Source organism: Lissotriton vulgaris, chromosome 3_1 (assembly GCF_964263255.1).
Source record: "Lissotriton vulgaris chromosome 3_1, aLisVul1.2, whole genome shotgun sequence".
In the NCBI taxonomy this organism is placed as follows: domain Eukaryota; kingdom Metazoa; phylum Chordata; class Amphibia; order Caudata; family Salamandridae; genus Lissotriton; species Lissotriton vulgaris.
In genome coordinates, this window is record NC_141689.1 from 181,576,236 (window position 1) to 181,648,324 (window position 72,089).

Here is a 72,089-nt window from a genome sequence, read left to right on the forward strand (position 1 = left end):
AGCATGGATTTATACAGGATAACCGCACAGGCGTAGCGACGAGTGGTGCAGCAGGTGCAGTGACACCGGGGCGCCCTGTCTGCAGGAGGAAGGGAGAGGATGAGTCGGACTCAGAGCAGATACACAGCACAAGCATGGATTTATACAGGGTGACCATACCCAGGCACAGGCGGAGCTACGAGTGGTGCAGCAGGTGCAGTGACACCGGGGCGTGGTGTCTGCAGGAGGAAGAGAGAGAGTGAGTCGGACTCAGAGCAGATACACAGCACAAGCGTGGATTTATACAGGATGACCATACCCAGGCACAGGCGTAACTACGAGTGGTGCAGCAGGTGCAGTGACACCGGGGCTTGGTGTCTGCAGGAGGAAGGGAGAGGGTGAGCGGGACTCAGAGCAGATACACAGCACAAGCGTGGATTTATACAGGATGACCATACTCAGGCACAGGCGTAGCCACGACTGGTGCAGCAGGTGCAGTGACACCGGGGCGTGGTGTCTGCAGGAGGAAGGGAGAGGGTGAGTCGGACTCAGAGCAGATACACAGCACAAGCGTGGATTTATACAGGATGACCATACCCAGGCACAGGCGTAGCTATGAGTGGTGCAGCAGGTGCAGTGACACCGGGGCTTGGTGTCTGCAGGAGGAAGGGAGAGGGTGAGCGGGACTCAGAGCAGATACACAGCACAAGCGTGGATTTATACAGGATGACCATACCAAGGCACAGGCATAGCTACGAGTGGTGCAGCAGGTGCAGTGACACCGGGGCTTGGAGTCTGCAGGAGGAAGGGAGAGGCTGAGTCGGACTCAGAGCAGATACACAGCACAAGCGTGGATTTATACAGGATGACCATACCCAAGCACAGGCGTAGCTACGAGCGGTGCAGCAGGTGCAGTGGCACCAGGGCTTGGTGCCTGCAGGAGGAAGGGAGAGGGTGAGTCGGACTCAGAGCAGATACACAGCACAAGCGTGGATTTATACAGGATGACCATACCTAGACACAGGCGCGGCTACGAGTGGTGCAGCAGGTGCAGTGACACCGGGGCTTGGTGTCTGCAGGAGGAAGGGAGAGGGTGAGTCGGACTCAGAGCAGATACACAGCACAAGCGTGGATTTATACAGGGTCACCATACCCAGGCACAGGCGTAGCTACGAGTGGTGGAGCAGGTGCAGTGACACCGGGGCTTGCTGTCTGCAGGAGGAAAGGAGAGGGTGAGTCGGTCTCAGAGCAGATACACAGCACAAGCGTGGATTTATACAGGGTGATCATACCCAGGCACAGGCGAAGCTGCGAGTGGTGCAGCAGTTGCAGTGACACCGGGGTGTGGTGTCTGCAGGAAGAAGGGAGAGGGTGAATCGGACTCAGAGCAGACACACAGCACAAGCGTGGATTTATACAGGGTGACCATACCCAGGCACAGGCGGAGCTACGAGTGGTGCAGCAGGTGCAGTGACACCGGGGCGTGGTGTCTGCAGGAGGAAGGTAAAGGGTGAGTCGGACTCAGAGCAGATACACAGCACAAGCGTGGATTTATACAGGATAACCGCACAGGCGTAGCTACGAGTGGTGCAGCAGGTGCAGTGACACCGGGGCGTGGTGTCTGCAGGAGGAAGGGAGAGGGTGAGTCGGACTCAGAGCAGATACACAGCACAAGCGTGGATTTATACAGGATAACCGCACAGGCGTAGCTACGAGTGGTGCAGCAGGTGCAGTGACACCGGGGCTTGGTGCCTGCAGGAGGAAGGGAGAGGGTGAGTCAGACTCAGAGCAGATACACAGCACAAGCGTGGATTTATACAGGATGACCATATCCAGGCACAGGCGTAGCTACGAGTGGTGCAGCAGGTGCAGTGACACCGGGGTGTGGTGTCTGTAGGAGGAAGGGAGAGGGTGAGTCGGATTCAGAGCAGATACACAGCACAAGCGTGGATTGGGTGTGTGTGTGTGTGGCTCTGGGTGTGTGTGTGTGTGTGGCTCTGGGTATGTGTGTGTGTGGCTAGCTCTGGTGTGTGTGGCTGGCTCTGGGTGTGTGTGTGTGGCTCTGGGTTTGTGTGTGTGTGTGGCTCTGGGTGTGTGTGTGTGGCACTGGGTGTGTGTGTGTGGTAGTAATTGCTGTCTGCTGAGCTCGTCCGTAGGGTACAATAGGTCTCACATTTGCGAGAGATTAAGCTATTGGCAATGTAAATGACAATGCCATTTATTTATCTGTTTTCAAAACCAACACATAAAAACAAATTTTGTCATTTACAATGCCAATAGCTCTAACTTTTCCAAAGGCGAAACCGTTGCATTGTAAATGCTTGTTTAGAACTTGTGCCCTGCGCACACACAGACTAAAACAACACACACTCTCGCTCTGCTGTTTTTAAAGTTTAGAATGTTGGTTATTTTACAGATATTTAGGCTTATTTACCAGCCCTTTGCGCCGCCGGTGCTCCACTTTTCCCCAGATTAAAAGTGACGTTCCGGTGGCGCACTGGGCTTGTAAATACGGCCCCTTGAGTTTAATTAATCCTAACAACCCATACTGCTCTCCCTTTCAACTGCCCCTTAAACGCCCTCATTCCCTGCTTCTCATGTATGTATTTAACCATGACATGCCAGAGGGATTGTTTGAAAAATCTGAAGCCCCCTTATTTAGGGCGTGTCCTCCGCTCCTAAAAATGCCCCATAATCGTGAAGCATGCGGTGAATTCGCCTTCTCGGTTTCCTTTTCTGCTGTTCTTAAGTTTTTCTTCCGCATGATTCGCCCTTCTCTTGACCAAGAGGAAAGCGGCGCCGTCAGCTGCCCGGGGCTCGTGGGAGAAGCTTCGGCGCGGGATCTTTTGATGTTACAACAGCAGCGCCTCGAGGCCCCTCCTGCTCACTCTGGGCGCTGGGAAGCAATAAAACCAACCATATCTTTCAATCTCCCCAAAAAACCCTACAGAGTGTTGTCACTCGACTTTTGGTGTTACAACAGCAGCGCCTCAAGGCTCTTCCTGCTCACTCTGGGCGCTGGCAAGCAATAAAACCAACCATATCTTTCCATCTCCCCAAAAACCCGACAGAGTGCTGTCACTCGACAAAAAAAACTGCAAGGGGCCCATTTCCTCTTTGAGGCTTTCATGAATGCCACTGGTATAAAGAGGAGCCCCGTATGTAACGCAGGTTCGATGTGTAGGCAGCACAAGAACGAAAACACCTTTATTTGGAGCTTTATATAGGGCCAACTTGTCTCCTTGGCTCTATGTAGCTTTGTGGCAATCACACCATAGGATTTGGCCCCCAGAAAATATTCCATTGAAGAGATACTGACCGCCAGTGTGTATTGGAATAGAAAGCAGGGCAGATCAAAGATAGGGCGGCTGCCAGAGCACATGACAAGAGTAGGTGTGACAAGGAGTCCTGGCTATCACAGTTACTACGGCACGTAAACCCTGCACAAAGAGATAAGCTTCTTTGCCAGGTTTTTAGGGTAAATTTGCGGTATAATACGCACTCAAAGTAGGTACCAGAATTCTTTGTTTCTACAGGGTGGGGATGAGGGCAGATCGCAGTCACCCCTGGATGTAGAGTTGTGGGGAATACGGGAAAGTTTTTTCAGGGGGTTGACTTTGATCTTTACAGGCTCAGCAGAGAGCACACGGCCTACTTCATGCCATGCTCACACCACAGGGTGGAAGAGATTGTGATGCAGCAAGTTGGGCAGGGGATGCATTAGCCTTGGCCTCATCACCTTCACATGCACCATCCTCCTTTAGGGCAGCTGAATCAACGCTTTCGTTTTCTCTGGGCACATTCACCCAGACCCTACAAGAGTACAGAGATGCAGTACATTTCAACCTACATAGTAGACCCCTCCCTGGGAGGTTCACAGGTAAGAGCAATGAATGCTGGCAAGAAAATGGACCCATAGAAACAGGCGCAGGATCTGTCCCATGGTGGTGAGCATGGGTGTTGGGAAGGCCAGCTGCACCAGTACTTGTACCCAGGGAGGTAATGAGGGGCGTTCAGGGGAGTCGCGTGCAGGCGGCTATCACCAGTAGTAGTAAGGCATGAAGTTGACTCTGTTAATGATACTTCTGACGTAAGGCCCCCACACACAGCGGACTCATTTCGTGAGCTCTGATTTAAAAGCCCCTTCCGACACTTTTACGCCACCATTGCGTCACTTTGGTGACGCAGCGGTGACATAAACAATTTGCCACTATGCAACATGTTTACAACGTGACGCATCTAGTGAGATGCGTCACATTGTAAAGCCCTGCGCTACATTATACCTGCGTCAGGTATAATGTATGCAGGGTGGACGTTCCGTCGCAAGGAAGCCCCGTAAAAGTGACACAGTGAAATCTACAAGATATCACTGAGTCACTTTTACGTCCCCGCTGCATCAAAACCTAATGCCTATAGCAGGCGTAAGGAGTGACGCAGCATAGCAAGTATATGGCACCCCTGAACAGTGCTGGAGTTGCGTCGCGCTTGTGAAACAACTCCAGCACTGCGTCACCTTTACGCCGGCAGATGCGTCACGCATCTCTCTGTCCTTGCGCCACATTGTAAATGTGGCGCATCCATGGTGGCGCAAGGGGCTTCAACCGTCACCCAAAATAACTGGTGCATCCCCGCTAATATGCAGGGATGCGCCAGTTATTGTAAATCTGCCCCAGGATGTTCAGATTCATCTTCTAAGTCCCGGGTAACACCAGGGAAGGCGGTTTCCAATGTCCAACCTGAGAACAGTTTTCTGCGGATTTGTACCCACGTCGGCTGCCCACTATCTGAGCTCGACTTGTACTTAAGATCCCTCAATCATTTCTTCAGATTGTTTAGGCACCGAGGCCAAAAGTACCTTCTTCTCCAAACTCCTTTTTATCCTCTTCGCTGGAGTACGTGACCCGTTCATTAATTTACCTCCACATGCTTTTTCCAACTTCACTTGAGAGTTTGCTGAGGTTTTTTAACTAGCTTTTTCTGTCTCCATTTCCTTATTGTACCCCATCTCTCAACCAGGTACAGGCTTGGGGCCTGCTGGCCTTGTGCCACTGCTCATCCCATTGACGGTCGGAGTAGAAAGGTAAAGGGGGTAAAGGTGGATCTAACACCTTGTTTATGATCTGTTCTCTCGTAGGGAGGAAGGTTTTTCACATCGATACACTAAACCCAAGATTTACTGTTATTTGGTGAAATGCAATGCAGCAAGACAGCTCGCTGCATCAAACAGTGCAGGAATGTGCTATATTTACTAATATATGGTACTCTTCTGCTCTGGCGCACACAGTGCAGCCTAGCGCCAATGCAGGCACACTTCGCCATCATGCAAGGGTGTTAGCAGGATTGTTTTTGTGCAGGAATGGGCATCGTCCCATACCAAAACTTTCCTCAGAGGCATTTTCCTCTTTCTGGGTGCTGCAGAAAGCAGCACATGTGGAAAAGGGAAATGACAAGGAGAAAGCAAGATATTTCTCCTTCTTACCCCTCCCCTGGGAGGCGTAGCATTTTGACACATGCCCTGGTTTACTAGTGATAGTTAATCTGGGAGTGCGCCAAAAATCATGGGTGGATGCTTGGGAACACCCACCCTCCACCCATGGAACGCCTTCTCAACGCAGAGTATCGTAAGGCAGCGACTGGCACTCCCTTGAACGAGTCCGGATTTACTATGCCGCGCAGGGCTACACAAGGTGTTCCCCGTCGAGTTTCAATCAAACCCAGACTGAAGGACCTCCACTGGCTCCCAGTGAGGGCGAGGATCGAATTCAAGGCTATGTGCATTGCACATCGATCCTTCTGGAAAACTATCATCAATCGGACCCTGATAACCGCCTACCATCCAACCAGACAGCTGAGATCTGGGTCCTCCTTCATGGCTGTAATATCTAGGTTGAAGAAAGCTAGGTGTGGAGACCGCTCATACTCCCACAATCTCGCCAGGCTCTGGAACTCCCTCCCTCTTCTACTCAGATTGGAGCCCAAAATACTCACCTTCCATAAACTCCTAAAAACCCTGGTTTTTAATAAACCAACTGCTCCGTAATAAGCGTGACTTCTGCAGCGCTGGGACACCTAAGGGTAGCTATCACGCTATATATATGGTCTTTTCATTTCATTTAATTTAATTTGCGTGGCTTAGTAAATCTCACTGAAGCCCTTGCGTTGTCTTGCGTAACAGAAAGACAACTCAAGGGCTCATGAATCTTTGCCTCGCTCCCATGCATTTAGAAATCTCAGGTCTCAGCCTTTTGGGCTCACAGAGGTTCACAGGCAACTAGATCAGTGCATCCCTTTCATTGCCACTTGCATTCGGTGGGACCCGTGCGGAAGGTTTCAGGTACTCTTTTGCCCTCTGTCTGCACACACCGTTCTAGCGTATGCAGGATAAATGGTGTGAATATGTTTCAAAAAATGTAAGGCAAGCCCTCACACCCCGGCCTTGGTGTCATGCCTCATCATAGGGCTGTCTAATTAGTCAGAAATGGTTATAGTGATCAATGGACTCCCAATGATCTAAGGGAATACTTTTATTGTGGGTGGTGATAGCATGGGATTCCAAAAATTGGACTATACATCTACAAGGTTTCTCAAGAAGAATCCTTTAATAGTAGAGGACTCAGAAGATGTTTAAAATCAGAGTTGCGAGACCAAGGAGTGCACTTCCTCCTCCATCAATAGGCCAACATGTTTCTGCCAATTTCTGGCCCCAGGCTGGGTCCTTGGCATTTCTCTGGAAGTTGATCATAATTCCCACTATGACGACAAGCACAAATACATCCCTATTAGGGGCATATTTATCATTATATCATGCATCTCAAAAATTCATCCTTGCTGCACTGCGTAATAGAGAAGGGGCATGAACGTGCCGTACTTAACGTTGTACGGCGCATCCTTCTTTTCCCGGCACTGGTGTAAAATGTGCTGCCTAGTGCCAACGCAGACACCCTTGCACCATGGTGCAAGGGTGCCTACATTGTTAGCAGGATTGCTTTTGTGCAGTGAGGAACACTTCCCTGCACAAAAACTATCCATTGAGGCATTTGCCTCTATGTGTGTTGCAGAATAAAAAGAGGAAGCATCGAAGAGAAAGAAAGAAACATATTTCTCCTCTTTACGTCTCACCTGGGGAGTCGTAGCAGTTTTGGCACATTCCGGGTCTATCACCTATGGTAAATCTGGGAATCTATCAAAATCCATTATTTTTTTAGTGGGAACACCCACGTTCCACCCATGAGAGGCTTTCCTGGGGTAGAGTAGCACAATGCGGCGACTTCGGCCGCATTGCATTTTTTTGGATTCATCAAGCCACTCAGAGTGAGCTTGAGAAATCGCGCCTCAAGGGTTGTGTCACTTTTGCACCCCATTGTTTGTTAGAAAAGTGATGCAATACTTTGATAAACATGGCCCTTAGATTCCATGCCAAGGCTCGTGTTCTGCCAATTACTAGACCTTGAGGTCCTATACAATAGAACAAAGAAATGAACCCACGCACAAGAGTAGAACTTGATATGATTAGCACATACTATAGTTTACAGAGGGAAATCATGCATATAACTGAGTGACAATGCAGAGGCACTCGCCAGGAGGGCACAACACATAGAAGCGGCACAGCTGGTCATCCTTATCTCCAAACCAGTTCAATACTTCAACCAACAATCCATCCATCTTACCCTATGTATGGGATTCCAGTACCCTATGGAGGTACACCCGAGAGGTGTACTTGTAGTCCAACACTCAGGAAAATCTGCTGAGTCAACAATTATGTCAGCCCAATTCAGGGTTAAGATAAGGAAGAAATGACCCTGGGATCCTAAACATGCCTTAAACTTACTTTGTCAAAGGGTGTTCTTAGCACACAAACTATTCACAGTGTGTGTCCTCTGAAAGTCATCCATTCAAGAGTGGACAGTCTATTTAAAGGAAGAGGGGAGCAAGACGTTCTCAATGCTGTTCAGTGGGACGCCATTTCCACGTGTGGTGGTACAAGGTGATAAGTGATGATGTCAATCTGTGGTGGGTACCGTATGCACTGGCCTGCTGGGACATTTCGGTGAATAGGTGTTTGTAGAGACCACCCTTGATGACGTATGTTTTAGGACACGTTCAGCATCCAGGGGGCATTTGTTCCATATCTTTACCTTGACTTGGGCTTACATACTTGCTACCCCAGCTTATTCCAACCGACATGTCATTGACACCCTTTTTTTAGTGAACAAGAGCCAGTGGAGTGCATCCACGGGTCGAAGATGGCACAATATTAATCCCAGAAGGGCTACCAGAGATGAACAAGATGTGTGTATTGAATCATTTCTGACAGTGTTAGGACTTCATGCCTAAACCCTCAGGCCGATATATATCATAGTGTTGCATTGCCCTTGCGCCACGCGAGGAGGAGCAAGGACGACGGAGCACCACAGTCAGATTTATTAAGCCATGCAAGGCCACCTTGTATGGCCCTGCCTGGCTTGATAAATCTAGAGTAACGCAAAGCAGCACAAATTGCTGCGTTACTCTACCCCAGGAAGGTGTCCCATGGGTGGAGGGTGTGTGTTCCGACGCACCCACTTTCGTGTAGTTCCTATAATAATTATACAGGATCTGTGCATTTGGACCGCATACACTGTAGGATTGGTGGCAGACTGCCTCTGAACACCCCCACCGGGTATGTTGGCCTTGTGTACCAACTAGCTCACAGTGCCACTAGAATCTCATCTTACCAAGGAGAGAATAGTTCTTGGCAACCATCGAACATGACAACCCTGATCCCTCAGGACCGTGGAAACAATACACTACTTTTCGCTCAGTCACTCGTGCTTACTTAGTGTGTCTCTGAGATATACACAGAATAAACAGGCTGGGTGTTTTCAATAAGTATTTATTGAAGATATTATTCTCGTGTAGAATAGATGAGTTGCAATAACCGTTAGAAAGTATAAGATATAAATGATTAGCAGTACTAAAAAGGAAAAGGGATGGTATAGCTCTACCATCTTACAATAATCATGAATACATACGAGTATTTAAAACACATGCTAAAAGATGCGTACTCCTACGATGTCTAGATGTACCTTAGTGTACCTAGCATGTCTGTAGGTGTTAAGCCAAGAATCCCTCTAGTATTTAGTCAACCCCATTACCTGAAGTGAGAGACTATGGGGCCCTGTCCTGGTCCCAAGTTGGACAACCCGTGAGGGATGTTAGACCACTGCGAGCTTGAGACCCTGCATGCAGGAACCTCAGCATCTCTGGTCAGTGTGTCGCCCGGGAAGTCTCGGTCTCCTCTGTTCTATCTTAGCAAGATGTGATGTATATATACCCATAGATCTCCCCAGGGGTCCAACCTTGTTGTATTACTGTGTCGGCCTTAGGATGACATCGGGCATGAACTTTATACATAGATATTATACAGGAGATGGTCGTCCTGCTGTGTTTCCAAGAATCCTCATGCATAATGTATGAGATTTCGAACTAGGAAAAACCAGTGTTCTGAATGCAGTGTCATATCTAGGTAAAAGGTCAGTCCGTGTAAACTGTGACAAGTGTAATGTAGGGAAAATATAGGTGAAGGGTAATGAAGTCACCTGGGCCTATAGTATGGTACTTGTTAGAAATGGGGATCTCTGGTTGGCTAAGGCTTGCGCCAAAGCAAGGCAGAGACCACCACTCTAGTCAGGGCAAGGGATTTACACGCCAAGATAACCCCTGCTCACCCCCTTGGTAGCTTGGCACGAGCAGTCAGGCCGATCCCGGCGGCAATGAGTAAAGTGTTTGCGCAACACACACACAACAGCAGCAACACACTAGGCACACCACAAAAGGAACTCCACACAAGGTTATATATAAAAATAGCATTTGTATTACCATAAACACATTAGATCACAATCACACAATGTATACTGTGCCAACTGGCACTGGGCAGTATCTACAGGGGATTATATACACACGACAGGGCCACTGGGGCCACTGTCATAACCATCACAAATCACCAATTGTAAATGTAGCACAAATAATAAATGTAGTGCACAACCAGTAATTACCGGCGCAATAATGACTTCAGCATCATCACAGTAGCATGAGGTATAAAACATATCCTGCATAAACCTTAGGGGCATAAATACATTATGCATAAGCACCATAGCATCACATTAGGCCTCACAAGCATAAACACCTTAGGCAACAGATTAGCATAAAAGCAGTGTGCCCCATTCGGGGGCACAACACACTGAACCTGGCCCCAGGACAACTGGCCTCTCATGGGGGCTCAAATGGCCAATGTCCATGCAGCAAAAGCAGCAAAGCAAAAGATCAGGCCTAAACGTGGCAGCTGCCCATTACTTGCTGGGCAGCTGTGACAAATGAGCATGGGAACCAGCGTGCCCTCTGAGCCCCTCTCTGGGACTCTGAAACTGGAATGGCCCCAAGTGTTGCAGCTGCCTGTGCTCTCACAGAGCATCTGAAATTAGCAATTCAAACTCGGGCACCACTGTGCCCCTGACCCCTCACTGGGGCCTTAAGAATAATCAGGGACACTGTTGCAGCTGCCCGCTATGGCGGTGCATTTGTGGTGTCGAACAGCGCTCTGGGGCCCCGCTCTAGGGCTCTGGTTATCAAGGTGCCTCTCCTCCCCCAACGTTTGAGCGGCCCGCTCTCCCGCGGATCCGCTCAACAAACAAGGCACTCAAAGGAGTAGCCCTCACTCACCAGGCTCTTCGCTGGATGGGGGGAGAGTCCCCTCTGGCCTTCTCCTCCGGTCTCGCGGCGGTACTGTGGAGCTTCTCCTCTTCTGGGGAGGCTCCGACGGTAGCACGTCTTCCTCTGCAGCGATGACAGGCACCGACAATGTGCCTTGGGCCCCCTCTGCCTCTGCTGGCAGACTGCTGCAGTCCTTGCAGCATACACAGGCCCGCGGGGTAGGCTCCCGCCTGGCTTCGGCTTGGCTCTTGTGGCGTACACAGGAGCGCGGGGTAGGCTCCCGCCTGCTTCCTGTTTCTTCCTGGTCAGGCCCCTGCCCCGTCTCGGTGAGGGTTGCCTGACTTCCTGGTTGGCCCGGGCTGTGGCAGTGATTTCTTTTCTCCACAAGTGCGGGGTGGGCACCCGCCTCTGTAAGCACAACAGCGGGGTGGGCTCCCGCTGTTTTAAATATTTATAAAGCGGCAATTATGCGAGTTGGGCAAACGCTTTTTAAATACGCTAAGGAACCGGCAAAGATGCGGGGTGGGCACCCGTTTTGTAAATACGCTCAGGAACCGGCAAAGATGCGGGGTGGGCACCCGATCAGCTGCAACAATGTGGGGTGGCCTCCCGCCCTTCCCATGCCAATCAGAGGAATCCCACCCAAGGCAGCCTGTGCTGCAGGCCACCAGCAGTCCTCCTGGGGCAGAACACAGCGCTCCCAAGGACAAAAAGTCAAGCGCTCTTCAGAAATGCAAATTAAAGCGTTCCCCAGCGCTGTAGTCCAAGGGGAGCCCTTCTAGAATGAAGGGGGGGCAAAGGGCTGGGCCCAGGCAGGCCAGATCATAGGGCCCTCCAGCAGGGAGGCAGTTCCTAGTGGCGGTTCCTCCTGGAGCCCAGCAGCAGCAGCAGGCGCCCTCAAGTCAGGAACAACAGAGAACATTTTCATGGGGTCACAGACCCTTCTTTTATACACATCTTTCCTTTGTCACACAACACAGGGCTTGGGGAACACCATATGCAACTGGTTTGGGGGAGCTTTAGAGCACTTTGTTGTGCTCAGCTCCTCTCTCCTTTGTCAGGTGGGGGCTAGGTGCTCAGACATACCACAGGGGATGGAGCCAGCATTGTGGAGGGAAGGCACAGCCCTATTCAGGTCCCAGGTGCAAATCCTCCCTCCCATCTACATGCAGATCTCCCTATTCACCACTGGGCAGACTCATCCTGGCTTCTGGAGCCAAGCACACCATCCAGACCCTGTCAATCACAAGCCACACATGCAATTCACATCAGGCAGGGAGAGACACAGTACACAAAAATGCCAACTTCTAAAACTGGCAGTTCTCCACCAGTCACAATAAATCTGCGCACACCATTGCGAATCATTTATTCTCACGAGTTTGCACATACTAAACTCGCCCCTGCACTCCTCTCATACCAGGAATTACCATGGACACACATATCACCCATGCATTCCTATGGGAGGGCAGGCCAATCTCACCACACGCACTCAGAGTGCGCACGCACTTTACACTGGGACACAATGCTAAAGTGCGCAGAGGCCAAAAACTACTAATATCAGGTCAGAGTAACAGGCAAAAAGTTTAGGGGTGAACCTGCCAAAAGGGCCAAGTCCAACAAAACCCCCTTCCAGCTAAAACGCTGGGCAGACCAATCACCAGTGTAATGGGCTTCCCTGCTTGGGGCGATAGAACACGGACACGGGCCCGCAACTGCAGGGACACCCTCCTGTTCTACGCCACGGTGAACCCATGTGGTTCCTTCTGTAGAAGGTGTCCGGAGCAACTGGGCTACCCCACTGGTACTCCCTAGCTGTCCGCGGCCAGTACCAGGCCCTAGGCCACCAAGATGTCACTGGTCCTTGCCCATCCACAGAGTGGGGGGTAGTAACCCCTGGCACATAGTAGCCATTCTCCACTCTTCCCCTCATCAGGACTGTTCTAGACTGCCACTGATCCTTCAGCCTAGGGTCTGCACCCTCAGACTGACCAGTAGTCATGGGTGAGGCTCTCCTCCCCCTACCTCTCCTTCTAGGGTTCCGCCCTCTCCTCCTTTAGGAGGTACCCGTAGAACACCACTCTCCCACCAGTTCAGGACCTCTCTCCCATAACTGGTCTCCCAACCTAGGGTTTAACCCCTCAGGTTGCACCGGGGTCAGAGGCGAGGACACCCACCCTCTGCACCCCCTTCCAGAGGTCTGCACCCTCCCAACTGGAGCGGTACCCCTGGAAGATGAACCGGTCAGGACACTGGTTACAGACGTCCTTCCCGCCAGGTCAGGCAAATCCTGAACCTGGCCTCCCACCCTTGGGTCTAAACCCTTTGGCGGAATACTTGCCTGGCACGCCAGGACTTCTGGGGACTCACACAGCATACCCTGAGGGTAACACATGACTCATATGTTGTGTGACAGTCTGCCTGGTGCAGATCTCCCGTCCCCTGTCCACCTGACAGTGTGCGAAGATCCCCCAGAGCAGAAGTGGTGTCACCATGGTCACTCCAAGGGAACTCAGCCCTACTGGCTGGTTCCTGACCAACTGGTTCTTCCACTGGGGAACACATTCCCCACTCAGCCCTCAAGCCGGACTTCTGTACCCTCCCAACTGGAGCGGCACCGCCAGACACCAGAACCACTGGAGCTCTATTTACAGACGCTCCAGGTTCTCTAGACACCAGGAGATCCTCCTCAAATGGACTAACAGGACAGCCTAAGCCCTTAACCTGGTGTTCCCTGAAGACACCATATAGGTTCTGAGACTGGGTTTCGGGCACCTGGGAAGTCAAGTCAAGTCAAGTCATATAATTTGTATAGCGCACTACATACCCAGAGGGTTTCAAGGCGCTTAGGAGGGGAGGAGGATTACTTGTCAAAAATCCACGTTGTGAGTTGCTTTCTGAAAGCTAGGTGGTTCTGGGTGAGGCGAAGGTAAGCGGGGAGTGAGTTCCATGTTTTAGCAGCCAGGTATGAGAAGGATCTGCCTCCCATGGTGGTCTTGTTGATGCGGGGTACAGTGGCGAAGGCTTGGCTGGAAGAACGTAGTTGGCGGGAGGGGGTGTAGAAGGACAGTCGTGAGTTGAGGCATTCTGGACCGATATCGTAGAGTGATTTGTGTGCGTGGGTAAGCAGTCGGAAAGTGATCGTTGGAGTTTCTTCTGGAGTTTTGCGGTAGTACCTGCGTAGAGGGTGTTTCCGTAGTCCAGTCGGCTTGTGACCAGAGCGTGGGTGACTGTTTTCCTTGTGTCGGAGGGGATCCAGCGAAATGTTTTTCTGAGCATGCGAAGAATGTTGAAGCAGGAGGAGGATACGGCGCTGACTTGTCTGTTCATTGAGAGTGAAGAATCCAGGATGACGCCTAGGTTCCGTGCGTGGTCTGTCGGGATGGGTGCTTTTCCGAGGGCTTCCGGCCACCAGGAGTCGTCCCATGCAGAGGGGGAAGTACCTAAGATGAGGACTTCTGTTTTGTCTGAGTTCAGTTTCAGACGGCTTTGTTTCATCCATTCGGCAACTTCTTTCATTCCTTCGTGTAGGTTAGTTTTGGCGGTGCTGGGGTCATTGGTGAGAGAAAGGATCAGTTGAGTGTCATCCGCGTAAGAGATGATGTTGAGGTTGTGTTGGCGTGCGATGGTTGAGAGGGGGCTCGTGTATACGTTGAAGAGGGTGGGGCTGAGTGAGGATCCTTGTGGTACGCCGCAGATGACTTCAGAGGCCTCAGACTTGAATGGTGGGAGGCGGACTCTCTGGGTTCTTCCGGTGAGGAACGAGGTGATCCATTCAAGTGCTTTTCCTTGGATTCCGATGTTATTGAGGCGTTGTAAAAGGGTTTTGTGGCAGACTGTGTCGAATGCTGCAGAGAGGTCAAGGAGGATGAGGGCGACTGTGTCTCCATTGTCCAGTAGAGTTCGAATGTCGTCTGTTGCTGCGATGAGGGCGGTCTCAGTGCTGTGTTTTGCTCGGAAGCCAGATTGTGAGGGGTCGAGGGATTTGTTGGCTTCGAGGAAGGCGGCGAGCTGGTTGTTGACAGCTTTCTCGATGACTTTGGCCGGGAATGGAAGAAGCGAGATGGGGCGGTAATTTTTGAGTTCGGTGGGGTCCGCTGTGGGTTTTTTCAGAAGGGCGGTGAGTTCAGCGTGTTTCCAGTCTTCTGGGAAGGTGGCGGAGTTGAATGAGCAGTTGATGACGTCTCGGAGGTGCGGTGCTATGACGGTGTCTGCTTTGTTGAAGATGTGGTGAGGACATGGGTCTGTGGGGGATCCTGAGTGGATGGAATTCATCAGGCGGATGGTGTCTTCAGTGGAGATTGGGTTCCAGTCGTTAAGGGTGTTCACGGGGGGAAGATGGTCAGCAAATGGTAGGGTGGGTTGGTTTCCGGGTTGGTTGTCAAAGCTGTTGTGGATGTCTGCAATCTTGTTGTGGAAAAATGAGGCTAGGGAGTCGCAGAGGCTTTGAGAGGGGGTGATGTCGTTGGAGTTGGCCGAGGGATTGGAAAATTCCTTGACGATGTTGAAAAGTTCCTTGCTGTTGTGAGCGTTGTTGTCAAGTCGGTCCTTGAATGCTGTTTTCTTGGCTTTTCGGATTAGTTGGTGGTGAATGCGGGTGGCGTTTTTGAAGGCGTCCTTGGTGTTGGTGGTTGGGTCTTTTTTCCAGGCCTTTTCAAGGAAGCGGCAGAGTTTCTTGGACTTCTTGAGATCATCGTTGAACCATGAGGCCTTCTTGCTGCCAGGTTTGTTTTGACGTTTTTTCAGTGGTGCTAAGGTGTCAGCGGTGTTGGATAACCATAGGGTGAGGTTGGCTGCGGCTTCGTTAGCGTTAGAAGAGAGTGCTGGGGTGTTTTGAAGGAGCGATGCGGAGATTTGGTTCGTGGTGATTTTGTTCCAGTTTCTTTGCAGGGTAGGTTGGAGGTGGATGCTGGGTTTTGGTTTGTTGTAGGTGAAGTGAACGCAGCTGTGGTCAGTCCAGAGGAGGTCAGTGGTGTGGCTGAAGGAGACATGATTGCTGGAGGTGAAGATGGGGTCGAGTGTGTGACCTGCGATGTGGGTGGGGGAAGTGACCAGTTGTTTAAGTCCGAGGTTGGCGAGGTTGTCCACGAGGATGGCGGTGTTGCAGTCGTTGATCTTTTCGAGGTGAAAGTTGAGGTCTCCCAGAAGGATGTAGTCTTTGGAGGGGAGCGCGTGTGGGGTGATGAAGTCCGTGATGTCTTCACTGAATTTAGCGCGGGGTCCTGGTGGTCTGTAGAGGAGGGTGCCTCTGAGTGTGGTCTTGGGGTCGATGTGGATCTGGAAGTGAAGGTGTTCGGAGTTGGCGAGGTTGGCGTCAGAGCTGGTAGAGATGCGGATTGATTTCTTATGGACGATAGCGATTCCTCCTCCCGTGTGGCTGGTACGGTCTTTGCGAGTGATCTTATAGTCTTCAGGGATGGCAATGGTGATGTCTGGGGCGGAGGAAGCGTTCATCCAAGTTTCCGTAAGGAAGGCGATGTCCGGAGAAATGGAGTCTAGTAGGTTCCATAGGTCAATGGCGTGCCTGTGGACTGATCGGGTGTTGAGAAGGATGCATTGTAGGTGGTTGGAGCCGGGAATCTGTGGTGTGGTCGTAGCGGAGATGTTGAGGGTGCCGCTGAATTTACAGGAGAAGCAGGAGAAAGGTCCATGCGTGTGTCCCGGGGCGGCTTGGACGCAGTTGGGAGCGCGGCCGGGGTTGAGGGCTAGGAGGGAGGCGGCATCGTAGGTAATGCGGGAGGGCTGGGAGGGACGGGGGCCAGGGGGTCTGGCGCTGGGCGCGGTCCAGGCGCGGACGGGCGTAGACGGGCTTACACTAAGTCCCGAACTCACTCCTACTCCACTGAGACAGGACGTGAGCCCCTACACCCCTCTCACTACACTGGGACCTAGCTGGGCTACTCTGAACCTCTTTCCCAATACAGGACTGGAAGATACCTGAGCCACTACTCTTGGGGTCACTCCCCAATGCCTCTTCAGAACCTCTAGTACTTTTCCAGCGGTCTGCTTCTAGTATAAATTCCCATAGGTCAGAAAGCCCACACTCCAACAGGTGTTGGAGCAACCCCGGCGAACAACAACTGAGCAAGTGCTCTCTGATAACCAGGCCAGACAGTCCTTCAGAATCTTGTTCCGTGTGAACCCTTATCCAATCAACCAGTGCATCATTACATTCATCCGAAAAATCCGCCCAAGACTGGTGAGACAGTTTCCTACTGCCCCTGAACTTCAACCTGTACTCCTCTTCTTGGAAACAAGGTACCTTACTTTGGGAACTGGGAATGGGACTTCCAGCACTGGACTCTATATTGCTGCCACCACTGGACCCCACCCTCACTGGTGAATCCAGAAAACCACAACTGCGCTCAGGGGATAATCTACCCTCCAGAGCTAATTTCTCCCTGGCGAAGGCCCTCTCTGCCTCCGTCATCCTCTTCTGCGCTAAGACCCTCTTGGTCTCAAACTTGTTCTCCTCCACACTCAGCTGCGCTGTCTCCTTGGCATGCTCTAACCTGAGCTTCTCCAAAGCCAGCTGATGCTCCCTTTCTTCCCTCCTATCTACCCACTCCTCTGGGGACAGGGAAAGGGATGGGGCACTGCCCCCGACACTGTAGCCAGCAAGGGAATCCCTATCCATGGGGTCCTCACTATCTACTGCCGTCCCTGTCCTGTCATTTTCTTCCTCCTCTTCAGACTCCTCGGGGCTCCCCTCAGACCCACCACCCTCTTGTTGTGGGGCCCGGGCCCTCTCCTCCTCACTGCGCTCACGTTCCTAGTCATTCTTTTTCCATTGGATTAGGTTTTCCCTAAGTTTGGACTGTGTGCCTGACCACTCACAGCGATGTCTCTCTCTTCACAGAACTCTACCAACTCCCACATACTGCATCTAAACAGACCACAAAAATGAAAAGCAGACTCCATTTTGGCAGGACGCTCAGAGACACGTGCAACACAGGAGACCTAGCTGTCTGAGCTGAAGCAAGAGTACACAATTTACAAATGACACTTTTAGGAGCAATAATAAAATAACACTCAGAAACAATAATCCCCAAACAGGTGATTATCTAAGTGCAGAGTTTGTAGTGCAACCAGTTGTCGCCGTGGTACTGCGCAAACACAAGTCCTATCCTCACCGCTGACAACCAATGTTAGAAATGGGGATCTCTGGGTGGCTAAGGCTTGGGCCAAAGTCAGGCAGAGACCACCACTCGAGTCAGGGCAAGGGAGTTACACGCCAAGATAACCCCTGCTCACCCCCTTGGTAGCTTGGCACGAGCAGTCAGGCCTATCCCGGAGGCAATGTGTAAAGCGTTTGCGCAACACACACACAACAGCAGCAACACAGTAGGCATACCACAAAAGGAACTCCACACAAGGTTATATATAAAAATAGCCTTTGTATTACCATAAACACATTAGATCATAATCACACAATGTATACTGTGCCAACTGGCACCGGGCAGTATCTACAGGGGATTATATACACACGACAGGGCCACTGGGGCCACTGTCATAACCATCACAAATCATCAATTGTAAATGTAGCACAAATAATAAATGTAGCGCACAACCAGTAATTACTGGTGCAATAATGACTTCAGCATCATCACAGTAGCATGAGGTATAAAACAAATCCTGCATAAACCTCAGGGACATAAATACATTATGCATAAGCACCATAGCATCACATTAGGCCTCACAAGCATAAACACCTTAGGCAACAGATTAGCATAAAAGCAGTGTGCCACATTTAGGGGCAAAACACACTGAACCTGGTCCCAGGACAACTGGCCTCTCACGGGGGTTCAAATGGTCAATGTTCAGAATGTCCGGGCTGGCTGTGCAAGCAGCAAAAGCATCAAAGCAAAAGATCAGGCCTAAACATTGCAGCTGTCCACTCCTTGCTGGGCAGCTGTGACAAATGAGCATGGAAATCAGCGTGCCCTCTGAGCCCCTCTCTGGGACTCTGAAACTGGAATGGCCCCAAGTGTTGCAGCTGCCTGTGCTCTCACAGGGCAGCTGAAATTAGCAATTCAAACTCGGGCACCACTGTGCCTCTGACCCCTCACTGGGGCCTTAAGAATAATCAGGGACACCGTTGCAGCTGCCCGCTATGGCGGTGCAGCTGTGGTGTCAAACAGCGCTCTGGGGCCCCGCTCTAGGGCTCTGGTTATCAAGATGCCTCTTCTCCCCCAACGTTGGAGCAGCCCGCTCTCCCGCGGGTCCGCTCAACAAACAAGGCACCCAAAGGAGTAGCCCTCACTTACCAGGCTCTTTGCTGGAGGGGGTAGAGTCCCCTCTGGCCTTCTCCTCCGGTCTCGCGGCGGTACTGTGGAGCTTCCCTCTTGGGGGAGGCTCCGGCGGTAGCACGTCTTCCTCTGCGGCGGTGACAGGCACCGGCAATGTGCCATGGGCCCCCTCCGCCTCTGCTGGCAGACTGCTGCAGTCCTTGCAGCATACACAGGAGCGCGGGGTAGGCTCCCGCCTGGCTTCGTCTTGGCTCTTGTGGCGTACACAGGAGCGCGGGGTAGGCTCCTGTCTTCTTCCTGTTTCTTCCTGATCAGGCCCCTGCCCCGTCTCGGCGAGGGTTGCCTGGCTTCCTAGTTGGCCCGGGCTGTGGCAGTGATTTCTTTTCTCCACAAGTGCGGGGTGGGCACCAGCCTCTGCAAGCACAACAGCGGGGTGGGCTCCCGCTGTTTTAAATATCTATAGAGCGGCAATTATGCGAGGTGGGCAAACGCTTTTTAAATAGGCGAAGGAACCGACAAAGATGCGGGGTGGGCACCCGTTTTGTAAATACGCTCAGGAACTGGTAAAGATGCGGGGTGGGCACACGCTCGGTTCCTAGTACAAAGCAGCTGCAACAACGTGGGGTGGGCTCCCGCCCTTCCCATGCCAATCAGGGGAATCCCACCCAAGGCAGCCTCTGCTGCAGGCCACCAGCAGTCCTCCTGGGGCAGAACACAGTGCTCCCAAGAACAAAAAGTCAAGCGCTCTTCAGAAATGCAAAGTAAAGCGCTCCCCAGCGCTCTAGTCCAAGGGAAGCCCTTCTAGAATGAAAGGTGGGGGGGGGCAAAGGGCTGGGCCCAGGCAAGCCAACTCACAGGGCGCTCCAGCAGGGAGGCAGTTCCTAGTGGCGGTTCCTCCTGGAGCCCAGCAGCAGGCTGCCCTCAAGTCAGGGACAACAGAGAACATTTTCCTGGGGTCACAGCCACTTCTTTCATACACATCTTTCCTTTGTCACACAGCACAGGACTTGGGGAACACCAGATGCAACTGGTTTGGGGGAGCTTTGGAGCACTTTGTTGTGCTCAGCTCCTCTCTCCTTTGTCAGGTGGGGGCTAGGTGCTCAGACGTACCACAGGGGACGGAGCCAGCATTGTGGAGGGAAGGCACAGCCCTATTCAGGTCCCAGGTGCAAATCCTCCCTCCCATCTACATGCAGATCTCCCTATTCACCACTGGGCAGACTCATCCTGGCTTCTGGAGCCAAGCACACCATCCAGACCCTGTCAATCACGAGCCACACATGCAATTCACATCAGGCAGGGAGAGACACAGTACACAGAAATGCCAACTTCTAAAAGTGGCACTTCTCCACCAGTCACAATAAATCTGCGCACACCAGGAATTACCATGGACACACATCACCCATGCATTCCTATGGGAGGGCAGGGCAATCTCACCACACACACTCAGAGTGCGCTCGCACTTTACACTGGGACACAATGCTAAAGTGCCCAGAGGCCAAAAACTACTAATATCAGGTCACAGTAACAGGCAAAAAGTTTAAGGGGGAACCTGCCAAAAAGGCCAAGTCCAGCACAACCCCCTTCCAGCTAAAACGCAGGGCAGACCAATCACCACAGTAATGGGCTTCCCTGCTTGGGGCGAAAGAACACGGACGTGGGCCCGCAACTGCAGGGACACCCTCCTGTTCTACGCCACGGTGAACCCATGTGGTTCCTTCTGTAGAAGCTGTCCGGAGCAACTGGGCTACCCCACTGGTACTCCCTAGCTGTCCGTGGCCAGGACCTGGCCCTAGGCCACCAAGATGTCACTGGTCCTTGCCCATCCACAGAGTGGGGGGGGGGGTAGTAACCTCTGGCACATTGTAGCAATTCTCCACTCTTCCCCTCATCAGGACTGTTCTAGACTGCCACTGATCCTCCAGCCTAGGGTCTGCACCCTCAGGCTGACCAGAAGTCATGGGTGAGGCTCTCCTCCCCCTACCTCTCCTTCTAGGGTTCCGCCCTCTCCTCCTTTAAGAGGTACCCGTAGAACACCACTCTCCCACCAGTTCAGGACCTCTCTCCCATAACTGGTCTCCCAACCTAGGGTTTAACCACTCAGGTTGCACCGGGGTCAGAGGCGAGGACTCCCACCCTCTGCACCCCATTCCAGAGGTCTGCACCCTCCCAACTGGAGTGCTTCCCCTGGAAGATGACCCGGTCAGGACACTGGTTACAGACGTCCTTCCAGCCAGGTCAGGCAAATCCTGAACCTGGCCTCCCACCCTTGGGTCTAAACCCTTTGGCGGAATACTTGCCTGGCATGCCAGGACTTCTGGGGACTCACACAGCATCCCTGAGGGTAACACATGACTCATATGTTGTGTGACAGTCTGCCTGGTGTAGATCTCCCGTCCCCTGTCCACCTGACAGTGCGCGAAGATCCCCCAAAGCAGAAGTGGTGTCACCATGGTCACTCCAAGGGAACTCAGCCCTACTGGCTGGTTCCTGACCAACTGGTTCTTCCACTGGGGAACACATTCTCCACTCACCCCTCAAGCCGGACTTCTGTACCCTCCCAACAGGAGCGGCACCGCCAGACACCAGAACCACTGGAGCTCTATTTACAGATGCTCCAGGTTCTCTAAACACCAGGAGATCCTCCTCAAATGGACTAACAGGACAGCCTAGGCCCTTAACCTTGTGTTCCCTGAAGATACCATACAGGTTCTGAGACTGGGTTTCGGGCACGTGGGAACACTCACTCCTGAACTCACTCCTACTCCACTGAGACAGGACGTGAGCCCCAACACCCCTCTCACAACACTGGGACCTAGCTGGGCTACTCTGAACCTCTTTCCTAATACAGGACTGGAAGATACCTGAGCCACTACTCTTTGGGTCACTCCCCAATGCCTCTTCAGAACCTCTAGTACTTTCCCAGCGGACTGCTTCTAGTATAAATTCCCATAGGTCAGAAAGCCCACACTCCAACAGGTGTTGGAGCAACCCCGACGAACAACAACTGAGCAGGTGCTCTCTGATAACCAGGCCAAACAGTCCGTCAGAATCCTGTTCCGTGTGAACCCTTATCCAATCAACCAGTGCATCATTACATTCATCCGAAAAATCCGCCCAAGACTGGTGAGACAGTTTCCTACTGCCCCTGAACTTCAACCTGTACTCCTCTTCTTGGAAACAAGGTACCATACTTTGGGAACTGGGAATGGGACTTCCTGCACTGGACTCTATATTGCTGCCACCACTGGAGCCCACCCTCACTGGTGAATCCAGAAAACCACAACTGCGCTCAGGGGATAATCTACCCTCCAGAGCTAACTTCTCCCTGGCGAAGGCCCTCTCAGCCTCCGTCATCCTCTTCTACGCTAAGACCCTCTCGGTCTCAAACTTGTTCTCTTCCACACTCAGCTGCGCTGTCTCCTTGGCATGCTCTAACCTGAGCTTCTCCAAAGCCAGCCGATGCTCCCTTTCTTCCCTCCTATCTACCCACTCCTCTGGGGACAGGGAAAGGGATGGGGCACTGCCCCCGACACTGTAGCCAGCAAGGGAATCCCTATCCATGGGGTCCTCACTATCTACTGCCGTCCCTGTCCTGTCATTTTCTTCCTCCTCTTCAGACTCCTCGGGGCTCCCCTCAGACCCACCACCCTCTTGTTGTGGGGCCCGGGCCCTCTCCTCCTCACTGCTCTCACGTTCCTAGTCATTCTTTTTCCATTGGATTAGGTTTTCCCTAAGTTTGGACTGTGTGCCTGACCACTCACAGCTATGTCTCTCTCTTCACAGAACTCTACCAACTCCCACATACTGTATCTAAACAGACCACAAAAATGAAAAGCAGACTCCATTTTGGCAGGACGCTCAGAGACACGTGCAACACAGGAGACCTAGCTGTCTGAGCTGAAGCAAGAGTACACAATTTACAAATGACACTTTTAGGAGAAATAATAAAATAACACTCAGAAACAATAATCCCCAAACAGGTGATTATCTAAGTGCAGAGTTTGTAGTGCAACCAGTTGTCGCTGTGGTACTGCACAAACGCAAGTCCTATCCTCACCGCTGACAACCAATGTTATAAATGGGGATCTCTGGGTGGCTAAGGCTTGGGCCAAAGCCAGGCAGAGACCACCACTCTAGTCAGGGCAAGGGAGTTACACGCCAAGATAACCCCTGCTTACCCCCTTGGTAGCTTGGCACGAGCAGTCAGGCCTATCCCGGAGGCAATGTGTAAAGCATTTGCGCAACACACACACAACAGCAGCAACTCAGTAGGCACACCACAAAAGGAACTCCACACAAGGTTATATATAAAAATAGCCTTTGTATTACCATAAACACATTAGATCATAATCACACAATGTATACTGTGCCAACTGGCACCGGGCAGTATCTACAGGGGATTATATACACACGACAGGGCCACTGGGGCCACTGTCATAACCATCACAAATCACCAATTGTAAATGTTGCACAAATAATAAATGTAGCGCACAACCAGTAATTACTGACGCAATAATGACCTCAGCATCATCACAGTAGCATTAGGTATAAAACATATCCAGCATAAACCTCAGGGGCATAAATACATTATGCATAAGCACCATAGCATCACATTAGGCCTCACAAGCGTAAACACCTTAGGCAACAGATTAGCATAAAATCAGTGTGCCACATTTAGGGGCAAAACACACTGAACCTGGCCCCAGGACAACTGGCCTCTCACGGGGGTTCAAATGGTCAATGTTCAGAATGTCCGGGCTGGCTGTGCAAGCAGCAAAAGCATCAAAGCAAAAGATCAGGCCTAAACATTGCAGCTGTCCACTCCTTGCTGGGCAGCTGTGACAAATGAGCATGGGCACCAGAGTGCCCTCTGAGCCCCTCTCTGGGACTCTGAAACTGGAATGGCCCCAAGTGTTGCAGCTGTGTGTGCTCTCACAGGGCAGCTGAAATTAGCAATTCAAACTCTGACGCCACTGTGCCCCTGACCCCTCACTGGGGCCCTAAGAATAGTCAGGGGCACCGTTGCAGCTGCCCACTATGGCGGTGCAGCTGTGGCATGGAACAGCGCTCTGGGGCCCCGCTCTGGGGCTCTGGTTATCAAGGTGCCTCTTCTCCCCCAACGTTGGAGCGGCTCGCTCTCCCTCGGGTCCGCTCAACAAACAAGGCACCCAAAGGAGAAGCCCTCACTCACAGGCTCTTCACTGGAGGATGGAGAGTCCCCTCTGGCCTTCTCCTCCGGTCTCGCGGCGTTACTATGGAGCTTCTCCTCTGCTGGGGAGGCTCCGGCGGTAGCACGTCTTCCTCTGCGGCGGGGGCAGGCACCGGCAATGTGCCTCGGGCCCCGGGGTAGGCTCCCACCTGGCTTCGGCTCTGCTCTTGCGGCATACACAAGAGCACAGGGTAGGCTCCCGTCTGCTTCCTGTTTCTTCCTGGTCAGGCCCCGCCCTCATCTCGGCGAGGGTTGTCTGACTTCCTGTCTAGCCTAGGCTGCAGCAGTGATTTCTTCTCCCCACAAGTGCGAGGTGGGCACCCGTCTCTGCAAGCACAACAGCGGCATGGGGTCCCGCTGTTTTAAAAATCTATAAAGCGGCAATTATGCGGGGTGGACACTCGCTTCGTAAATACGCTCAGGAACCGGCAAAGATGCGGGGTGTGCACCCGCTTTGTAAATACGCTCAGGCACCGGAAAAGATGCGGGGTGGGTACCCGCTTGGTTCCTAGTACAAATCAGCTGGAACAACGCGGGGTGGGCTCCCTCCCTTCCCACGCCAATCAGGGGAATCCCATCCAAGGTAGCCTCTACTGCAGGCCACCAGCAGTCCTCCTGGGGCAGAACACAGCTCTCCCAAGGACAAAAAGTCAAGCGCTCTTCAGAAATGCAAAGTAAAGTGCTCCCCAGCGCTGTAGTCAAAGGCAAACCCTTCTAGGATGAAAGGGGATGACAAAGGGCTGAGCCCAGGCAGGTAAGCTCACAGGACCCTCCAGCAGGGAGGTAGACCCTAGTAGTGGTTCCTCCTGGAGCACAGCAGCAGGCCCCCCTCAAGTCAGGAACAACAGAGAACATTTTCATGGGGTTACAGCCCCTTCTTTTATACACATCTTTCCTTTGTCACACAGCACAGGGCTGGGGGGGAAAACCAGATGCAACTGGTTTGGGGGAGCTTTGGAGCACTTTGTTTTGCTCGGCTCCTCTCTCCTTTGTCAGGTGGGGGCTAGGTGCTCAGACGCACCACAGGGGGCGGAGCCAGCATTTTGGAGGGAAGGCACAGCCCTATTCAGGTCCCAGGTGCAACTCCGGCCTCCCATCTACTTGCAGATCTCCCTATTCACCACTGGGCAGACTCATCCTGGCTCATGGAGCCAAGCACACCATCCAGCTCCTGTCAATCATAAGCCAGACATGCAATTCACATCAGGCAGGGAGACACACAGTACACAGAAATGCCAACTTCTAAAAGTGGCACTTCTCCACCAGTCACAATAAATTAGTGCACACCATTGCGCAGCATTTATTCTCACTAGTTTGTGCATACTAAACTCGCCCCTGCACACCTCTCACACCAGGAATTACCATGGACACACATATCCCCCATGCATTCCTATGGGAGGGCAGGCCAATCTCACCACACGCACTCAGAGTTCGCACACACTTTACACCGGAACACAGTGCTAAAGTGCGCAGAGACCAAAAACTACTAATATGAGGTCACAGTAACAGGCAAAAAGTTTAGGGGTGAACCTGCCAAAAGGGCCAAGTCCAACAGCACCAATATGGAATATAACACCCACTCCTCTTCCGAATGGACAACATAGTTAAATTCTAAATTTACTACTAGGCTGATTAGTTACTGGTATGCAAATTGTTAAAAAACATTAGTGCCTTGCTGTGTTAAAAATAATATTTAAAACATCTTAATATTTTTTATTTTTAAAGGAAATTGTCACTCAAGCCATAGCCCTAATGTGTCCAAAGATATAGTTCAAACTACTATAAGCAATTGAAAGCCATGCATGCTCAAAGGAATGTCAATTTTGTTATGGAGTTCCAATTTTCAGTTTGTTTCTCCAAAAAAAAGTAGAATTTCTCTCAGCACATGACGGACCAAATAAGTCAAATGTTTATGTATCCTGGCTGGTAGATCTAACATTCTCGTTGCCTGCCTCAGCAGACAACAGTCCCTGCAACACCTCACAGATGATGTCAATCGAGCACAGATGATCCTTTTTACTATCCGCAACCGATGCTGGGGCAGCCTGCGCACCATCCAAGGCCTGGGTGTTAGAGGAGTAGCCGATGTCCCACTAACAAGAACTGATACTACCTGTGGTGGCTCTAGGAATGCCGCCATCAACATGGGAAGACGCTGGGGACATTGTAGAACATGGACCGTTATTGGGTCCACTAAAGCATCAACGTTCGGTTGCTCACATGATGGGTGTGTCAGACAGAGATCTAACACGCATTCTTCTCCGCAAAACAGGCATCAGAGGATAGGTAAGATGCAGTCCATCCAGACTGGTTTAAATGACAAGAACTAAGATGCACTTAGTTCTCTTAGGCGAGGAGTGCCTAGATGTTGTACCATGCAATCACGGTATTTTTGCTCCAGGTGTACTGTTTCCATCTCCGTGGTGACTGGGATGTCCTTTGCGTAGCAGAAGAATGACAATCAGTATACCTGTTATTAGAAACAGGATCAGCGGTAGCCCTTCAAATATGCTTCCAAATACGGAGTGTATAAAAATTGGTATAACTCCGAGGACCGTCTGAAAGATACCTATTAGTCCAGAACCTATGGTCTTAAATAGGTGGACGATGTCTGTCTTATAAGACATGTTAGAGATGCAATTTACCATTTCTGCGAAATGGAAGGGGCAGTTTGTACGTATGAGTGCCTGTATCTCTGCCGAAGACCTTGCGACTTGAAGATCAAAAGTCTCTCGAGCGGAGGTTAAGGGCACAGATTTATGTATAAGCATGGCTTTCATTCTAATCAAAGCATCAAACAGTATTGATGAAATATTTAGCGAAGGCCATAACGGCACCTCCCAGACTGTATGTGTTGGTGGATACAATACTTGCATACAAAAAGAAACCCTGGAGCTCACGTTTACCAGATATGCGATGCCCGGAAGCATCCCACAGCAGCCTTGATCGTTCAGCATCAAGTAACTCCCATTCGAAAGCAGCCTGAACACTGGAGTGATCACGGCAGCTGAGGTACCCCTCAAGTGACAGGATAAGTTCACTACCAAACCGTTAAAGCACAGCTTTCCAAACTTTTCATGTTGGTGACACAGCTTTTAGACATACATAATTTGCGACACAGTAATGCAGTGTAGCAAGCGAGCGTAGCTCGAAACACCTAAGGGGTGTTCGGGGCGGTTCCCCATCCAAGAACATTTTGAAAATAAAGTGGGCAAATTGTGCATTTTCTAGCAAATTTGAGAAAGCAGGAATGTTAATAAAGCAATTGTGAATCTGTTCTAACAAAGACAGTGACTGGCAAAACTGGGTGTTAGGTTAGGTTTGTGCATGAAACAAGAATATAATCATACACACATTGACACATGCCCCAGTGATTTACGGCACAAAATGGGAGGTGGTGCACGCAACCATGCACAAAGTCCGCCTGCTGCCTTGCTGGATATGTTATACAAAAATCTATTCAGGAATGGGAAATTGTGAGTGGTAAAACAATTGTGCAACTTATCAACCGGTCTCTGCACATTGAACTCAGGTGGGACCGCTCTCCTCAGTGCAGGGCACCAACAGCCAACAGAAAATAAGACGAGTCATATGTTTTTCCAAAAGACCCACAATTAATGGACGGAATGCAGAACAAATCAAAACATTCACCCCCAGTCCAGAGATCTGGGTTAAATGCATCATTTGTTTGCTCACCTTGTTACCCCTGTTTAGATCACAGTGGTAAACCTATCCTGGCTGATGAGGGCTGAAAGCCCGAAACCGGTCCTAGGATGCTTGTTTCCAGTACAAGTAGGACCTGGCCTGGCAGTTCGGGCTGGTCTGTTCCCATTGGGCGCAGGGTCAAGACTAATTTACATATGGCTGGGTCCAAACTGAAATGGCATGGTGAGCAAAAAAACGATGGATTTAGGCCCAGATCTCTGTACTGGGGTGAATGTATGACATTGTTCTGCATTCTATCCATCAATTGTTCTTTTTGCATATGTTTTTCCATTCAGCACTTTGAGGTAAAATCTTATGTTGAACTGTATAAGGCGTCGTAACATGGTAAAATTTGGGGTACTATATGTTGAGAACCAAAAATGGTCATTTGCTCGGAAATTGATAAAATAGGTTCATAAAAAGTGTTATGAATAAATCAAGGGGCGATGATGGAACCCATCAACTGAGACAATTGTGAAGACATGGAACCCCATCAAGTGTAATTTGGTGAACTACAGGACAAAGCCAACTATGAAGACAGACACGATGAACTGGCATGACATTAATAATGGGACAGAGACAACTGTGAAGACGTGGAACCCATCAACCGTGAGGTCACAGAACATCACCAAGTGTCATTTTTACAGAATTCTGCACACTATAATGAACCATGCCGTCTTTTTTTTGCTCTCAATTTTTCCACATATCCATATATATATAGATACAGTGGGTTACTGTCAAACATAGCAGCATGTGATTCATGACGATGGCAGCATTTCAGTAGTGTACCATTAACATGAGTATAGACTTCATAATATTAAACTCTGCATGCATGTATATTCACAGTCCCCATGTCTGTACGGGTTCCCTCCTTATTCCTCTGTCAGGGCTCTCTTCTGCCTTTTAGTACTGGACACATCATATAGGTACAACAAAGCCGTCTATAAAGTGATCACATTCACGTCGTCCAATGATTGATACCCTTCACCCCACCCCTTTTGGGACAATGCCCTGTTCTCTTTGCGAGTCTGTGGCCTGCCAACCATGCCTACTTTGGCATCACAGACACCAACCAAGTGTGAAAATCAAAGAACATTACAACAATCAAGCAGTCACTTATTTCGGGACACTTTCAACTTGACCTTTTACATTTAACACTTGGTAGAGCACATCTATGTGTAGAGTATACCAGCGAAAAGCTGCGTCTATTCTTGTTTTCCATCACAGAAACCCCCACCAGCGGCGACATTATTAACAGTGAAGTTATAGATTCGTACATTTCACTTAATCTTTTACAAAATACTCTCATTTTGCAGACAGAGAAATAAATGTAAACACCAATTTCAAAACAAGCAGCAATTGTGGGGAGAAAGTCTGACATTTGATGTGCACCAGAGAGTGCACCAGGCTGCAGATGAGGAGAGAGGGCCCCAGGCTGCACTGGCTGCAGCTAAGCAGACAGTGTGCTAGAGCTGACCGCAGATAAGGACAGAGCACACAAGGGAACTCCACAGAAGGAGGAAGTGCAGTATGACTGGGGGTAGATGAGGAGAGCGCACAGTGACCAACTACAGTACACTAACATATAAGGACGGGGTGCACCAGAACTAACTGCAGATAAAAAGAGGGCACCAGGACTGGCTGCAGCTAAAAAGACGGTGTACAAGGGATGACAGAAAATAAAGACTTATGTATATATCTGTCCTTATCTGCTGTCAGCCCTTGTACACTGTCTTTTTAGCTGCAGTTATATATATGTCTGCAGTTATATATATATATGACTGCAGCTAAAAGGAGTGTACAAGGGCTGACAGCAGATGAGGACAGAGCGCACTAGAAGTAACAGTCTGTACCAGGACTGGTTGAAACTTAAATGACAGTGTGCAAGGCCTACTGCAACAGAAAGAGTGCACTACAGCTGGGGACAGATAAGGGCACCTGTCGGGGACCAAGAAGGACAGAGTTTGAGGAGCAGCTGCAGAGGGTGCTTCGGTCTGCCTGTCTCCACAGAGAGCACGAAGCGGACCATGGGCAGCGGCAGTGCTGGCTCAGAACAGCAGTGTGCACACAGCATGCACCTGCATCCACATTTCCGGGACGGATGTTAATAAACCAGAGTAAGTTCAAATAATCAACAGGGCAGTCTGAGGCGTAAAGACGAGATGCGGCAGGGCACACTCAGGGTGCCGGAAGGCTGGGCTGTGGCAGCGGGTGCCCAGAATCATAGGAGGCCGTCCGGGGCACCACAGGGCGTGGGGAGGTGAGCATGTCATGTTAGAGGGGATAGGGTGGTCTGTGTCAACAGTCACACACCTGAGATGAGTAAAAAAAGGTTGTGTTTATTAACTCACATCTGAGAGGAGCAGAGCGCGAGCTGAGTTACTGTAATATCTCACACCTCAGAGCAGCAAAAGCGGGGCTACATTTTATGTCTCACACCCAAACGGAACACAACAGATCTCACATGAGATGAGCACAGGCTGTGTTCAGTATGTCGCGTCTGAGAGGCGCATGCCAGACTCACTGTGAACGAGAGGGGAGGAATGGCTCAGCGAGTTAGACACTGGTCACTTTCACAAGGAGTGATCTTCAGAGGCCTTCGACACTTCCGAGCTTCTTATAAGCACAAGCTACATCCCTCTTACGGACCTGTCCTTACACGTCCTCACGGAGCTGCATTATCTGTACAGGTGCCTAAAGAGCTGTGCAGCCACTACAGTTCTCACAAGTGCTGGTGTTGCATCTCGTCTCCCGCAACACACCCACCATTTGCAGGTGACACCGAGTTTGGAAAGCTCTGCTGTAACCTCTTTAGCAGTGTGCTGTGGTACTTCCAAAGCACAAGGATGCAACATATGTCCATAAATATGTTGCAAGTCTATGCTTCCCTCTGCACTGCTGCTTAAACTGCAGCCATGTGGTGACACAGGTACCCTTGCACCATGGTGCAAGGATATCTGTGTCGTGTGGAGTTTGTTTTTCAGCAGGAAGACACACCTTCCTGCACAAAAACAATCAGTGAAGGCATTTTCCTCCTTCAATGTATGATCTGCAATGCAGCATATATTGAAAGAGAAAAAATGAGGAGAAATGAAAACAATTCTGCTTGTTCAGCCTTGCCACATCAATTGGAGAATGGTGCAGAATTCACACAGATGTCGAGATTTATGATTTATGATAAATCTGAAGATGTGTGTTGTTCTAATACTGTTCTGTGTAAACACACACAGCAACACCTATAGAAAGCCCCTTCAACGCAAAGTGGTGTGTATGAAGAGGTCATATTTACATGGAAAAGAAAAGATACACAAAGTGCCTTTTCCTCTCCTTGTAAATAGGAAAGAGTGTCTTGCGCCATCACTATTTTAGTGACATACTGTTGGCACAGGATGCTTCCAAATTTGCCCCATAAGTGCTTAGGTATTGGCAGACTGTTACAATAAGAACATATTGCTAATTCATTGTTTGAAAAATTGTATGAGAGTGACAGGAGGTAAGCACAGAGAAATATATCTCCAAAGATGCTCAACGAAGAAGGATTGAAATGACTGCAGTCCTTCAATAGGTACAATGAGAAATGTTATGAACCAATCAAATCTTTTTTTTCAGGTTACAAGGGATCTTAAGACAGCGTGAATCTAAAAGTACATAGGTATAAACTAGGTATTTTGAAGACTGTATTTATACTTTGTAGCTTTATATTGACTTGTACTATGGTTAGTGGCTAGGCCAATCCTTAACTATATGACTAATAAGTAGAGTAATTTCAGTAGTGCAAACAGAGAACAACATAAATTTATAAACACTTAGGTTTTGACAAAGTTATAGGACATGTTTATAGAGTGGTAAAGGGAAGGGATGGGGCCTCATGTGACATGTACAAACACTCTCTGTGAAGTGTTTTAAGTTGAGGAATTTAGTCTCTTTTAATCCTGAAAGTCCCTGGGTCCTACTAGCCCAAAATATCTCTCTATTGAACACCATACAGATGCGTTCCAGAGAGGTGGTCCGAAGCCATATCCCATTTTATACCTCTCTGCAATGCAACTCGCGCCACAGGGCTGTGTGGCCCTGATTCCATTTCTATTTTATGGCCCCTGGGGACCCCAGGGCCTGACCCCTATTTTATTTTTATTTTTTAAATGGAAGGGGGCCGCGTGGCCCCCCTCCCGAGGCCATATTTGGCCCCAGGGACCCCATCGCACGGGGCAAGGCCAGTGTTTTTTTGTTTATTTAAAATTGTTTGGAGGAGGCCTGTGAGGCCCCCCATCTCAGGCCATTTATGGCCCCGGGGACACCATTCCCCGGGGCCGGCCTTTGAGTTAAAAAAAAAATGTATTTATTATTGTTGAGGGGGGCCACATGGCCCCCTCCCTGGCCATTTCTGGCGCCAGGGACCCCATCCCCCAGGGCCTGGCCTCTCATTGGGGACCATGGGGGAAGCCCCAATTCTTTATTAATTTGTTGTATTTTAAATATTTAAGTTATAAATCATAATTATTTCATTGAATATTTAAAATGGAAAAAAAAAATGTATTTAGACTATGCAAGAAATAATTAGTTATATATATCAGCAAGTGTATATTATATTTATTCTTTTTATATGTTTCATTTATTTTCATGTTATTATTGTTTTATTTATATTTTAATTTTTCTTCTTTGTGTTTGTGGTTTTTTAAGTAGTAGCGAGAGAAGTGAATTCTACATATGTTTATTTAAATATTTCATTTAATTATACGTTTATTTTGTATATTTATAATAAATTGAGCATTTTATTTAAATTTAAACAATATATATTTTCTAGTTTAACAATGGTTTTAGGTATTACATTTTTTTTTTAATGACTGCATTGGAATGGTATAGGAAACCTGTCTGAAGTACAACACTTTCCCTATTGTTGCCTCAATTGGAGTGGGAACAGTAAATCTAGTCCATCCTGTCGGCCGCGTTCGACACGGTGGATCATACTATTCTATTACACCGTGTGGAACAAGCCGGCCTCAGCGGCGCGGCCCTCGCTTGGATTAAGTCCTTCCTGACGGATAGATCCCAGGCTGTAAAGCTGGAGAACTTTACAGCACCCATACTCCCCACCACCTGCGGTGTCCCACAGGGCTCCTCACTGTCTCCCCTTCTTTTTAATTTATATCTTAAACCCCTACTGCACTCCCTGAAAAACAGAAAAGTCATTATTTATAACTATGCAGACGATTTGCAGCTGGTATTCCCCCTCAACTCCCCGGATTCCATCGAGGAATTCCAAAAGACCATGCTGCACATTCAGAGCTGGATGGATCGGAACCACCTTAAACTGAATCCAGGAAAGACTGAGCTGGTACTCCCTAGCAACAGCGCACTCAGTTGGGGCCCCCACTTCTGGCCACCCTCTATGGGCACTCCCCCATCTCCCTCACAGTCGGTAAAAAGCCTGGGGGTCACTCTCTGTGCCGACCTCTCACTGAAAACCCAGGCCGGAACAGTGATCTCCTCGTGTTTCTTTCAGCTAAGAAAGATTAAGAAAATCGCCCATCTGCTGACCCATTCCGCTCTCATCCAGGTAGTACTCGCATTGGTTCTCTCGCGATTAGACTTCTCCAACTCCATCTACCTGGGCCTTCCCCTCGTCATCGCCAAACGCCTGCAGATTGTTCAAAATCAAGCGGCCAGATTAATATTCCATAGCAATCGCAGGAAGTCAGCCAAACCTTTGCTGGCCTCCCTCCACTGGCTCCCCATAGCCCATCGGATTACCTTTAAGACAGGCTGCATAATTTTCAAGGCCCTTCACGGAAAAAGCCCAAGGTTCGTCAATCAACTCATAAACAAATATGAACCGACCCAAGACCTTCGTTCTGCCCATCTGTCCCTTCTCACGGTGCCGACATTCAAAAAGAAACGACTTGGCGGATCCTGTTTCGCATGCCTCGCCCCAAAAACCTGGAACTCATTGCCCTTGTCTATCCGGAACTGTACTAAACTGACAGAGTTCAGGAGAGCGTTGAAGACGTGGCTATTTAAACAAGCGCACGGTTAGAGCACTGTTCCATCTGTCTCTTCATTTACCATCTATTATCTGTTTCTTCAGCGCCATGAAACCCCTGGGTGACCGTGCGCTTAACAAATTCCGTATAAGATCCAACGCCTACGCTTTCCTTAATATTACTTAATTGTGGTAGGGAGAGTTAATATAACACTTACAAAGTCCAACACTTTCTCTACAGTTGCTTAGGATGGAGTGAGAATAGTAAATATATCCCCTTTGAAGTCCAATACTTTTCCTTCTGTTTTGTATATATTGGGGTGGGAAAAGCAAATCTAATCCCTCTGAAGTCCAACACTTTTCCAGCTGTTGCTTACAGTGCAGTGGGAATAGTAAACCTAACCTCTCTTAAATTCAGCACTTTCCCTGCTTTTACTTAGGGTGGAATGGGAATAGTAAATTTGACCGCCCTCAGAGGTTCAACTTGATATCAACTTGAAATCTTGATAAATTTGACCTTAAGTCTGAAAGTAGGAATCTTCACCGTGACTTCATCCAAAGGCTCCAACCCTTGCTTGCTTTGCCCAGCTGAGCTTTAACTTTCCAGACATTTTTCTTCAAATATTCTTCTAAATCTGAAGGTAAGTCGAGAAACGGTCCAATCCACATCTGGTATCTGAACAGTGGTCCATTGCGTTCGACCTTAACATTTGACTTTGAGCTGGTCTTGCATGACTAGATGGCCACAGTTGGTTCTTCGAAAGTTTAGGCACTATTTTTCACTTTAAAATGTACAAATTCATAACTCTGATCCTACTGATATAACATACATATAAACATATGATAATATACGTAAACGTCTAATGTGTTTTTAACATGATTCTTGAACAGCCAACCTGTCAATGATCTTTCTCCTCAAGCATCAAACCGTTTAGAGAAACTTTGACAGACTGCTTACAATGGCTTCACTAGTGTTTTGTCTCAATAGCCTTAATCCCTCTGCTTGTTGTGTTACCCCCATGGAATGGCAAATCCGTTTTATCCCCTTTCTCCTGGGATTTTTATATGCTGCCCAAAAGATTAGAAGATAAGCCATTCTTTCATCTAGCAAATTACATTCCAGCAAAGCGCTGGACAGACGGTATACATTCTACCGTTTGGAACAAAAACCACTGAACTAAAGAGACCCAAGTCTGAATTTTACATATATCTAACTAGCCACTAGGAGAGTAATAAAGTCAAAATAGCGTTTATAAGAACCAGTACATTTAAAATCCAGAAAGGCTACAGTTAGGAACTTCTGAGTCAGAAATTAGTGATTTGTTTCTTTGGCACAGTATTCTCATGTATTTTTGGATAGTGTTCTTTAGATAGTGGTTGGAAGTTCATCCTGTCTTTGTATTTCACTGCAAAGTCAAGTAATGTTAGCATTGACCACACACTTCTAAAACAAAAGGATTTTACATTACCTATAAAGAGAAAGGATGTCTTCTAAGGCTGCACGATGTGGTAATAGTTCCTAGGTGTACCACAAGTACACAACGTCCGCCAAGCTAGCAGATTTCTGATGGTTGCCTTTGAAGATACATTCTTCATCCATATGTCTAAAGGAATGGAACCAGTGGGTGCTCTGGGGAAATTTAATCAGGAATCTCAAAAACGTATTTTCACTTAAAGTGAGACCACTTGGCTGCAGGAAGCCCCATAATTCAGCTTCATAGAGCGAGCCTCCTAAGGCTTTGACATTATATAGCAGTTGTTGATTTAAAAACACAAAGAAGGCTGGAGATGTTCTGTTGCAGCCTTAGACAGACAGCTCTGAATAATATGGTTATTGTTGCTATTGATATAGATGTTTCAGTTAAGGATAATTTTGCATTATTAATTGTGTCTTTGTGGAAAAATGGGAGCTGCAGTCAAGCATATGTGCCTATTAAATTTAGATGTCCTATACAGACCACCCAGGATATTTCGGCATAGACTTGAAAATTTAGTGGCACAAAAATTAAAATTTAGCGGCACAAAAATGGAAATTTAGTGGCACAAAAATGGAAATTTTACGGCATCATTGCAGCACTTTATTTTACTCATAATCATTACTTTTCAGCCTTAAATGTAACCTGATTTAGAAGAGTATTTAAATTTGAAATAATTATTATAAACTTTCAAGGAGAGTTTTGCTATATTCTTCTTTGTGGTAACATTCTGGAGCATAGGTTCAGCCAAGCACAATAGCACAAGGAGACCCCAGAGACACCCCTGACCATGAAGACATCAGAAACCCCTCAGACCATAGAGATGGCATGGACACCATGACAAAGCAGAAGTCGGAAACACCCCCTACCATAGAAATGTCAGACAGCCCTGACCATGGAGATGTGAGAGACACCCTTGACCTTGGAGATGTGGGTCGGTTTCTACAAAGCTTGCAGATGCTGTGCAACGTTTTTAAGCACCAACGTCATTTAAACTACAGACATCAGCTAAACTCTGAAATGCCTCAAAATGCAAATGTTTGGAAGTGCAAATGTTACTAAAACAGCAGGCATCGACTAGGAGATGGTCCAACAAGCAAACAACACTGAACACACAACATGTGTGTGTATAGCCAATAGGAACTCCCCATTTATTTGCTATCTGCCGGGAGACCATTTTTCGCAGCCATAATTGGAAATATAGCAGCCATTGTGTTTCTTAACTGATTTGGGGAATCAAAATCACGAAATGCTGGGGGGTCTGATTAAAGGCTTTCATTTAGAGTGTTGAAAAACGAGTCACTGGGCGTAGTAACTACATGAACCAGCTTACAAATACTACTAGATCCAGTGAGGTGCAGGATCGAATGCTTGAGTGCAGACTCAAGATATATTCCAATGATGAGGTCCAGCAAGACCCAAACACGTCATACTATTTGCTATTGTATTCGCTATGACCCTGTGCAAATTTGTAAAAGAGTAAGTGCAGCTGTCCAAAGTTTTCATTAAGATGCCGCTACCTATGGTATTTAATGTTCTTGTTGCTTAATAGCAAGGCACTCTATTCAATTCAACCTCATGTCTCTCATCCACTACCATACTCTCAGTGCACCTCCACCTCAATTCTGCTTGCTCTTTTTAATCCCTGGCTTTTATCACTGTTCCCATCTTTCTCTTACTCCTTCAGTCCACCTTTCTGCCTATCTCTCCCTTGTTCTGAAGATGATGAAAAACAACTACCACACCCGTAAAAATGAGTACCAGTGGGGCCACATGCACCACCGCTCAGGTTAAGCACTAGTTTAACCCTCTTTTTTTAAACAAGTCACTTTTTTACATGGTGATTTTGACGTTAACTTCATTTTGTCTCACACCCAAACTTGATGAGTGTGACACATTATACCCATGACAGTTTGGAACTACCAGCGGAAAAAAAGGCTGGGAACGCCACCTACGGAGGATCTGATTATGATCATGCTGAAAAACCTGTTTTGGGGGAAAAACGTATGTTTGCACCCAAAATGCAATTATGAATTGGGAAATTGCACTCAACTCAGGAGTTTGAGCCTGCCAGCCACTGCCGGTAGTAGGTGTAACTGCAGGGCGGTGACGCAGGGAGGGGGAGGGGTAGGGTGGGGGTTGTAATGTATGGGTTACGGACTTTAACAGGTAAGTAAACATATAAATAAATAAAACGAATTTCGTGGCGCGCACTGCATCGCATTGGTGATGCAGTGCACACAACGAAATTCGTTTTATTTATTTATTTGTTTACTTACCTGTTAAAGTCCGTAATCCTTACATTACAACCCCCCACCCTGCCCCTCCCCCTCCCTATGTCACTGCCCTGCAGTTACACCTACTACCGGCCGTGGCTGGTGCCAGCAATTTGCATCAGAAATGCTATAGACTGCTAGAGCGGATTGCTAAAAAATGTCACTTAGCATGATGGAGCAAGGATTCGCACGTTAAGCGACTTGCTTGTATCAAGAACCTCAAATAATGTTAATGGATTAATCAACATGTTTGTGTTACTAATATTGCACATTATTGCACTTCACGGGGTGTCCCAGAGATGCTTGCCTATGTGTTTACTAAAGGTAATACGCTTGCCACCTAAAATGGCTGCTGCTACGTGGGAAATTAGTCTGCGCATGCGTCAGTCACACTCATGTGACGTGACGTACTCGCAGTTCTGGTGGGAATTTGTTGCTCATGCGGAATACAGCTAAAGATGGCTGCTTTATGTTCTCAAATGCGTTAAGCTTGCATTACTGCTTTCGCAAAGCTGTCTGTACGGCCTAATAAATAACGCTATACTTTATTATAAAGTAAGGGATGTAGTATAGCCATTCATGGTATACAGTGTAATCTTTTATTCTGTGTTTTTAAATTGTTTTCGCTTGCTTTTCATGTATTGTATTCTTTGGGCCTGGGAGGTGCTTACTACCCCATCTTGGAAGCCTGTATGGTACCAGTCACGTGATGGGAAAAAGAAAACCATGCAGCAGTGGAACCCAGCCAGCTGGCATCCGAGGCTAAGATGCTCCTGGGAACCGACCTGCAACCTAGCTGAAGAAGCTGATCTGTACCTGAATTTGTTACATTTGTAATAAACTGCTGTATACTCTATTGTTCCCTGTAGACCATATGCCATGGGAAACTAGAATTTAAGGGGTGGGTACGAAAACTGAGTATTAAGCCTGAGAAAGTCTAAAATCTAGGTGGTATGATGACTTAACCTTCTCCTTTGTCCAATCAAAATTGGGGATCCTTACACTTGCAACATTGGGAGGGTGGTACACTGAGCCGAAAAACAGTATAACTAGCGTAGGTTTAGCTAGAGAAATTGTCCGACTTGTCCGAATAGCTGACCTGTCACTGACCCAATGCACTCTATAGGTGACTGATACAGAGAGCGGCAGAGCACTCTGTCCGAATTTCCACAGACCCACTCGGGGTTTTGGGAAACCTTAAGTGCTGGCGAAGCACTTTGCTGGGAGGTTCGAGAACCCAATCGGGGTTATTGGCACATTCCTTGCAGAGAGGGAGTAGCGCAGGCATTGCAACCGAAGCTGCCGGTGTTGGTTGTACCCTTTGGTGAACCCGGTCCTGATCCAAATCCTGGGGTTATCCTGTCCTGACTGTCCATGAGCTGTACCTGCTCGCCTACTGGCAATCTAAGTCCTTGAGGGTCCTTTCCCGTCTTCCCAACTGACCCGTGGCCAGGGTTGGTCTTCACTCTATCCTAGGTAAATATAAAGTCTGTGTGGGTGATTTGTTTATCTAAACTTGCATTTCTAATGTCTCGAATAAAGCATATTTGCATATGTTCCTTTTTCTCCCCTGTCCCTTTATAAATGAGATTTCATTATTTGTCTATTAGCATGTTCCACTTTTTGACCTACCTTTAGCCAAATGCTAAATCGTTTTCTTATATTGTTTATGTTCCATTCTTACCCTCCCTATAGAGAATAAGCACATCTGGATAAATCAAATTGCATAAGTTTCATTTCCTTGGTTCGTTAGTGAATTTCAAAAGTCTACTTTGATTCAGCATGTTCCCTTTCTTTACCCGCCTTTAGTGAAGTTGTGAAAGACTGTTGATCTAAAATAGCGTGTTCCTTATTTTTCTCCTTCCCTTTAATTTCCGATTTCTAAATGATTCTTTGCCTTATTCATAGCTATACGATATTTCTAATTCTAGTTATAGACAGTTTGATCTGTGTTAATCTTTGACTCATGGCATATGATGATGATGATGATTAGATAAAGGTTATTTTCACAGCTAGCTCCTTGATCCATTGTGATCTTAGGTACCTGTGACGAGGATTGGTAAGTCAGGTACATTGGAAATAAATAGAAAGGAACTGAATTACTGGTAGTAGAGTGTAGGTTTACCCGATCGAATAAGTATAAATAAATTGAATTTTATGGGCCCAAGTGTGCTTATGGTAAAAATTGTTAGTCGGCTGACCTGCACGCTCTATCAGTAATCTTCTGGTAGCAGTAGTATGGTTAAGGACTAGTTAAAAATAGGTAGGTAGGTTAATTGCTGATAACTGTGTAAAATATAATTGCTGCTCAAATGTTATTGCTGCTAAAAAGTATCGATCGATCGAATGTAAAATTGCTTTGAAATGTTATGAAATGTTTCTGGAATATTTTTGGTGAAATGCTGCTATATTGATATATGTAATTAACAAACCCGTTAGTGATTGTTATATGTTTGTCTGGAATCCCCGGGGGCAGAATAGCGGGTGGTGAGGAGAATCCGCCTCGCAGTGAGGTCAGTGGCTCGAGGAAAATTAGTGCATGGTTAGGCAGAACTGGAAGTTCTAATTAGGGTTTTCTGTATGAATAATTGAATGAATGATAGCAACAAGTTCGCTAATGAAACTTCAATTGTGATCTAACCTAGTAAGGGTCACACGGAAGGAGTAGTAGGTTCGTCGAAGCTTGAGTGATAGCAAAAGTGTTCACTAGTGAAACTTTAGACTTAGTATATATCCCGAAAAGAAGTGGATGAGTCGAGGAAGTAGCAGGTTCTCTAATGCTTGTGTGAAGGATAGGCTGAAGGGATCTATCCGCAGTAAATGAAAAGTAGACAGAAGAGGTTTACTTGCAGTAAAACAAATCTTTCCTTTCTAGACACTCGAGAACAGTGGCAAATGTTTTAAGTTGTAAATTAAATAAAGCACTTGCACTTTAAGAAAAGAAATAGAGTGTCCGTTACCTTGTGAAAGAGGGAGTCAGTCGAGGAGCTGCGCTGACGTCACTCTGTGCCGCGCTGGTATTGGTCGAAACAGCGGGTGTGTAGTGGAGCTGGCATTGTAAAGGAGGGGTGAGCGCAGAAGCATGAGAACTTGTCTCACGGAAAGGCCGCGCACCCATTGGTCGGAATTATTTGCAACCACCGTGTTGATTGGTTGCCGAAATTTGAAAGACGCGATAGCATTGGAAGAATATAGTAAACAGAAGTACGTATTTTTACACGATTTAAGTCTTTGCTAAGTATATGTGGTATCCGACTCATCCCGAGACTCGACCCGAGCCAAGTTATCAAGGTTTTGTGAGAGATCAGTGGAAAGGTTGTAGAATAAACGGAATATATGGACAAGAGAAAAATGACTTTGGTAGACAAAGTAAAGAATTATTTTAAGAAAGACAAGCCAATCAGAACTAGAGAAGGAGTTATTATTCCACCACCAAACACTCCTGCATCATTTATGATGTTTGACAGAGGATACCATGCTTGTGTATGGTTGGAAAATTGGGTAGAATATACTAAAGATGACGGAATTTTAGCATTTCCCTTAGAAGGTACCTTTAATGGTAGGTTTCTGTTTAATTTGAGGACTCAAATGAATGATTTACATCCCAGACCCAGACTAACGCAATATGAGGCCTTAGAAGAATGGGAAGTAAAGGATTTTGAGAGAGACAGACCCCGAATGGACAAAGGGTTAGAAAATTTTTACCCAAAAGTACAGAGAGAGACCCGAGAAAAAAGAATGAAAGAATGGAGACAGAACATGATGGTAGAAGGACTGTTCCCAGTATTAACTGTAGACAAACCCGTGGGAGGAAAAAGGACTGAGAAAACTAGACATTTAATGACTGCTGGTGATTCTAAGGATTAATACCTGGAGGATTTATTAATGAAAAATCCACCACTGTATAATGAGGAGCCCAGGTCCCTGAATACGAAAAATCCATTTTTTAGGCCTCCCTGTAATGAGGGGTCGAGCACGTCTGATCTGACTGTTCCATATTATAGGCCTTCCTGTAATGAGAGACCAAGTATGCCAAATCCAAGTGCACCGAATCTTTACCCTCCCTTAATCCCACAGATCGTACATGAAACCACCATGGAAAAGGTATTACAGGACAGAGAGAAAGAGGCTTTAATTAAACAGAGAACTGAACTTATCCAGAAGATTTCCCAGTTAAATACAAGTCCTGAGGCTTTGACAATTCCAGTAACTATTGGCCCGGTTGTTCCTCTGTACGGGGATAAACAGGCTAGTCCAAAAACTCCAGTTGTAACTCCATCTGTAGTGCAGCCAAGAAGAGAGCCCCTAATAGTTGATGATCAGGCAAGTGAATGCAAATCTGTAATTTCCCTAATGGATTTACCAATCAGGGAACCAGAAGGCAATTCTCAAAGAAAGAACATTCATATTGGTTGAGTCCAGATTGAGTCATCGTCTGGTACTAGAAGTGCCACAGTCGTGACTCCAGAAGAGATAGATCGATGGACCCGAGAACTAGAGAAAATAAATCCTCAGCCAAAACCATTAGATATCTATAAATTAAGAATAGAATTGGAAAAATTGATGTCTGGGAACGTGGGATTGGACAGGCTGAACACCCTTATTGAGGAAGAATTATTATTCATTTGCAAAAGTATTACCCGAAATACTAGAGTGTTCCATGAAAAACTAATGGACACCGCAGCTAACATGGGAATAGACGTCAGCAGATCTAAGGTGTTACAAAAGCTCTACAGAGCAGAATTTTCTGACAAAGATTTAGAAAACATGAACGTGTCAGGGAAAAATGTGCTGATAAGAGAATTGCTAAACCTGTTACAGAAATGGGGAGACTTAGAAAAATGGAAAGCCAGATGGGCAAAGAAAAAAGAAGATAGTAGGTCCAAACAAATGACTTCTGAATACGCTTCAAAGAAGCTGACAAATCAGAAAAGTTGTATCCTATGAGAGAAGTGCCAGGTGGAGGATATGTACATGTTCCATGGTCCAGACAAGATATTGTGTCATTTACAAATGATTTCCCAAAATTACGAGAAAAACCTGTAGAATGGTACAGATAAGTTGAGAGATTTGTTAAAGTTCAAAAATGCCTCCTGAAAGATCTAGATGGGTTCTTTGACATTGTAGTTCCCGTAGATTTGTGGACAGAATACAAAATTGCTGTTGATTGGCCAAGTGAAGAATACGCCAGAGACCCAAAGACAGGAGCCCCCTCAGGGGAAGTAATGAGGAAGTACAACCAGGTAATGCTGTATTTAAAAGGAAAGGTGCCTGCAAAAGAAACTGATTGGACACGAATAGGTAGAACTACCCAGAATCGAGATGAAACTGTGCATTCATACTATGAACGTCTGTTACAAGTGTTCAAAACGTACAGTGGACTGGATAACATTGAGATGAAGGACATGACCCATTTCATTTATCAATTTGTGTTAGGATTAAGACCTGAGATTTCACAGTGGATTAAAGATAATAATATCTGTTGGCAAGCCAAGCCCATAGATGAAGTCCTTAAATATGCGAAATACTGTGAAGATGAGCTAGAAAATAAGAAAAAGGAGTTAAAAGAAAAAGTCATGTGGGCACAAGTAAAATTAGCAGAGCACCAAGAACAGCAGTTAAGCAAAATGACAAATACTCAGAATCAGAACCCTGGGGGTGGAGGAAAACCAAGGGTAAAAATTAGTCGAGAGGAGGCCAGGAAGAAGTTCCCCTGCCATGGGTGCGGAAAAATGGGGCACTGGAGGAACGAGTGTAAGGCTGTGCAGAACAATAATGTACAAATTAATGATTTAAATCCACAGGTGCAGAATGAGGGACCACGAAAGACACAGCAACAGGTAAAACAGAATCAGTTGCCTCGTGCACCTAGGCCAAACTATAGGAGCAAAGCACAACAGGGTGAGGAAGCAGAGGTTTGGGAAGGAAGGGAGGATAGAAATGCAGCAACTTCACAATTTCTGTTGAATGATACATTCCTCTGTGACAAACCATTCTGACAGTGCCTGAGGGGGGAGGACGAGAAGTGCGTGCTTGGCGCCTCCTTGCCAGTGGACCAGTCTGGGCCATACATTGAAGGAAAGGTTGAAGGAAATGACGTCACCTTTCTGTTGGACACTGGTGCTACCCGTTCTATTGTGAGAACAGCAGACGTTCCAAACCTACCCCTCTCGGGAGAAGCGACCCAAGTAGTGGGCTTTTCTAATAAATTAATTAGTACCCCAGTTACAGAACCCATGGAAATTAAAATAGGGAATTTCAAAGAAATGCATAGATTCGTTGTTTGCGATTTAAGTCCTGTGAACTTGCTAGGACGAGATTTGCTGTGTAAAATGAACTGCGACATCTTTTGCACACCAAATGGCGTTGAAATTCAGACCCCAGATAAAGACGGAATTTACAAATTAATGCTGATAAGACCTGACTCAGAAATTAAAAGACTGACAATACAAGACTTACCTGAAGAGCTCCAACAGACAGTGAAACCAGAAGTGTGGGATTTCACTGGGAAAGATGTAGGATTAATGGCAAATGTTGACCCAATTAAAATCTCCATAAAAGAAGATGCAGTTTACCCAAATACTAAACAGTATAAAATGAGTGCAGAAGTGAAAGCAGGGGTTGCTATTGAAGTAAAAAGGTTGTTAGAGGGAAACATCATACAGGAAGTAATGAGCAGTCCTTGTAATTCGCCCATAATTGGAATCAAGATACCAAGTGGTAAGTACAGGGTAGTACAGGACCTGCGCAAGATAAATAAAATTGTCGGTCCTTGCTGTCCTATTGTGCAAAAAACCTGCAGTGATCTTGTACCAAATACCATGGAATGCTGGATGGTTCACTGTCATCGACCTGTGCCATGCATTCTTTTCAATTCCATTGCATCCAGACAGCAAATTTCTTTTCTCATTTGAATTCGACAGTCATGTTTACGTTTGGAATCATGTCCCTCAGGGGTACACGGAGAGTCCTTCGATTTTCAATCAGCTTTTGAAAAAATGCCTTGAATCCTTAGTATTGCCTAGAGAATCAGTCCTGGTGCAATACATAGACGACCTCTTGGTGGCGTCTAAAATCAGGAAAGACTGTGTTGTTGACACCATTGCCTTACTGAACCATTTAGGTGAAGGGGGGCATAAAGTATCACCAGACAAACTGCAGTTCTGTACCTCTTCAGTGAAATATCTGGGGCACCAGATAGAGAGAGGTATCAGGAAAGTTACCACAGAAAGAATTAGGATAATTCGAAATATGCATCTGCCCAATACCCAGAAAGAAATAAGAATGTTTCTTGGAGTTGTAGGATACTATAGGCAGTGGATTGTGGGATTTGCAGTCCTAGCAAGACCATTGATAAAAATGACAAAGAAAGGAGCAAAAGACACTGTGGAATGGGATGATGAAAGCATGACAGCTTTTACAAAATTACGAGAATGCTTGTGTACAGCTCCCGCATTAGGAATGCCTGATTACTCGAAAGAGTTTGCACTGTTTTGTGACACACGAGACAATTGTGCACTTTCAGTCCTGACCCAAAGTCATGGTTTAACCAGACGTCCTGTAGCATATTTTTCCTCTACTTTGGATCCAGTGGCTGCTGGATTATCTGGATGTCTGAAGGCAGTAGCTGCAACTTGCATGAGTCTTGAGCAAAGTGAGTCTATTGTTATGGGACATCCTGTAACTGTGTATGTTCCACATGCAGTTGTAATTTTGTTGACGAGAACCAAAACTCAGTACCTCACACCTAGTCGGCTGACTAAGTATGAGAGAATTCTTGTAGGTGCAGGAAATGTAACCATAGCCCAATGTAACATCTTGAATCCAGCCACTCTCCTACCAAACTCACTCACAGCAGGAGTGTAGGGAGAAGTTGAGCATGACTGCATTGATCTGACTGAATTTAGTACAAAACCACGCCCAGAAATCAAGGAAGTGCCCCTAACTGTTGAAGATTTTGAGCTGTTTGTAGATGGCTCATGCCTGAGACATGAGTAGGGAGGCCTAAGTGCTGCCTATGCAGTGTGCACATTAGGAGGTCCAGTAGTAGCATCTTATTTATACGGAGTCAAGTCTGCACCAGTAGCAATATTGGTTGCATTGGCAAAAGCCTGTAAATTTGGGAGTAACATGAGAATAACCATATACACTGATAGCCAGTATGGTTATGGGGTTGTGCATGACTTTGACCAATTGTGGCTGCAAAGAGAGTTCCTGACTTCTTCAGGTACTCCTATCAGAAAAGGAAATTTTGTGCAAGAATTACTGGAAGCAATCCAGTTACCAAAAGAATTGGCAGTGGTCAAGTGTGCTGCTCACAAATCTGGCGATGACAATGTGACAGCAGGTAATCGATATGCTGACCAACTGGCCCAACATTGTGCCAAACATAAAATATCAATCAATACCAAATTGGGGGTAGGCGGAAACAGCTGCCAACCTATGGTGTTTGAAGATATAAAAATATGGGAAGAACTGAGAGATTTGCAGAATGCAGCAACACCAAAGGAAAAGAGAAGGTGGAGAAAATGTGGTTGTCAGAGAAGCAATGAGGATGGTGTCATTGTTTACCTTGATGATTTGCCTGTGTTGCCAGACAGCTTGCTTGCTCCTATGGATAGATTGATACATGGAGATACACATTTAGAAAGAGATGCAATGGTACGTGTCTTTAGACAGACATGGTTCAATTTGAAATTCAGAAACATTGCAGAGGCACTCTGCCAGAGGTGCTTAATATGTCAGCAATTCAATCCCGGAAAGAAAACTGTAGTTTTACCAGGTAAAATTGGAAAAGCAGAAGGTCCTTTCATAAGATTACAAATTGACTTTATTCAGTTACCCCCCTGCCGAGGAATTAAGTATGTCCTCGTCATTGTCTGCCTATTTTCAAAGTGGGTAGGAGCTTATCCTGCACGAAAAAATGATAGCATCACTGTAGCCAAATTGTTACTGAGGGAACTGACATCTAGGTACGGTTTTCCAGTCACAATTGAATCAGACAGAGGTGGGCATTTTCAAAATGAAATAATAGGACAAATCTGTGAAGCATTCAAAATCACACAAAAACTACACTGTGCATATCGCCCAGAGGCTTCTGGAGTGGTAGAACAACTGAATAGCACTATCAAGTCCAGATTGGGAAAAATGTGTGAATCAACTCAAATGGAATGGCCAGATGCCTTGCCCCTTGTCTTGATGGGACTTAGAAGTATTCCAGACCGGAAGACAGGCTTGAGTCCCCACGAGATACTGATGGGAAGAGCAATGCGGCAAGCATGGGTGCCAGGACAGAAACTGATAAACATATCTAATGATTTGGTGCTAGAGTACTGCAAGCAACAGAGTGACCAAGTGCGTTCTATCTCTCACCAGATTGGAGAAGACGCCGTTGCCAGACCAGCAACTCCAGCCCATGACTTGAACCCTGGTGATTGGGTTGTAATTAAGAAACACACTCGGAAGAGTTGCCTTGCACCGAAGTGGGTAAAGAAAAGACAGGTGATTCTTGTTACCACAACAGCGGTGAAGTGTGCATGTGTGCCACGGTGGATTCATGCCAGCCATACGAAAAAAGTGACAGAAGACGAAGAAACTGAGGCTGAAAGTTGTGCAGCTGAGGGGTCTCCAGAAGTTTGTCCTGAAGTAGCTGAAGAAGAACAACCGAGCACCAGTCAAGATGATTGGGTCCCAGTAATCGACCTGACACTCGATCCAATAAGAACCAGAAGACAAACCTACTTAGATAGAAAGTGGGATAGTGAGGATGAGACAGGAATAGAAGAAGATAATCAGGTCATCGAAATCCAAATCAAATCGGATGACGAGGAAGGCGAGGTAGGGACAGAGCAAGTTATCGACACACCTCCAAAAACTCCTGAGCCTGAAAAGGGACAGATAGAAATCAGAGCAAAAGTTCAAGCAGAAGAAAATCAAAAGTTTGAAGTGCTTGAACAGGATCAGATAGAAATAGATAAATGTGTTCAGGAAGAAGAATTTGAAACAAAACAAAGCCCAATCCAGCATATACCTGAACAAGGCCAGCTTAGCGACCAGGCAGAAGAAACTGATATAAGACCTGGAACGAGTCAGACAGGAAGGGAACAAGAAGATACTGAAACAGATGTACCACAACTGAACGAGAATAAAAGAGCACTTGAAGAAAGCCAAATTACAGTGCCAGTTAAAAGATTCAAGAAAAAGGATAGGGAACCAAGATTTGTTAAAAGACTGAGGCTGAGACTAAAAACTATCGACGAAGAACTTCAGCAACAAAATCAAGTCTCCAGTAAAGCTGAACAGTCTGGAGCAAAGCCTAAAAGAAGAAGTGCTCAAATAAAAAGACTAAACAACAAGTATCAGAGTCCTGAATGGACTTATCTGGTGTTGGAAGACTTTGAAAACCTTGACATAAGTGACGAGAGTGATGAAGAATTGATTGCTGATCAAACCGATGAAGAAGTGAAACCAACCTGAAAGTTGCCCTGTGTAAGCAACCTGTGTAAAGTTACAAAGAGGGGTTGAAGCTTCTTTTGAGCCAAAATGTCTGATTCCAATGTGAATGGAAGACAAAGACGAAATTGTTGTAAAACATGCTGCAAAGTATGTTTACGTAGTGTAGCATTAGTACTGATATTATGGATAGGACTAACAATAACTATTCCTTACATGATGAGTAAAGATACTAATGTGTACCCTACTAAACCAATGACAAAGGACACAGAAGAATTGCAAATGAAAGATACACCACAAAGTGTAGAAGGACATGAGAAAGCACTTGCCTTAGACAAACTAGAATGGACTTAGATACACCAGATGAGGAAGGACTACATTATCACAGAATCAAGGATAGAACTCATTTAAATGTATTTGCAAACTTATTAGTACACTATGTAGAAGCAATGGAAATAGAAGACTGTTACGTCTGTATGAAGCTACCTACTTCTGTAGCTGAGGGAGTGACCTACAATCACTTGCCACTTACATATGGAATTTCATGTAGTATTTTAGCTAGTTTATTCTATAAAAGAGGACCTTTACAGTACTATTACTCTAACTCAGACGTGATATTTTCTGAACTTCCTATACGTGGAAATCTGAATCCTGTACATACTAAGAGTGATGTAACACGTTATATGGGAGAATATTTTCTAACGGTAGGTACAATAGATTTAAGTGAAGCACATAGAGATAACTTAACAAGTTCCTTACACGAACAAGAGAAAATGTTTCTAAATATGGCAGAGAAAAGAAGAGAAAGTTTCCAAAGAAAGGCAAATGACAAAAGGCAAAAAACTCCTAAGTGGGCTGAAAACATGGGGAGCACCTCAAATGGTGGAAGTAATGCTGCGTTGTTACTGGATTTCAAAAAGAAGGGGAAACTTTGTCTTCACAGAGAAAAGACTAGTTATTAAAATAATATATTCATTGGTTCCAGTGAATGCGAACACAATTACAAGGTAATTGGAGGTTGGGGTTTAAAAAATGGGTCAGAACCTGTGTTTCCCAGGATTTATTATATATGTGGAAACAAGGCTTATTTCAAATTGCCAGATCACTGGTATGGAAGCTGTTATTTTGGAATTGTCTTCCCAAAAATATACCATGTGAATGAAGTCGCTGGAAGCAATGAAAACACTAATGGATTAGTGCGTAGTAAAAGAGAAAGTGTAGGAGAAATACTAGGCAATATATTTAGTGCATTGATACCTGCAGTGGGAGTGACTCTGAATACACACAGAATTTGCAAACTGTCTACAGTAGTAGATCGGTTATCAACTGACACTGCTGCAGGTTTCCTGATGGTCAATACCGAAATGGTTGCGATCAGATCTATGGTTTTACAAAATAGACTTGCTCTTGACACTCTATTGGCAAAAGAGGGCGGAGTCTGTAGAATGTTGAAAGCACAACATTGTTGCACTTACATTCCTGACAAAAGTGTTGAAATTAAGAAATATGTGAGAAACATAACAAATTTGGAAAAAGAGCTCAAACCACTGGAGGTTGATAGTGCCTGGAAGAGACTAACTGATGGTCTCTCCTCTGTAGGTAGTTGGTTTTCTAACCTAGGTAAAAGTCTTGTGAGTAAAATACTGATGCCAATAGCGGGAATAGGCTTATTTGTACTTATCATAATAATTTGCTGTAAATGTTGAAACACAAGAAAAAATATACTGTCAATAGGAGAGGAATGAAACGGAATGTTGATGAACTTGAATAAGAAGAGCTGAATAATCAGATTTATAAAAGGGTGAAAAATTCTCATCCTAATAAAGATGCAGAGAAAAGGCTGAATAAAAAGTTTGAAGAAATTGAATTGGGTGAAATGTGAAAAGTTGGCATCTGGTTCCATTAATAGTGATGATAGTAAATATCATTAAAGAGGGAATTGATGGGGCAAGAATTCGCACGTTAAGCGACTTGCTTGTATCAAGAACCTCAAATAATGTTAATTGATTAATCAACAGGTTTGTGTTACTAATATTGCACAATATTGCACTACACGGGGTGTCCCAGAGATGCTTGCCTATGTGTTTACTAAAGGTAATACGATTGCCACCTAAAATGGCTGCTGCTACGCGGGAAATTAGTCTGCGCATGCGTCGGTCACACTCATGTGACGTGACGTACTCGCAGTTCTGGTGGGAATTTGTTGCTCATGCGCAATACAGCTAAAGATGGCTGCTTTATGTTCTCACATGCTCTAAGCTTGCATTGCCGCTTTCGCAAAGCTGTCTGTACTGCCTAATAAATAACGCTATAGTTTATTATAAAGTAAGGGATGTAGTATAGCCATTCATGGTATACAGCGTAATCTTTTATTCTGTGTTTCTAAATTGATTTCGCTTGCTTTTCATGTATCGTATTCTTTGGGCCTGGGAGGTGCTTACTACGCCATCTTGGAAGCCCGTATGGTGCCAGTCACGTGATGGGGGAAAAGAAAACCATGCAGCAGTGGAACCCAACCAGCTGGCAGCCGAGGCTAAGATGCTCCTGGGAACCGACCTGCGACCTAGCTGAAGAAGCTGATCTGTACCTGAATTTGTTACATTTGTAATAAACTGCTGTATACTCTATTGTTCCCTGTAAACCATATGCCATGGGAAACTAGAATTTAAGGGGTGGGTACGAAAACTGAATATTAAGCCTGAGAAAGTCTAAAATCTAGGTGGTGTGATGACTTAACCTTCTCCTTTGTCCAATCAAAATTGGGGATCCTTACACTTGCAACATTGGGGGGTGGTACACTGACCCGAAAAACAGTATAACTAGCGTAGGTTTAGCTAAAGAAATTGTCCAACTTGTCCGAATAGCTGACCTATCACTGACCCAATGCACTCTATAGATGACTGATACAGAGAGCTGCGGAGCACTCTGTCCGAATTTTCACAGACCCACTCGGGGCTTTGGGAAACCTTAAATGCTGGCGAAGCACTTTGCTGGGAGGTTCGAGAACCCAATCGGGGTTATTGGCAGATTCCTTGCAGAGAGGGAGTAGCGCAGGCGTTGCAACCAAAGCTGCGGATATTGGTTGTACCCTTTGGTGAACCCGGTCCTGATCCAAATCCTGGGGTTATCCTGTCCTGACTGTCCATGAGCTGTACCTGCTTGCCTACTGGCAATCTAAGTCCTTGAGGGTCCTTTCCTGTCTTCCCAACTGACCCGTGGCCTGAGTTGGTCTTCACTCTATGCTAGGTAAATGTAAAGTCTGTGTGGGTGATTTGTTTATCTAAACTTGCATTTCTAACGTCTCGAATAAAGCATAATTGCATATGTTCCTTTTTCTCCCCTGTCCCTTTAGAAATGAGATTTCATTATTTGTCTATTAGCATGTTCCACTTTTTGACCTACCTTTAGCCAAATGCTAAATCGTTTTCTTATATAGTTTATGTTCCATTCTTACCCTCCCTATAAAGAATAAGCACATCAGGATAAATCAAATTGCATAAGTTTCATTTCCTTGGTACATTAGTGAATTTCGAAAGTCTACTTTGATTCAGCATGTTCTCTTCTTTACCCGCCTTTAGTGAAGTTGTGAAAGACTGTTGATCTAAAATAGCGTGTTCCTTATTTTTCTCCTTCCCTTTAATTTTCGATTTCTAAATGATTCTTTGCCTTATTCATAGCTATACGATATTTCTAGTTCTAGTTGTAGACAGTTTGATCTGTGTTAATCTTTGACTCATGGCATATGATGATGATGATGATTAGATAAAGGTTTTCAAAACTTCCTGAGTCTGTGGTTATTATAAGGAGTGAAAACATTTATTAAAGTTATATTGTAGTTGTGTTGCCTACTTATTTTCACAGCTAGCTCCTTGATCCATTGTGATCTTAGGTACCTGTGACGAGGATTGGTAAGTCAGGTACATTGGAAATAAATAGAAAGGAACTGAATTACTGGTAGTAGAGTGTAGGTTTACCCGATCGAATAAGTATAAATAAATTGAATTTTATGGGCCCAAGTGTGCTTATGGTAAAAATTGTTAGTCGGGTGACCTGTGCGCTCTATGTTAATGTTAATGTTAATCGTACTTCTAAAGCGCAACATTCATCCTGGCAGGATATCACAGTGCTAAGATTGTAACAGTATGCTTTGAGCAGATACCCAAGACTAGAGAGTCTATCAAGCACACCCGCTAATTGGTAGAATCTTCTGCAAGCTGTATGCTAATCCACAGTTATGAAAATGCAAACTTTAAATCGGAAGCAAATTGTGCACTCACTAATATGTGTACCCCTAGTTAACTCAAATTAACAGATGTGCAATTTGCAACTGCATTTTGTGGGTCCATCAGGATCAGGCCCTTAATTTGCTGCCTGGTGCTAGCGCTGTGGTACTGTAGCCACCCAGATAGATGTGCGTAAAATATAGAGAGAGGCAACAAGCTTTAAAGAATGAAGGCCAGCTTCCTCCAGCATCAAGATGCCACTGGGATCTTATACGATCATAAAAATGTACACTGATCCTAAAAAGGACGCAACACACTACACATGTTTATTAAAACAATATGCAACTTGAAAGATAGAAAAGATCCTTTTGAGGTGGGAACCTCTGCTTATTTTACTGCTGTCGGCAACAGAAATAAAATATGATATGTGCTGGTTAGTGCAGTGGAGATACACAGCCTGCCGGTGTGTGTTCAAAGAGAAAAGGGGCAGATCACAAAAAACGAGACTGGCTCTATTCCACGTCCTTGGTGGTATTGCAGTGCCTGGTGCTAGCACCTTTTACCACGGCATTAGCAAATAAGATTTGTGGCGGTGGCAATGCATGGAAAGAATATTTTCACATTTTGTATTACATTTTCACATGGTGGTCATGTGTTTTGCTCGTATTATGCTCTGTTGTCTTTTAATGCTGCATTATTGTATTGATATAATGCAACAATCGACCGACAGGGCAGATGGCCAGGGCAATGCAAAACAGGACTCTTGCGTTCCACACCTCCTCCCTCCCACCCATCCCCCCCACACCGCTTCAAAAATACTCCAAATAGAAGCAGTGCTCGACCTGTGCCGGTAGGAGGTGATGGGAAAACGTCAGCGCTCATTTGTGAAGATTCGATCGAGGCCCCTTCCCATTCACATTCTCACAGCCTGGGAGATCTGAGGAAGACACGTGTTCATTTGTCCTGTTATGTCCAGGTCTCAAATTCTTCCTCACAGACGAAACGCCTGAGAAATACATGCAAAGGGGAGACGTGTCTTGTATTCATTCTTCCTAATAAGTGCCTGCTCTTTCCCTTCTTTCCCCTCAGCTTCCCTTTGGGCCCTTCTTTTTCTATGGTGACAACAACATTTCCTTAGACATCACGGGGCAGATTTACAATAAGTGGCGCATCTCTGCATATTAGCAGGGATGCGCCACTTATTGTGCGCCGCGGCTCCGACACCATTGGTGCGCCGTATTTCCAATGCGGCGCACCATTGGGCAAAAACGGCACAGATGCATGACGCATCTGTGCCATAAAGGTGGCGCATTGCTGGAGTTGCGTTGCAAGCGTGACACAGCTGCAGCAATGCTCTGGGGGCCCTATCTGTCCAATGCTGCGTCAATCCTTACGCCTGCTTCAAGCAGGTGCAGGGTTTTGACGCAGCATGGGCACAAAAGTGACTGAGTGAAATCTTGTAGATTTCACTCAGCCACTTTTAGGAGGCGTTCCTGTGCCGGAACGCCCCCTCCCCTCCTGCGCAGGAACGCCTCCTTTTGGCGTAGGGCTTTACAACGGGACGCAGATGCATCACGTTGTAAATACCCCGCACCATGGTGCATCTTTTGCGCCGCCGCTGCGTCATAAAAGTGACGCAACGGCGGTGTAAAAGAGGCGCAAGGGGCTTGTAAATCTGCCCAAATGTCCTTAATGCTGAAAGTACATATACTTAACTTGGTAGATATTTACTGCATTGTAGCAGGGAGCAGCTGTTATGGCTGTACGGGCACACGTAATGACATGTGTACGTACAGCGAATAGAACTTACCATTTTTTTTGCTAACTGCAGAGAGACCATTTTTCGTGGCCATAATGGAATAAATCGCGGTCATGTCGCTCTTTTGCAGATTTCGCGGTAATATCGTGAATCGCGAAATGCTGGAGGGTACATTGTGTTATTGAATGGGTGTTGTAATGTAGAACAGATCTATGCATTTTGAGAAATACATATTCATGCTGAATCATTGAAAATTAGGTGAAAGAGTTGTGTAATGTTGGGCCAAGGAAGTTAAGACAGAGGCAGGTTCAGATTAATGCTTTGTCAGAGACATATGTACCATTATCTGTGTCTCAAATACTCAGGCAGTATTTACCCTTTTAAGATTTTCTCCACTCATGGATATTCTCCCGGTATGATTTTTGCAGATTAATGGTATATATTCTTTTTTGGAGGAGTTTGTCCTCAGTCTACTCTCTATGCAAATCATCAAAAAGTATTCAATTAAACGTTGTAACCCACTGAGGGTTTTTGAGGCAAGCAGTGTATCTTTCGCAAACAATAACAGAGAGACTTTGCTATCTGCATGTATTGGAGAAGCATTAGCACGAACTATGCAACTGGATAATATAAATACAAGGAAAATAATGGAGTAAGACTGCATCCCTGCTGCCCCCCTTTATTTATGTTGATGCATTCTGCCAGTTACTCCTGACTAGCCCTCCACACCTGGGTATAATTGTCATTGAGTAAGCAGATAGCAAAGTCACCAAAACTGACCAGAGTTTTGTTCGTGGGACTATCTCAAATGCAGGTTTTAGGTTCACAAAGGCTACACCACTCTATTATACTCTGCAACACATCACTCCACTCTACAACACTCTTCTCTACACTATGACATTCTACACTTGTCTACTATACAACACTCTACTCCACTTCATGCCACTCTACGACACTCTACTCCACTCTATGCCACTATACAAAACTTCACTCCACTCTCCAACACTCTATAAAACTGCAGCTAGGCCACTCCACACCACTTTACATCACTGTACTCAATAAGATACTATTGCACTCTACTCCATTGTATTTCACTACTTCACTCTACGCTACTATATGCCACTCCACTCAACAACACTATGCCATTTTCCTGTACCACAATGTACGCCACTCTACTCCTCCGTAGCTACTCCACTCTACAGCACTTTCCTCCAATGTATGCCACTCCACTCTACTCCACACTTCAGCACTATACAACACTCTACAGCACAACACTTTGTCGCTCCACTCTGACAGGCCATTGTCTGACACTCTCCTGCACTCAGCACTACTCTACTCCACACCACTTCACTCTATGCCACTTCACTTTATGCCCCTACACCGTATGCCATGCCACTCTAAAACACTCCCCTCTACAGCACTCTCTTCCAATATATGCCACTCCACTCTACTCCACACTTCAGCACTGTACAACACTCTACTCTACAGCACTACACTTTGTCGCTCCATTCTATGACAGGCCATTGTCTAACACTCTCCTGCACTCTACTCAGCACTACTCTACTCCACTTCACTCTATTCAACTTCACTCTATGCCACTCTGTAACACGCCACTCATCTGTACTGTATTCTACGCAGCTCCACTCTACTCTGACACACCACTAAACTCTACTCCACTTCTCTCTACTCTACAACACACCCCTCCACTCATTCTATCCCACTCTGTCACTCCACTCTATGCCACCTCACTGTATACTATTCCACTCTATCAATCAATCAATCAATCAAAGCATTTATATAGCGCACTACTCACCCGGAGGGTCTCAAGGCGCTAGGGGAGGGGGGTCCGCTACTGCTCGAACAGCCAGGTCTTGAGCTGCTTCCTGAAGGCGAGGTGGTCCTGGGTCAGGCGGAGGTGGGTCGGGAGGGAGTTCCAAATCTTGGCGGCCAGGTAGGAGAAGGACCTTCCTCCTGTGGTGGCTCTTCGGATGCGGGGGACTGCGGCGAGGGCGTGGCTGGTCGATCGAAGCTGGCGTGTGGGAGCGTAGAAGTTGAGGCGGCTGTTGAGGTATCCTGGGTCTTGGTTGTGTAGGGCTTTGTGTGCGTGGGTGAGGAGACGGAAGGTGATTCTCTTGTTGACCGGGAGCCAGTGCAGATCTCTCAGGTGTCCGGAGATGTGGCTGCGACGGGGGATGTCCAGGATGAGTCATGCTGAGGCGTTCTGAATCTGCTGGAGTCTCTTCTGGTTTTTGGCGGTGGTTCCGGCGTAGAGGGAGTTGCTGTAGTCCAGACGGCTAGTGACGAGGGCCTGGGTGACCGTCTTCCTGGTCTCAGTGGGGTTCCACCGGAAGATCTTACGTAGCATGCGCAGGATGTTGAAGCACGACGAGGAGACGGCGTTGACTTGTCTGGTCAAGGGGAGGGAGGAGTCCAGGATGAAGCCCAGGTTGCGTGCGTGGTCTGTTGGTTTGGGTGCGCTGCCCAGGGCGGGGGCCACCAGGAGTCGTCCCAGGCGGAGGGTGAAGATCCCAGGATGAGGACTTCTGTCTTGTCCGAGTTCAGTTTCAGGCGGCTGTTCATCATCCACTTGGCTACGTCTGTCATCCCTTCGTGTAGGTTGGCTCTGGCGGTGGCGGGGTCGTTGGTGAGGGAGAGGATCAGCTGGGTGTCGTCGGCGTAGGAGATGATGTTGAGGTTGTGTTGGCGTGCGATGGCTGCGAGGGGGCTCATGTAGACGTTGAAGAGGGTTGGGCTGAGCGAGGAGCCTTGAGGAACGCTGCAGATGACTTCGGTGGCTTCTGATCTGAACGGGGGAAGGCGGACTCTCTGTGTCCTTCCGGCGAGGAACGAGATTATCCATTCCAGTGCCTTCTCCTGGATTCCGACGTTGCTGAGGCGCTGCACTAGGGTACGGTGGCAGACAGTGTCCAAGGCCGCGGAGAGGTCTAGGAGGATGAGGGCCGCTGTTTCTCCGTTGTCGAGCAGGGCTCGGATGTCATCGGTGGCTGCGATCAGGGCGGTCTCTGTGCTGTGGTTGGCCCGGAAGCCAGACTGCGAGGGGTCGAGGGATCCGTTCGTCTTGAGGAAGGCGGCCAGCTGCTTGTTGACGGTCTTCTCGATGACTTTTGCAGGAAACGGGAGCAGCGAGATGGGGCGGTAGTTCTTGAGGTCGGTGGGGTCGGCTGATGGCTTCTTTAGTAGAGCGCTGAGTTCGGCGTGCTTCCAGCTCTCCGGGAAGGTAGCGGTGTCGAAGGAGCTGTTGATGATGTCCCGCAGGTGGGGTGCGAGGACAGCGTCGGCCTTGTTGAAGACGTGGTGAGGGCAGGGGTCGGTCGGAGATCCGGAGTGGATGGAGTTCATCGTGTGGACGGTGTCTTCGGTGTTGATCGGGGTCCAGGCGCGGAGAGTGGTGGTGGGGGCGGTGGTTCAGTTGTGGCGTGCGTCGGTTGAGTGCTGAAGCTGTTGTGTATGTCCGCAATCTTGTTGTGGAAGTAGGAGGCGAGGGAGTTGCAGAGGTCTTGTGAAGGGGTGATGTCGTTGTTTCCGGCGTTGGAGTTGGAGAGCTCTTTAACGATGTTGAAGAGTTCCTTGCTGTTGTGGGCGCCACTCTACGCCACTCCACTCTAGTCCACTCTACCACACTGTACGACACTTCATTCTACAACACTCTACAACAGTCCACTGTATGACACTCTCCTCCGGTCCATTCTACGCCACTACACTGTACAATACGCAACTCTATGGTGCAACACTCCTCTCTAATGTACGACATGCCACTCCGCTCTTCTTTACAGCATGCCACTCTATGCCACTCCACTCTATGCCACTCTACTCTAAGCATCTATGTTACACACCACTCTACGCCACTCCACTGTTCACTACTCCACTCTACACTATCCCACTCTATGCTACTCCATTGTACCCCATTCCACTCTATGCCACTCCACTGTATGCCACTGCACTCTATAACTCTCAACTCCACTGAAAACCACTCCACTCTACGGCGGCCCACTCTAGGACACTCTATTGTATGACAGTCCACTGTATAACACTCTCCTCCAAACTACTCCACCCCACCTTGGCACCAGAGATGAAGGGGGTGAAAATCTCCCTGCAGTCTAGTCCAAGTCCAAGCATGAACCATAAGGAAGAAGCTATTATTAGTGCATCGGGTACAGTGGCACTGGGCAGAGACAAGGTGAAGAGCCAACAGAAGCCTGATCTTGACATTAAGAATTAGGACTCTGCTACTGTATTGTATTGTACAGTGATTCATGTGGGGTGCAGAAGCACATTTTTAAATAGGTAGCATGCTACCCCATGAGGGAATGTGGGGCTGGCAGAGGATGTATTTATTATCATTCTATGTGGGAAGTGTTTGGATTTCATGGATGAGTGACCATAAAGGTGTTTTTTTCTTGTCTTGGGCACAGGGCGTATGAATGGAGCAGGATCGATGAGAGATCGGCACTCAAATTATAATATAGCTAGAACTAAAATGCATAAGCAGCACCCCCTAGTCATATGGACAGCAGGGTGATGTGGGCAAATACATTATAGGGATAATCAGAGAAGGCCTAGTAATCCTTTTGGCAAAGTCTGCAAGACATAGATCCAGTCAAGTATGTAAAATGATAGCGTGTACACAATTTGCTTAGTTTGTTTTTGTTTAATTATTCAAAAGTTCAGGAAAATTATGCCAAATAAAATTACGCAAATGCAAATACATTATTTAGTGCTATATTTAAGCACGAAATTAGTTTTGCAGTAAAAACATAGCACGAAAAAACGTAAGTGGCATAAGGAAAAGGCTCTCATGTTCTGGACATTTGCATTAGTCTCATGCATTTACGATTACTATGGGGTATTTGTGGCAAAAGTTTATGTGAGGTGGCACTGGAATTTATATAACAAGCGTAGCATGAAATTCTAGAAATTACATGACACAATCAGCTTAATTTAAATCTCAACTGGGTCCCAATATTATGCCAAATGGTAATGATGGTAGTTGGTATTATGAGAAGTAGCCATGCACCTCTTTTTTTTAAAGGCAGAGATACTGCCTACTAATGTACAATTATATGTCATTGACGATAGAGAAGAACACCATGAGAGTCCACCGAAAGACTAAAGGGAATACTGCTGACGGGGCAATCTTAAATCGGGTATGTTAAGAAAAAGAAGGCAATTAAGGGTCTATTAGGATGTAGGGCTGATTGCCCACACCCGCAAGGCGGGGGCGATCTGCCCTACATCATATCCCACCGCCACCCATTTCCCCCGCCATATTAGTATGGCGGGGGGACCCCGGCGGAAGGAAATACCGTCTGCCGGTTTTCCGCCTGTTAAATATTGCAGGGATTTGTTAGCATGAGCTGAAAGCCATTCTGTAATTCTTAATTAAGGCAGGGGAAACCCAATTTACCCTTGTAGGCTTGGGCACTAGATCATTAAGGTCAAAGGGATGCTACAAGGGACTTGATTCTAAAAGCAAAATATACTCAGTTGGGAGTCGTATTCGGATTATCGCACTCCAGTGTATCAACAAGATATCATGTGTGAAGAAAAATCAGAAAAGTAGAATAAATCACTGGAAGGAGAAAGATACACGGAAAGAATAAAAATGTATTCATAAGAAATGTTATAAGTTTAGTAGTACAATTCACAAATAGAAATATGGGGAGACATGTGAAGAAATGAATTTAAGCAAAAAAAGTTATGAACAGAGGTATAAGCAACATAAACACATCAGTTCAAAACTAAACATCAACTCCTAATAATTACGACACACAACCAGAATAATTAATAAACAATGGTTGTGAGCTTGTTCCAACGAAACGTTGATGGAGTGATGGGAGTGTCGACGTTTCGGTCTATGATGCTGTCGTCATGTAGACCATCATCAGGACCAAACAATTCATTGCTGGTAAAAAAAACCTAAATTAAAACAGTAAATCATCAATTATTATATATACAAATTAAAATATATCCCATCAGTTTATAAGACAAATGATTCCGTGTATCAAGAGAAATAATACTAGCCAGAGTTATAAAACATAGTACCCCTTCCTGGTACTGTTTGTTACAGAAAATTGCAACACGATTTATGAATAAATCATACACAATGTGCAACCATCAAAATGAGGCTACTTGGAGATAACAATCAATAAGAAAACAATTGAAGACATAGCTAAAGTAAGTCATGATTCTGTCTATTAGAGCCAAACCTCTTAAAGTATACTTTAGATGTTGACATGGATCGACATAGGTATTGAGCCCTCATATGTATGTTTGTTTTTGTACATATGAGGGCTCAATATTAGAGAAAGCGTGTTATAACCATGCTATTCTCTTTGCCAACCATAGGGAGGTAATACTACACTGTGAACCCAGTGTAGTCTTTATTTGCCCGGATATTATTCGCAACCCGATTTACCGTAGCCCTCAAAATGAGGACATAATGGACATAGTAAAATAAGCATTGACAAAGCCAATATGATCAGAGTTACTTTTATAGAAATTATTGTGCTTAATTGGCAAGTTAAGTTTGTGCATGAGTGTGAAGCTACTACGAAGTACTGCGTGGGGTGCATACTCTTGTTCAGTTCTAACAAGGGGTGGATGATGCGGGTGTACAGACTCAAAAGAAAGAGTTGCAGGCTTGGAACAGAATTTCTAAGAATTGTTCATGACCTTCTGTGTGTAGCCGGCTGACTGTTCTTTGTAAAGTGACCACAAAAGATACAAGTTAAGCACAGACAAAGCCGATAGTTTTGAATTTTGTAAAGGAACGCTAATAGGGCATGTAAGCGAGGAGAACAACATGCATGCTGGTTCATTAATATATTGGCACAGTTACTTAGGCTTGTAACCAACAGTCTATAGAGATTCCTTATACATTCGGTAAGCAAAGGTCACCTAAAGATTTACTTGCAAGCTGTACAGAGAGCTATAATGTGTGCAGTCCATCAACACAGGCCACAGACCCCACGGTGTGTACGGATCACTGAAAATTATAAATGTGAGACCACTGATATGTACACCTCGAATGCAAAGTCACGAAGAAAGAGAGGCACCACAGCAATGTATAATTTATAGCAGTGCTACTTTACACACTGGTGGTATATAAAAAGGCAATATTACCTATAGAAGTGGCTGTATTATGGTTCCTATATTATGTGCTTATTTTACAGAGAAATATAATCATTCCTGTTGTGTCTTTTTCTTTTAAAAGGGCTGTCAAACTGCCAACTGTTTTTACTGATCATATATTACTTTCTCTAAAATATCAAAAGAGGTGGCAACATAATGGGTGTAAGAGAAGCTAGAGACACATGGCGCTATTAAGAGCTCAGTTTGTTGCCTGTCATGTATTTGAGGGCACTTATTTATAGTATGGCTGATATGGGGGGAACATCCATGACAACGCGGTCAAAACACTGCGCTGCCATTACCACGCGTCTTTTACAACGCAAGTCGTTGCCACGACTTGCGCTGGAGGGCGCTTTAGACTAAGGAATAGTAGATTTACTATTCCAACACCTTCTGGAATAGTAAATTAAACTATTCCTAAATCCAGCACCCTACAGCGCAAGTCGTGGTAACGACTTGCGTTGTAAAACCTGCGTTGTGATGTACTGCGATCTAAAAGATTGCGTTGTAACATCATACAACCCTGATATGGCAGATGCAGCGCAGCAGATGGGTGTGAACAGCCCAATGTCCCGGAACCTCCTTCCAGGACTCAGATAGCAAAGGATCAAAGTGGAAAGTGGTTAGGACAGAGCACAGGGGCACATCTATTGTTATTGCAGTGGGCACATTAACACCAGGGCTGAAGGAGGTACGGAGCAGAGTGAAGCCTGCTCGATGACCATGCACGGATCATAAGCAGGGCCACTGGAATTATATAGCAGGGTTGAGTAAATTATGTGGCAAGAAAAGACAATTTATGCGACCGTATGTGTCACATTTTGGGATAGTATTACTTCATTATTTTGTCATTCTTAAACTTGTTAATACAGTCTGGGCACTAGTTGCAATCCACTGCCCGGCAACGTGTGTCACTGCGTTTTTAGTAACTTTTGAACCGTTTGAGCCGGAAACACATATGTTTTGTTAAAATCTGCAGAATATGAAACAGATGATGGATTATGTGGCAAAAATTTAGCAAATGTATAATTTTACAAACATCGCTGCAGCAAAACAATTGCATAGTTCCAGTGGGCCTAAGCATATGGGCCTAGCAATCATTAGTGTAGCAGGTGCAGTGGAACTGGGAAAAGGTGGGGTGAAGAGCCAACAGCAGCCGGTTACCGACATTAAGGATTGAGGTGCTGCTATTGTATTGCTTTGTTCAGTGCTTCATGTGTGGTGCCAAAGTACATTTCTGGATAGGTGGCATGTGTGGCTGGCAGAGTGTTGTATTGATCATCTTCCTTAGTAGAAAATGTTTTGATTTCATAGATGTGCGACCACAGAGGTGCTCCTAATATATCATCGGCAACAGTGCCTATGAATGCAGTGCTTTAAGTGGGCCGGGTTTTTCCGGGTCTGAGCACTGGCAGTTTTTTAAAGGGGGCCTCGAAACGGGTCTCTATCGGGTTCTGTTTTGGGCCCTGGCACAGGCGGTCCGTTTTTTTCGAGCGTGATAGAGAAAGGGAAATCCTTTACAGAGAGTCGTTTTCTCTCCGGATTTCCGTTCTCTTTTCGAAATTCAGAAGCAGCAACATTGTCGTGGTGTCACCAGGGCTTTAAGTGGAAGCCTTTTCAATATTATATACAAGCCATAGTTGCTGCTTATTAACAACCATTGACAAAGCCAATAGTCCTGACTTCTTGTAGGTATGATGTTAATTATTGTAGCATGTATGGATGCAATGACAGAAACAGCAAAATACCAGTTGTCGGCACACTATGCTAAGCACAGATTTTTAGCTTGGGTGTTTTAAACCACGCCCTTAATCACATTGGCCACGCCCCTTTGAGAGACCCTACAGTTTTTTCATCCCACTTAAAGCCCTGTATGAATGTAAGCATTTGCTTTAGCGGCAAGGTAGGGGCTCGTTTTGATTAAAGTTGCCTCTTTTACTGTTTGTACTACCCAGGGGCGTAACAAAGGCACGCCCTTCTCAATAAATTAAGTTACTCATGGCACTACTCGTGGGCCCCAGAGGCCTTTCTAATTTAATGGTGGTGTGCACGACTGGCCTGGCCACACTCGACCCCTTCAGCTTTGCTAGAGGCCAATAAAAGTGGAAATAAAAATATTGGTGGCGGAGCGGTCCTGGAACATTCCAGAGTTGTTCCCCTTACTTCTGGCAAACGGGAAGCTCATTTCTGAAATCAGCTGCTTTAGCTTTCAGGTGAGGTAGAGTAGGTCAGATTTCGCTCTACATCTCGTGAGCACAGGCTGGAAATTTGTGCTGAGCTGATTCTGCTGTGGCGCTGCCTCTTTTATGGAGGAGGAGGAAATGGAACCTGTGTGGTTTATGTTATCCGTTTTTGTAAAGCGCGCAGCTGCCCCAGCAAAGGGGCGTCCCGGCGCTGCCACATGAGGACACAATAGCAATGTGGGCCAGCCTAAAAGAAATTGACAGGGAGATAAACTAGGGTGAAGGGAACAAGATGGTCTTGATGGCCTTTCTGAAGTACGACAGACAATCGATGGCGCGGATATGTACTGGGAGGGAATTCCAGAGCTTGGGCGCAAGGTATCGGAAAGCCCGACCACCTGTCCTGGAAAGCCTGATTCTAGGCACCGTCGCTGAGTGTAGCTCTGCTGAATGGAGAGGGCGCGATGGAACATAATGTGAGATCAGGTTACTCAGCAGGGCCGGACTAGCGCATTTCAGAATTTTAAAAGAAATACAAAGTGTCTTGAAATGAATGCGTCTGTCAATGGGGAGGCAATGCAGTTTTCGAATAGTGCTGGAGGCTGAGCAGAAACGCGGCAAGCCCATCAGAGCCCTAGCCGCAGCATTTTGATTGCGTTGCATTCTTATACTTTCTGCCTTATTCGCCCCAGAAGGAGGGAGTTCGAATAATCAAGACGTGAGAGGATGGTTGCTTGCACAATGAGTTGGCGAACCGAGGGGGCAAAGTATTTTAGAATGGGTCTTAGGCCTCGCAAGGCGCCAAAACACGAAGCGGCTAGCTGCTTGGTGTGAGCCTGAAAGAAAAGGGAAGAGTCCATCATGACCTCCAAGTTCTTCACTACATTTTTTGGGGATGGAATTGTTCTCAGGGCTGCCGGCCACCACTGCTCATTCCATAGATTGACGTGCTTACCCATCAACAGAACCTCTGTTTTCCCGGCATTTAGCTGTAGACAATTGGCTGCCATCCAATTGGCCACTGCCGTCATGCCGTCTTTGAATTTGGAGGCTGAGGGGGAAGAACGGTCCGCCAAGGTGACCAATAGCTGCGTGTCGTCAGCATAAGAGACTATCGTAAGGTCCCACAACTTGGCGACCGCAGCTAGAGGCTGGACGTATAAGTTGAAGAGCAGTGGGCTCAAGGCCGAGCCCTAGGGCACCCATTGACTAATGGCATGGGTCTGAGAAGAATAAGGGGGTACTGAGACTCGGAATGGTCTATTAGTCAGGAATGAGCGAAGCCAGTCTAAGGCTATGCCTTCTATCCCTGCTTCCTCGAGTCTCCGGAGTAGAATCTCGTGGGACACTGTGTCAAAGGCGGCGCTGAGATCTAGCAGAATCAGTGCCGCACTTTGACCTCTGTCCATGAGAGATCGTAGTTGCTCGGTGGTGGCCAGGAGGGCCGTTTCCGTACTGTGGCCCGATCGGAACCCATTCTGGGAAGGGTCTAAGATGCTGTTATTATTCACGAACTGGGTTAGTACGTTGTTGACGTGAGCTTCAGCGATTTTTGCCACCCAGGGTAGGAGGGATATTGGACGGAAATTTTCTGGTTTGTTGGGGTCTGCGTTGGTTTTTTTTAGAATTGGGGACACCCAGGCATGCTTCCAGGGGATCAGAACAGTCCCAGATAGGAGGGAGCTGTTAATTATATTGCAGAGAGGCTCCCTGAAGATGGAGAGGGAATCCTTAAATTGAGATGGCTGCAGGGGATCCAAGGGGGAACCCGACTTAATTTTACCACTGAGCCGGGTAAATTCAGCCTCCGAAAGGGGCGGAATGGACATCAGGGAGACCCTAGGTTCCACTCTAGGGCTAACATAGGCCGTAGGTGTGCAGGGATCAGGAAAGGATAAGTAGATGGTACGCAATTTATTGACAAAAAAAATTGCTAATTCGTCCCATAAGAGTGTGGAGGGTACAACTGGGGTACTTGCTTTCCTGGTCCTGAGATCCTTAAGGATTTTAAAAATACATTTGGTGGGGTTATGACTGGAGCTAATCTCCATGGCATAAAAGGATGTGCGTGTTTTACAGACCGCTCTGTGATTGAGTTTTATCTTCGCCAAGTAGTGCCTTTTTTCTCCGGTGCGTAATCTTTCCTCCAATCGCGTTCAGCCTGTTTACAGGCTTTTCGCAGGACGGTTAGAGAGTTATTGTACCAAAGATTGGAAGTGGAGATACAACCTTTCACCCATTTTGCTGGAATTAGAGTGTCGAGACCTCGCAAAACCGATCGTAATCTCGACAATTGTCGAGAGGATTGGCGTTAAGAAAATGGTGAAAGTCATCCAGCTGCAGCTTGTGCCAGGGCCGTTTAAGGACTGATCTTGGGGTTCCGTTGCTAGGGGGCTCAGTGAGAGGGACGAACCATCTGACCAAGTAGTGGTCAGTCCAGCCCATGGGAGTGGGTTGATCCATAGTAATTGAGTGAAGGTTGGAGAATAATGCATCAATCAGGTGTCCTGCTGAGTGCGTGGATCCAGGGATTAATTGGTCCAGCTGGAGAGCAGCAAGGTCTGCTATGAAAGTGGTATTGTCCTGGATCTGGTCCAGGTGAAGATTAAGATCACCACAGATGCTAAAATTAGCCGAGCCTGCTGCAAGCTCACTGACAACCCCGGGGAGTGCTCCCTTGAACGTAGTTGCTATACCCAGAGGACGATATATTAAGAGGCCTGATAGTGAGTACTGTGAGCTCACGGCTACCTGGAAATGCGCCGCTTCACAGTCTGCCACCTGCACTTTGTTAAATAGGCAAGAATAGTGTGATTTGAACACGACCGCTATCCCCCCTCCCCTAGAAACCCTGTTTAGGGTACATATAACCAAGAGGTAGAGCTAGGTTAGAAATCGTTACCAAGTCATCATTAAACCAGGTTTCACACATAAACAGTATGTCAGGACGTTCTTCAGAGATAAGATCAAGAACTTCGGGGTGATGTTTTGCCAAAGATCTGACATTGAGCTGTAGTAAGCTGAATCTGGGATTTGGTCTGATGGGCACATGTCGGGAGAGTGGGGGTCAGAATAGAGAAGGAGCCGCAAGCTGGGCAGTCCCATGAAGAGTCCCCTAGGGTAAAAGGATTGGCTGTGCAAGGGGCAGGGCCAGTATTGTAGGTCAGGAGTTCATCCCTACCATAGCGGATGGGACCGGGCCGACAACGGACAGGGGTCCAGGCGAGAGGCGATGTACAGACGATGACGGGCGCAGACGGGCTTGCCTTTGGCGCGCCTTCGGCGCACCATCGGCGTGCCCGCTGCGTGCGTTCGCTGCGGTCCGCCCAACACATCGGTAAATAAGGGGAAGGAGTGTGATGAGAACTAGACCGCTCCCCCCCTTCCGCCGGAAGTGTGAATAATGGCCGGGCAAGAGATAGGAAGAAACTCCCTCCACACAAACGAGCAAAGCTTGGGGTGGAACGGGGAGCGTGAGACAGGCGTAAGCAATTAAAAATAAAGGCAGTTTTTAAAAAAATACACAACACAGTGCAGGCACCCAAAATCGTACCCCCTGTGAAATTCTATCCCATCAATTAATTAAATACAGCAGCGCTGTACATAGATCGTACCTCTAGCGTGTGGACCGCTGCGTGCGTCCGCTGCGTAAGCATGGGCGGAAAATCCGTTTCGCTCGCGGATTTTGCGGATTTTCGGGAAATTCGCAATCCGCGAGATTCGCGAATCTCCCGCAAAATCCGCAAATCCGCGAGCAGCGGATTTTGCTCGCACTGCTCGCACTGTTCGCGTGAGTTCGCGGCTTCCCAGTACAACTTCGCGCCCCGCGAATAAGTGCTAAATTGCAGAAATACGATTTTAGCAAAACTGAAACTACTTACCAGGTTCAAAAGTTCAGGCTCATCATTAGTAGCCATTTCCTGTAGTGCTTCCTAAGGGGCCCCTCCAGAGTTCAGTTGCCAGTTGCAACTATTATGTGACCCTGCTCTGAACCTCAGAATAGTTACACATATGCCACAAAGGTCCTGAATTACAGCTAAGGGAGACAAGCAGGAGCCAGGCTGGAAGTTAAAATCCATTAATCAGCCCCTAATTCATTATTGTCAGTTGGGGCAGGGCAGGTGTTGTAACTAATTTTGCAACAATGAAAGCACTTAGCAAGTGCAAAAGATCACTAATCAGGGCGCACTAAGGAAGCAGGTGCCAGCTAAAAAAATATTCTGTGACACATTAATCAGCCCCAAATTAATTCAGGTCACTTGAGGCAGGGAAGGTGTGCTTTGCTTTGCCGAAAATAATGTACACTGGACAACCAGAGGGTGTGGTGATGAAACAGAGGGTGGCATGGGTGGGCCAGAGGGTGGCATGAGTAGTCAGAGAGTGGCAGTGGTGACAGAGAGTGGCAGTGATGAAGAAGAGTGTCCCAAACAGGCTGGACACGTAGAAACAACAAGTTCGCAAAACTTGCGACCCGACAGGTAAGTTCGCAAATTGCGAAATTGTAAAAACCCTCGCGAACTGGCAGAAACACGGGCGAACACAAAAAAAAAAAAATCCGCAAATCCGCGGGAATTCGCGGATTTTGCGGATTGCGAGTTCGCAAATCCGCAAAATTCGCGAACGCGAGATTCGCAAAATTCGCCCATGCTTACCGCTGCGGTCCGCCCAACACATCGGTAAATAAGGGGAAGGAGTGTGATGAGAACTAGACCGCTCTCCCCTTCCGCCGGAAGTGTGAATAATGGCCGGGCAAGAGATGGGAAGAAAACCCCTCCACACAAACGAGCAAAGCTCGGGGTGGAACGGGGAGCGTGGGACAGGCGTAAGCAATTAAAAGTAAATGCAGTTTTTTAAAAAAATACACAACACAGTGCAGGCACCCAAAATCGTACCCCCTGTGAAATTCTATCCCATCAATTAAGTAAATACATCAGCGCGGTACATAGATCGTACCTTTATCCTGGTACTTGACACATGAAAAGGAAAGGAGTAAATGCAGTTTTAAAAAAATACACAACACAGTGCAGGCACCCAAAATCGTAATTAAACAACAGGGGGTGGTGATGGACAGAGTTTCTGAATTAAGCAGAATACTCTCACCCAGTCAAGAGATCAGGGCTTAATCCAACACCGTTTTTTAGCTCACTGCACCATCCCAGCTCAGAACCTGGCTATATGCAAATTAGTCTGTCCCTGGCCCAGTGCATCATGGGAACAGGGCAAACCAAACTACCAAGCCAATTCTTTCACTGCGAAGGAAACAAGCTTCCAGGGACCGGTTTCTGGCATTTCAGCCGTCTTCGGCCCGGCTTGCTTGAATCCTGATGGTGCAATGAGCTAGGGACTCACGTCTGAGTATACCCTTCCACGCTTATGGTGGACAAAATGATTAAACAACAGGGGGTGGTGATGGACAGAGTTTCTGAATTAAGCAGAATACCCAAAATCGTAACCCTTGTGAAATTCTATCCCGTCAATTAAGTAAATACAGCAGCGCGGTACATAGATCGTACCTCTAGCGTGTGGACCGCTGCTCGAGTGAAGCCCTGGGTTAAGAAGGGGAAAGAACGCGATGAGAACTAGACCGCTCCCCCCTTCCGCCAGAAGTGTGAATAATGGCCGGGCAAGAGATAGGAAGAAACTCCCTCCACACAAACGAGCAAAGCTCGGGGTGGAATGGGGAGCATGAGACAGGCTAAGCAATTAAAAGTAAATGCAGTTTTTTAAAAAATACACAACACAGTGCAGGCACCCAAAATCGTACCCCCTGTGAAATTCTATCCCATCAATTAAGTAAGTACAGCAGCGCGGTACATAGATCGTACCTTTATCCTGGTACTTGACACATGAAAAGGAAAGGAGTTAGACCGAAGGAACCCACGAATTAACCATTGCTTTCACTGATAATGCTAGTGTGTTTTATATAGCGCTCAATAGCACACTTCTGCCTTTTCTAAGCAATGTAACTAATAGTTGTTGCAATTATTTCTTTTTACTGAACTCAATGCTGGGTTTGCTGTGGCTGAATTCAAACTCATGACATTAATGGTGATGCGCTATCTCACAGGCAAGTCCCGACATCTCTGTGTGTTACACATTCAGCCCAAACCTGGCTTTTTAGCTAGAAACCTGTTACCTTCTGAGACTTCAAACTTCATTTTTAAACTGCATATATGGGTTAAAAAATCTCAGTATGCACCTTACTGTTGGTAAAATACCTACAACTGGCAGAAGGTGTCACACATAACTATATGTGCATAAACACAATATTACTATGATGCTCATACTACCAGGACATGATGAAAAGGTATGAGGAACATAAGGGCACCCATTTTTTCTGATACTAACCATACTTTCACCCCTGTGCAAACTTTCTTCACATCTAATATGTCAAGCGGACGGATGTTTACATCTTGGCCTCATATTTACAGATCATTATTGTCAAGTGAGTTGGCCAGGTTCATTTGAATTGACTATAGACTACAAATCCAAGAATAGTTCAATCATTTGAATAAAGACCCAGGACTGGGCACCTGGTGTCCCAATGGAGGATAGTGGTGTACCATATGAATAAGCACACATTCCTGCATTATAGGACTGAATCTAAATACCTATACTGTGGCCACACAACAACAAAAGAAGCAAAGGATTTTCAAATGTGTACCTTGGCTTTTATAGTCCCTCGTCTCTTTCTAGTCTTAAAATGGTATATTGTACTTTACAGAATCGTATCATAATTTTAACAGCTTAAGCTTCAGTTAGCAATTGATTTTTGTAGGTTTTCATGCAGCCATACATTTCTTAATTTTGCTGCCTCACAACCCTAGGACATCATTTTCTTTGGAACTCACCAGAGTATGGCAGCGGTGATGGTTTGTAGTTTACTATTCTTGCAGCATAATGCTTCAGGCACTGGTGCAATGACAATGATCACTGCAATGCAAAGAAGGATTGAGGGAGGTATGTTTAGACGCATTAAGTTGAAATGGCGGACGGGACTACAGGAAGGATGACTGACCTAGCAAAGGACAGAAGAAGAACTGGGCTATTGGAGGAATGAGGACTCGGTAAAGGAAGAAACCAAGAAAGGAAGGAAGGAGCAAACAATCAAATGAACAAAGTGCTATATATGGAGGACTTGATGAGAAGGCGGTCTACAAAAAGGAAGGGAAGCAAGATGGAAGCAAGGAGGACTGATTTCTGGGAAGGAGGACTGACTTCTGGGAAGGAGAACTGAAAAAAGGGATGGAGCACTGACAGAGAGGGAGGGAGAGAGGAAGGGAGAAAAGAAGGAGGGAAGGAAGGCAGAGTAGATGGTACGGAAGGAAGGAAGAAATAAAGACTGGTCCTGGGCAGGAAGGTAGGATGCAGTTAGGGCTGGACTAGATGGAATGAAGGAAGAAAGGGAGGGAGGATGGAAAGCAGGGGCGTAACACAGGCCCCGCTCTCCAGGGGACCCCTCAGCTGAGCCTGCAAGCAGTGGCACTACAGATTTGTCATGTATTTATTTGATCATTAAAAGGCTACAGCCTACGAGCACCGCCGTCGTTCGTTGCACCAGCTGACAGCACCTCACCGTGGCCTCTTCATATTGGTGCGCACATGTCTCCACCATGTCTGCAGCTGTGCAGTCTTCACCCTTAGGGTGGGGCTGGCCTGGTGACGGTTTTCATGCATATCGCGAGCGGCACAATTAAAAGTGCGCGTGACAGCACATCGCACTGGTGTGGCCAACGAGAAGGTTTGTATATTGTACAATGGTTTGCTGCGCGGGTGAGTTGGGAGAGGGGCTGGTACTCCAGTGATTTTGGGCACTAGTCGCCACAACACATCCTAGTCTGCATTGTAATATGCCCCGCCCTAGCATGAACAGCACAGCAATAAAAGGATATTTGCCCTGGTCTGAGGGAAGAACCACAATTGGTTCTCTCTGGTTTATTTGACCCCTTCTCCGCGCCCATCTGTAGGGGGTGATGGTCCCTTGTGTACAAGCTGGGTGGCTCATTAAAACCCCCTAGCATCCACCACACCTGTATATACCTCACCTGGACATGTGTTGTCAGTAGTTTGGCAGCAAACCGGTAAGCCTGACAATAACCCTGAATGTACCTTGCACTACCCTGGGTATATTCACAGTGCTGCAGTGGAAGCTGAACACTGGATGAACACAGACTGAACCGTTCTCCATGTTGACTGTAACACTGGCAAAAGAAGTTTATGGGAATAGTGCGTTGATCAACTGCTGTTGCTCTGAACTGCATGACAATTTATTTTATTGTGGGAAGGTGCTGATAGTAATGCATTTGTTTTAATTTACCCCCTGTTGAGTGCAACTTGGAAGGGCTGTTATTTATTAACTTATCTATCAGATATTTGGGATAGGTCTATCTTTAGAAACAGAGCCATTATTCAGCAATGCAGCTAAATGTTCTTAGATACTGAAATTCAAATTTAAAATTTTTTAAAATGAGTGCGGTGGGTGCAGGTGACCTGAGCTTCCAGGCCCAGCAGCAAGGGGGTTGAAGGCAACTGCCTTGAGGCCAGAGGCCATTTGCATATTTACATACCTTTGTAAACTGGTTACCAAGGCGTAGTTCTTTTCTGGTGCCAGTACCCCCTGGGCCGCCTATTCCTTACACTTGAAATGTACATTTACTGCTGTAGTGTGAGAATGCATTTCATGAAAAGGAATATAAAGTATGGTTGCCAAAAGAAAAATGCCAGCAATGTGCTGTTTAAAGTCTTGACACCAAATAGG